This window comes from Cavia porcellus, unplaced genomic scaffold (assembly GCF_034190915.1).
Source record: "Cavia porcellus strain 051 isolate PalLab524CR breed Dunkin Hartley unplaced genomic scaffold, mCavPor4.1 scaffold_1, whole genome shotgun sequence".
NCBI classification, from domain to species: Eukaryota; Metazoa; Chordata; class Mammalia; order Rodentia; family Caviidae; genus Cavia; species Cavia porcellus.
The window spans coordinates 106,654,637-106,715,984 of NW_026947484.1; the positions used below are offsets into that span (position 1 = coordinate 106,654,637).

The following is a 61,348-nucleotide window of genomic DNA, read 5'->3' on the forward strand; positions in this document are numbered from 1 at the left end:
GTGAATGCTACACTGGCCCTGGAGGGGGTTGGCTTGTGTGTAATAAAAAGGAAGAAAAGAGACTTGCCCACACCCACACTTCAGTTTTGCTCTGGTTGCTTTTGTTGGCTGCTGCTGTGAGGTGTTGCCCCGGTATCATGCCACTCTGCCTCGAGCCAGCTGATTATGGACTAAAACCTCCACAAACCGTGAGCTAATAAATCTTTCCTTCCTTCATTTTGGGTGTTGAGTATTTTGAGCCAGCAATGAGAGAAAAGAAACTGAGACAGGGACATTCGTAGCAACAAATGTGTATCTAAGCAAAGCAAAAAGATCTAAAGTCAACAATTCAAGAAACTCAAGAGCAGATGAAATCCAATGTAAGCAGAAAAAAGAAGCAATAAAGACTATAGTATGAATTTGAAAACAGGAAATTAGTAGAAAAAAATCACTAAATTAGCTCCCTCTTTGCAATGATTGGTAAAATTAAAAAGTTCTAGTTGCCGCAAGAAAAATGAGACAAAAAAATACAGATTACTAATATCAAAAAAGGAAGGAAAGGTCCTCAACACTGATTTCATGTGCATCAACACATCATCTAAAAATAGTCAGACCAATCGTCTGCTCACAAATTTCATAATCTAGATTCTTTGGCACAATCTACAAAACTCACCCAGAAAGAAACAGATAACCTGCAAAGGTGTTTTGTCTATTAAACAAATGGAATCAGCTATTAGTTACTGTCAAAAACCGAGCACCAGCTCCTGGTAGTTTTGCTGATTAAGTCTACCAAATGCTTTAAAAACAGGAATGACCAAGTTCGAAAGTATAGGCAACAAATGTGAAGATAATAAGCTTCATTATGACGCCCATTCTGGTCAACTATTATCTTCTTTTGAAGTCCTGTAATGTCTCCAATTTTTTGGTTTTATTGGTTTTGCTCTTTACTGTTTTGTTCAATTTTATTATAACTAATGATATAGGCAATTCTTTTTAAGATAGCAAGAGGCATTATGGTAACCATTGTTGATCACCTTGTATTTTGTTTTTACATTATGTATTATGTCCATCCTTTTGATTTGACTGACTCTATTCTGTTATGTCACATTTGGTTTTACTCTCTTCAAAAAAAGTAATAAGAACTGTGGGAGTAATAAAACCCAAAATGTGTAATTGTCATTGTACAAAAGAGAGGAAAAGAAAGTGCTCTAAAGGAGAAGTTATCTGCATATATATTTAAGTGTATAACATAGATAACCATATTACTGAATTTTGTTGGATCATTGAACAAAACTGCTTGCAGTTTCACTGTTTGAATGTCCACTTTATAAGCTTTAATTTTGTAACTTGAACAACTATTTCTAAGATGACAATATGTAATCTAGTAACTAGTGATTTCCTACTGTTTATTTTTTCTGAAATTCTGTATAACTTGTACCCTTTTTCTGTTTTTTTTTTTCTTTTTCTCCTTAAATAAAATTTTTTTAAAAAGTAAAAAAAAGAGTAATGGATCCAAATCCCTCTACATCGCTTCCAAAATATAAAATCTAATGGACCATTTTTCGTTTTTGTTGTTTGTTTGTTTTCTTTTTATGTTTGGTTGTTCTTTTGCTTTGTTTTTCTCATTCTGTGAGGCCAGTACCAAAACCAGAGATCTGGGATCCAGAACGAATGTTGAACTGACGGGGGTGCTAACTGCCTCCTCAAAATCATCCATGGAAGAATTACACCTGTGAGGACATGGGGACTTCATGGGACGTATTACAAATTCAAATTCTCGGTAGAGACTGAAGGTCACGATGAATTGCTGTGTGTGTAAGTGTAGGCCCATGTTCCCAGGAAGTGGAGAGAGATGGAGAAAAGCATCTCCTGTTCTTCTCTGTGGAGTCACTCCAGATCTCTGACCCAACTGTGTTTGTCACACCTTCTAGAGAGAAATTCATCCACAGTTGTCACCCAATGTGTCTAGGGGCAGCTGCGATGTCTTCTGTGACTCCCATAGCTTGGCTGAGAAAAGTTGATGGAAGCAGGTGAGAATGAACCACACGGCCTCCTATGTAAGCTTGCATTTTATAAGGAACAGAGAAAATGGGGAAGGGAAGCAACAAGAAAGGCTCCTCGGCCCCCAATTCTGAGAAACAGGCAATAGCGGACACCGTACCAATAGACATTAAGCGCCATATAGAGAGCCTCATAGACCAATTCAGGAATGAAGTTATCAACGACCTGAAGCTAGAAGTATGCAGAATAGTTAGAGAAATGCTAAGCACCACCCAGGAAAAAACAGATGGTGGAATGGAAGAACAGAAAAAGAGGGGAGAATTGTTTGATGGAGAAAACAGAGAAAGCATAGAGTACGTGAAGCAGGTTCAAAGGGACTATCAAGAAATTAAGAAGTCTATCCAAGACTGGCATAACAGCTTGAAAGAAACTAAGGACAGACTATCTGAGCTGGAGGGCAGACTTGTAATATGGGAGAATGAAATGAAAAACTTCTTAAAAATAACAAAGAAACAAACAGCAATAATACAAAGACAAGAAGATGATAAGAGGAGCCATAACTTAAGGATTAAGAACATAAAAGAAGAAGTAGGGACACAAACAAGTGAACTACAAAAGCTACTCACAGAAATAATCCAGAAGAATTTTCCTAATTTAGCAAAAGGTAAAGATACTCAGATGTACGAGGCATACAGGACCTCAGCTACCTACAACCCTAACAGAGAAACACCCAGGCATATAATAATAAAAATTCCAGAAATTCAATACAAGAACAGAATATTAAAAGCTGTAAGAGACAAGAAACAGACCACTTACAAGGGAACACCCATCAGAATTACAGCAGATTTCTCTGCACAAACCATCAAATCACGAAGAGCATGGGGGGAAATAATTCAAGCTTTGAAAGATAATAATTTCCAGCCAAGATTGAGATATCCTGCACAACTGTCCCTGGAAATTGATGGAAAAACAAGGTGCTTTCAGGATAAAGAGGAACTGGGGTAATTTGCAACCACCAATTCAACCCTACAGAAAGTATTGCAGGATATTCTAAAAAAAGAAAAATAGAAAGAACCCAGAAATGGTGGCGGGGAGGCCACAACGAATGGAGCAGAGAACAAAATGAAGAAGACAAACTGACAGCTACTGACAGAAAAAGAGCTCAACAGAAATGAGACAGAGAAGATTGGATGATAGGAACAGCTATTTTAGAGAAAATGACATCTTAATAGGTAATACTGATTTAGTATCATCTTGTTTTGAAGTCTCATCTAGCTTTTGTTCTTCTGTCTCCAATGGTCTAAATAGGTTGTATCTTATTGGATTTTATTATATACGATAGTATAAGCAAAAACCTTTTAAAGACAAGGAGATTGTACAGAAACCATTGTTCATTTTCTGTTAGTCAATTCTAAATACTCTGTAATGCTGTCATTCTCTTAAATGGTTTTACATTGTTTTGATATACTTAATGCTACAGTATATGAAGTTGTACTCAAGGACTTCAAGGAAAGAGTCAATATGGTAACTACTTTTAGGTCGGAATTATCTGGTGGTGAAACACTATTCTGCTTAAATGGTTATGTTTTGATCTGCGCTGTTTTGCTGTTATGCCCTCTTTTTTCTCAATCTCCGCTCCATTATTTACTTTTTTATTTTTATCCATTTAATTAAAGGGAAAAAAATAGCAGGATATAATATAGTAACCCACTTTGACTTTCTATTATCTCGATTTGAAGCCCTGTATTACTCTCACCATCTTGTTTTTGACGGATGTTCCCCTATTCTGTTTTGATGGATAGTATCAGGTTCGAAAGTTTAGGCATCAGCTGAGAAGATAATGAGATTCATTATAATGCCCATTCTCGTTGACTTTTATCTACTTTTGAAGACCTACAATGTCTCCAATGTTTTGGTTTTGTCGGTTTTGTTCTTTACTATTTTGTTCAATTGTATTATAACTAATGATATAGGCAATTCTATTAGAGATAGCGGGAGGCATTATGGTAACCATTGTTGATCACCTTGTATTATGTTTTTATATTATCTATTATGTCCACCCTTTTGACTTGACCAATTCTGTCCTGTTATGTCTCATTTGGTTTTACTCTCTTCCAAAAAAGCAATAAGAACCGTGGGAGCAATGAAACCCAAAATGTGTAATAGTCATTGTACAAAAGAGAGGAAAAGAAAGTGCTCTGAACTATATAACTGCATGTATATTTAAGTGTATAAGATAGAAAATGATATCACAGAGTTTTATTGGATCATTGAACAGAACTGTTTGCAGTATCATTGTTGGAATGTCCACTCTACAAGCTTTAATTTTGTGACTTGAACAATTATTTCTAAGATGGCAATATGTAATCCATTAACTAGTGATTTCCTACTGTTCATTTTTTTCTTCTGTAAATCTGTATAACTTGTACCCTTTCACTTTTTTTTCTTTTCTCCTTAAATAAAAAAAAGAAAGAAATATAAAAAAGAGAATGAACCACACGGCCCTGAGATGACTTTCCTTGAGTCTCCTCCTCCAAAGGTCCAGAGCCAGGTGGCCATGGCTTCCTCCCAGTGCTGCTTGGCTCTAGAGTAAGAAGTGCTCCTGACCAGAAGCTTCCCTGCTGGAACATGAAACAGTAAGGTGAGAAAGTGGATCTTCCTGTTTCTGCTGCTCTCCATCCTTCATCTGACCAGGGCCATTGGAGACCTCGGTGGGTTTCCTTTGGGTTTCCTTGATGGCACACTCACCCTTTGTTTTGTTTTTCCTCTTAAGTTGGCTGCTCTTATTGGAGTTGATATCCTAGAAATGTCCTGACTTGTTTGTACAGTGATCCAATACAGGGTGGACACAAGTTGTGGGAGAAGCATGCATGGGTCAAGATTCAAACCCAGGTCTTCCACATGGGAGGTGAGAATTACACAACCGCTGATGTCTCTGTGTTCCCTTTACTTGTGCATCATCTGGAATAGATGGAAGTTAACATTTCCACAGGAGATTTACATCATGCTATGGCTCCAAAGAGAAATATTGGCCTTGAAAAAGCCTCGTTCTGTCCCGGTATGGTGGCACATTCTTGTAATCCCAGCCCAGGGAGGCTGAGGCAGGAGGAGAACTATGAATTCCAGGCCAACCTGGGCTACATGGTGAGTGAATGATACAGTAGTTGCATCCTGTCAAAAAAAAAAAAAAAAAAAACAGACAGAGACAGACGATTCTGCTTGACTGTGAGGGGCATTCTAGGATGCTTCTCTTTCTCATGTGAAGCTTTCTTTTTGCCTCTTTCCTTTGTGTAACACTGGTGTTCTAGATCTTATTCTTTGCTTTACAATTAGCCTGATACAGATTTTACTGCTCTTACTGTTTGACTTTTCAGCCCAGTGAAGAGCAATGGCTGAAATTAGCTTCTAGAACCAATCTAGAAGGATCAGATCCACTGAAATTACCTCTTCTCAGCATTGTCATGGGCTGCTTGGGGTATTTTGTCCCATGTCAAATGTCTCACTATGTTGTTCCTGTTTTTGCCTACTCGTGTTCTTTAGCTCTCTTCCTACCTTACCTGACTGATTATTTTGGTTGGATAAACTGTCCGATTCTCTGAAATGTTTCCAAACTCAAAAACCCTGGTGAGGCAAGATTTGTCTTGCATTTTGACTACAGAAGGTAAAATAATCATGTTCCTCAGCTTGGGACTGAGCTCAGTAGCTGTGCTGAGCAAGCCCATCCGGTCTCTCATTTTATTTTATTATTTTTCTGTGTGTTTCCTACCCATTTCTTACATCCCCCTCTCCATTTTCAGGCTCACAAGCTCCAGGGCTTTAGTCCATGTTCTCTCACCCCCAAATTTCTTTTCATATTTAAAAAGAGAATGTGTCTAAAAATATAGTGCCGGGGGAGGGGCTGCTGGCGTGAGTGGGTTCAATCAAAATCAGTTCTGGCCTCTTTTTAACTGCAGAGGTTGGAAAAGCAACAATCACTTTTCTCAGCTTCCCTTGCCAATGGGGCTTTGGGTGATGCACCCCAGAGGGTTGGCAGCGTGAGGAGAGGTAACCTTGCTGCTGTTGCTGATGGCCACTAAGGCTGTGGAATGGCAAGGGTTTAGAGATGTTTGAGGTCAGGTGTCACCATCTAGTTTCTCTTCACAGCTTTAGCTGGGGGTGAGGGAAGCCCTGGCAGCTCTCTGATTCCCGATTGACAATTTGTAAAGAAATTCTGTCCATGTTTCAGTGACTTCTCTATTGTTTTTATTTTAAAGAGATTAAGATGAAACAGGACATAACAAAGCAGATCAGAATAGAACAATGTAAGCAACACAGTATTTCACCAGAAAACAACCCGTAATTAACAGTGACTACCCTAATTTTTTTCTTTGAAATAGTTGAGCATAACTTCATATATAATAGTATTAGACATAACAAAATAGTACAAAATCATTAAAGAGAATGAAAGTATTGCAGGGCATTCAGAGCCAAATAACAGAAAATGAACAATGGCTACTATATTATCTCATTTTCATAAACATTTATTTATACTATCACACATAATGCAATCAAATAAGATACAACATGATAGAACTGAAGGAAACAGAAAAGCAAAAGCATGGTAGGATTTCAGAGTAAGATGATATTAAATCAGCACTGGCTATTACAATGACTTGTCTTCTTCAAAATAGCTGTTCATACCATCACAGATAATAAAATCAAATAAATCAGGATACACCCATTCCAACTAATGAATGCTATCATTATAAGACTTCAAAGCAATGTAATGGGGAATCATGATTACCATAAATGCTTATGTATTATTACCATTTCTTACACTAGGGAGATTATACGGTATTTATACATGTGAGTTTGGTTTATTTCACTTATGAGTATGGTCTCAAGTTCACCTATTTATTTATAAATATCTCAATGTGATCATTCTTTATAGCTGAGTAGTACTCCATTGTATAAAAATACCACAACTTTTTTATCCATTCCTCAGTGGATGGACAATTAGGTTGCTTCCAAGATCTGGCTATAACAAATTGTGCTGCTATAAACATGGGTGCACATATATCACTGTGGTATGATCTTTTCAGTTCTTCTGGGAATATGCCTAAAAGTGGAACAGCTGGGTCGAATGGGACTCCAATCCCAGCTTTTTAAAGAATCTCCAGACTGACCACCACAGTAGTTGACCTGCACAGTGGTCTACACTCCCACCAACAGTGCAGGAGCGTTCCTTTTTCCCCACAGCCTCTCTAGCATTTGTTGGTGGTGGTTTTCTTGATTCTAGACATTTTTCTGGAGTGAGAAGGAATCTCAGTGTTGTTTTAATTTGCATTTCTCTAATGACTAATGATGATGAACATCTTTCATGTATTATTTGACATTTGTATTTCTTCATCTGACAACTGTGTATTCACTTCAGATGACCATTTTTGGATTGGGTCATTGAATTTCAGGGGTCTGATTATTTTTCATTCTTTTTATGTTTTAGACAGAAGTCCTTTGTCTGAGGGACAGTTCACTAAGATTTTTTTCCCAGTTTGTGGGTTATCTTTTCACTATACTGGAGATTTCTTTTGACACGCAGAAACTTTTTAGTAAGACATGATCCCGGCTATTGATTCTGGGAAGTATTTCCCATGTGGTTTGATTCCTGTTCATGAATTCTCTACCTACCACTATGTCTCCAAGGTTTTTACCTACTTTGTCTTTCAACAGATTTAGTGTTTCTGTTTTAATATTCATATCTTTGATCCATTTGGATTTTAGTTAAATATATGGTGATAGACATGGGTCTAGTTTTAGTTTTTGGCATATGTAGAGCCAGATTTTCCAGCACCATTTGTTAAAGAAACTGTCATTCTTCCAGTGAACCTGCTTGGCTCCTTTATCAAAGATAAGGTGGTTGAGTGTGTTTGTAGTTGTGGTTGTATCTTCTAATCTATTCCACTGATCTTTGGCTCTGTTTTTATTCCAGTACCATGTTGATTTTACAACGGTTGCTGTGTAGTATAACTTCAAGTCAGGGATTGTGATGCCTCCTGCCTTGCCTATGCTGCTTAGAATTGCCTGTGCAATTTTAGGTCTCTTCTGGTTCCAGATGAATTTTAGGAGTGATTTCTCCAGGTCTATGAGGTATGTTGATGGTATTTCCATTGGGATTGCACTGAATCTGAATAACAGTTTTGGGAGAATGGCCATTTTCACAATATTTATTCTTGCTATCTGTGAGCAAGGGTTGTCTTTCCATTTTCTGATATTGTCTTCAATTTCTTTTTTCAGGGTATTATAATTTTCTTTGCATAAATATTTTACTTCTTTTGTGAGATTAATTCCTAAGTATTTCAATTTTTTGGATGCTAGTGTGGAGGGTATGGCTTCTCTTATTTCTCTATCCATGATTTTATTGTTAGTGTATAGAAATGCTATTGATTTTTGAATATTGATTTTGTATCCAACTACATTGCTGAATTTATTTATTATATCTAGGACTCTTTCAATAGAGTTTTGGGGATCTTCTATGTATAGTATTGTATCATCTGCATATAATGATAATTTAACTTCCTCTTTTCTTATCTTTACCTCTTTTATTTCTCTCTCTTGTCTAATTGTTCTGGCTAGTATTTCCAGTACTATATTGAATAGGAGTGGTGATAAGGGACATCCTTGTCTTAGGACTACAGAATAAGGGGAAATCTGATTTCATTTTTGAAAAAAAAAAAAAAAAACCACTGTAAGAAAACGAAAAGGCAGGCCTGGCTGGAGGAATTTTTATGCAACACTTTTTTCTAACAGATGATTCAAATTCTAAATACAATCCCAGAACGCTGGGAAACTCAACAGGGAGAGTTACCAAACTCAAGCCCTACAGAGGTAGTTAAGCAACTTTGCAAAACCTTGTCTCACACAAAAAGGGAAAGAGGTTTGGGGAGCTATTTAGTATGAAGGCCCTGGACTCAGTGTCAGCACCAAAGAAAAAATGTTTAAGTTCAGTATACCATCGCATGCCTGTAAAACCCACCCCTCAGAAGGCTGAAGCAGGACTGTTCCTAGTTCAGAGATAGCCTGTGCTACTAAATGTGTTCTATAGTGCAAAGCAACACAGCCTCAAAAAAAAAAAATACCAAACCAAGCAAACAAACAGCATATATTTATGCATCTATTTAAAAAACAGAGGCTGGGGACTTAGCTCAGCGGCATAAGCACCTGCCTTGCAAGCAGGCGGTCGTGAGTTCGATCCCTGGTACCAATAAAAAGTAAAAAAAAAAAAAAAAAAAAAAAAAAACATTGGAATTGCAACAAAAACTCCGGGCTCTCCAGAGAAATGGTTCGCTGTTAGACCAGGGAAAAAGGATAAGTCTGGAGCATCTTAACTTTTCTTTTCTTTTTTTCTTTTTTTCTTTTTCTTTTTCTTTTTTTTTTTTTTTTGCGGAACCAAAGATTGAACTCTTGACCTTGCACTTGCTAAGTAGGCACTTGTGACGCTGAGCTGAATTCCCCAGCCTGAGCATCTTGATTTTTTTTCTTTTTTAAAATTTTTAAATCATTTATTGTTGTGGTTGATAGACTATGTCCACTTGAGAAGTTTAGAAACTTTACTGAGAGACTCAGCAGGGAGCCAGGATCTTTAGGTTGCAAATATCCTCATCCTGTGCAAGAGGAGGGGACAGGGATTTTGTGAGTGCCACCCCTTCCCTGGAAGAGAGGTGGCGGTGGCCTGTGTACAACAGAAGGGAGGAAAAGAGGCTTGCTCTTATACCTTTTGTTCTGACCACTGCCTTGAAGAGTTGCCCCAGTGCCATGTACCCTGCCTTGCAGACAGCTGAGTTTGGACTGAAGTCTCCACAAACAGTGAGCTAAATAAATCTTTCCTTCCTTCATTCTGGGTGTTGGGTATTTTGTTCCAGAAATGAGAGCAAATTAACCAAGACATTTATTTCTTTAGTTTAACAGAGGGTTTCACTATATGGCCAGAGCAGCCTCAAAATCTCTATTTGGCCACAGACTCCCAAACAGTGGAGACTATTGGCTATGTCTGCCACATCTGCTATTATCTGGGGCATCTTTCAGTATCAGAAAGTGAGGAAGCACTAAAACACATCCACAGGGATGGAGAATATCAAAGTTATATGCAGCCAACTGGCAAAGATCACAGTGCTCATAGTTGTAAAATCTAAATGACAAAATAATGTGGAATTGACTCTAAACTCAAAGTATAAAAGAAATATCCACGTGTCCATATGAAAGCAAAGGAAAGGATAAGAAAAGAAAGGAAAGGAAAACAAAGAAAAGGACAGGACAAGACAGGAAAGGGAAGGGAAGGGTAGGAAAGGAGAGAAAAAAACCAAGCAGGAGACAAAATGAGAACGATTCCTTGCAGAAGTATCCCAGACAATTGATGTCAAGACTGCATTCTCAAACTGCAGAGGCAGAACTCCCTACTCATGGTGACTCCCTTCCAAAGAAACAGTACACAAATGGGGTGAAAAGGATAAACCCCTAGTGAAAGACATGACAAATGCATCATCAGTAAGGTGATCTAGATTCATGTGCACAATGAGAAATCATGTTGATAGTATGTGTTGTAGTCAGGGTTTGCAAGAGAAGCAATTTAATCCAGGACACATAATTTATAGAATTATTTTATAATAGTCACCCTAAGTCACATATACCAGAAGCACAGAAAATCCATCCTCACACTAAACACCTCAAAGTATCCAGCTAAGGGTCCAGCTCCCATGACAACTGTGTGAGTCCAGCTGAAGACCTAGGGCCCATAACAATGCCTCCCACGAGTCCAACTGGAGGCCCAGAGCTTACAACAATGGCTCACGCAAGTGTGTTTCATGAATCTGTGCTGGGAAGCACTAAAGGACAGTGGTGAAAGCTAGATCTGTGCCAGCGGGCCAAAGGATCTGGGTCAGCATGTTGAGGGATCTGCACTGAAGCCAAGAAGCGACACTCCAAATCAGAACCAGAGCTCCCGTGAAAAGAACCATAGCCATCCTCAGCAACAGTGAGGCCCCAAGCCCCTCAAGAGGAGAACAGCCAAGTTCATATCAGAGAGCCAGTGTGACAAGCTTCTCCTGGAGCCTGGATAGCACACCTTCTTCCCCTCTGCAGCCAGCAAGCCATGCTCAAAAAGTAAGGACCAGAGCTCCTTGAAGTGAACCATGGCCATTCTCAGCGGCAACAAGGTCTCAAGCTCCTCCAACGATGAGAACAGCCAAGTTCATGTGAGGAAAGAAGCTGGACAAGCTCTTCCGGGATGGCCTTCGGCAGTGGGAGAAGCAGAGAACAACAACACACCTTCTTCTCCAGTTCTTCTTTTCATGTGGTCGGCAGCAATCCTCAGGTGGGTCATCCACACCCAGCACCATGCTGATTCGGTTCACGTGAGTTCCACAAGCTGACCACCAGTCTTCAATCCAACACAGTATGTGTCTGTCATGCAATGTGATGACAGTGGCACACTGCCATCCATAACCTACCATCCCACTTTAATAATGAGAAAAATACCAGACAAATCACAATAGAGATACAAGCTATAAAATACCTGGCCAGTACAGATCCGCATTTTCAAGGCCATCAAAGCAAGGAAAGTCTGGGAAAGTGTGACAGTCAGGAGATGCAGAAGGACCCAGGACAACTAATACGATAGAACAGGCCAGACGGAGTACAAAATGGGTGCTAGGCAAAAACCAAAGAAATCTGAGTAGAACATGGACTTTGTTTAATAATGAGCATGTTCATTAATTGAGAAATACACCATCCTTATGTGAGATGCTATAATAGGACAAATGGGGGCTGGGGTGTGCAGAAGCTCTCTATACTATGCACACATCATTTTTTGTAAAAATACATGTATGCAACGTAAAATGTGTATTACACAGCAAAGAAAATATCATGCTAATTAAAAGTAGAAAAAAGGCTCGGAGTCTCTTCAGAAAAGAAAATTTCTTTGCTCCTGTCAGCAAAAAGGATTTCTTTGGGTCACAAGACATGAGAAGGACTCTCAGCATCACCAGAAATCATCACACACTCACCAGAGTAGATGATACTTAACACACAGTGCAAACCTCATAATTGCACAACAGTGGACTACTGTATCTCTCATTGTCGTTGACCAAATAACTCAGGGCAAGGATTCTGGAAAAGCCTTTGCTAGCTTCTCCTAAACTTAAACATTCACCTCCTCCACATTCCAGCCATTCCCCTTCTGATTTGGTACTCAATAGCAATGACTAGTTTCTTTAATTTCTCTCTCACTTAGTTTAGTACTTGTGTATAGGCATGCTATTGATATTTGAGTGTTGACTTCGTATCCAGCTATGCTACTGAAATTGGTTATTAAATCTAGATGTCTTTTGGTGGCAGTTTTGGAGTCTTCTGTATAGTGTGTCATGTCACCCGCAAATAGTGATAATTTAACAACTTCTTTTTTTGTCTTTTTTCCTTTTACTTTTCCCATGTCTAATTGCTTTGGCTAATGTTTCCAAAACTATATTGAGTTGGAGTGGTGGTAGTGGACCTCCTGGACCTATTGGTTGTTGTTAGACTGGAAGCCTTCAAGCTTTGACCATTTAGCATGATGTCGCCTGTTGGTTTGTCATAGATGGCTTTTTCAAATTGAGTTTAAAACAATCTAGTTGGATTTTCTGTAAAGTTTTTATCTTGAATAGGTGTTGGACTTTGTCCATTGGTTTTTCTGTGCTTATTGAGATAATATTGTAGATCTTATCATAGTTCTGTTAACATGGTGAATGACATTCATTGATTTGCAGGTCATGAGCCCTTCCTGCATCCCTGAGATGAATCCTACCTGATCCTGGTGCGTGATCTTCACGATGATTTGCTGCATTCTGTTTGACAGTATCTTATTGAAGATTTCCCCGTCTATGCTCATTAGTGAGACTGGCTTCCAGTTCTCTGTTTTTGATTGGCTCCTTCTCCGGCTTTGGTGTCAGGTTCTGCTTGCTTCCAGGAATGACTCTGGGAGTATTGCTTCCCTTTCAACTTCACTAGAGTTTGAGGAGTGGCAGCATTAGGTAGGTCTTCCCTGAGCTTCCTGTAGACTTCAGCAGGGAGGGACTTGGTCAGGACCTGGGCTTTTCTTTGTTGGTAGATTTTCAATTACATCTTCCATTTCCTTCAGTGACATTGGGTTATTTAGAATTTTTAAATCTTCTTGATTCCTCTGTGGCAACTCATATGATTGTAGGAATCTGTCCATTACTTCTGTGTTTTCCAACTTGTTAGAATGCAGGTTCTCAAAGCAGGCATTTATGATCTTCTGAATTTCTGCCAAATCTGTTGTGCTTTCACTCTTTCCATTCCTAATTGCATGGATCTGAGACTTTGTTTCCTTTTTAATTTTTTTTATAATGTTGGCTAAGAGTTTGTCAGTTTTACTTTGTTTCCAAGAACCACTTCTTCATTCATTCTCTGTATGGTTTTCTTAGTTCCATTGCATTAATTTCTGCTGAGATCTTTATAATTTCCCCTCTAGTACAAGCTTCGGGCTTGACTTGCTCTTCTCTTTCTAGAAGCTTGAGAGTCAACATTAAGGTGTTTATTGGAGTTCACTCTGCATTTCTTATATGGGAATTCACTGCTCCAAATTTTCCTCATAGGACTGCTTTCTGGTATGTTATATGGGCATTATTGTTTAGTTGTAGAAACTTTCTAATTTCTACTTTAATTTTATCTGTGACCCATTGGTTGTTCAGAAGTATGTTATTAATTTCTGTATGTCTATGGAGTTTTTCGTGGTTTCTTTTGCATTGATTTCCAATTCATTTGCATTACGGTTTGCTAATATGCATGGGATGATTTCAATTCCTTTGCATTTACTGACGCATGCTGTATGAGCTAGTGTACAGTCTAGTTTGGAGAACATGTCATGTGCAGCTGAGAAGAATGTGTATTCTGATGTCGTGGGATGGAACACTCTGTAGACAACTAAGTCCATTTCTTCAAAAGTTTGACTCGGTCCTGATATTTCTTTTTCTGATTTGTCGTCTAACTGATCTGCCTATTTTGTGGCAGTAGGGTATGGAGAGCTCCCACTGAAACTGTGTTAGTCCTCATTTGATTTTTCATGTCCATTAATATTTGTTTTATATACTTGGTGTTCTGATATTGGGTGCATACATGTTTATGACTGTTATCTCTTCCTCTTGGATTGGTCCCTTTACAAGGATTGGTCCCTTTACAAGGACATGGTGACCTTTTTTATCTCTTGACCATTCTTGGCTTGAATCCACTTGGTCTGCAAATAGAATAGCTAACCCTGCTTTTTTCCAGGTTGCTGTCCCATGGAGCATTGTTTTCTATCCTTTGACTTTTAGTGTATGAATCTTTCCAAGTTAAACTTATTTCTTGTATGCAGCATATTGTTGGATCTTGTTTCTGTTTTTCTGTTTTGTTTTGTTTTTGGTACTGGGCAAGGAACTCATGACCTTGATCTTCCTAGGCAGGCACTGTGCCGCTGATTTGTATTCCCGGCCCTGGATCTTCAGCCATTCTGTCAATGTGCTTCTTTTGACTGGTGAATTGAGCCCATTGACATTGGTGGTTATAAAGTATGTGTGTTAACTTATCCTTGTCATATTATTTTCCTGTCGTCGGTTCCCTTTTGTCTCCCTGCTGTTTAATTGCTTGCCTTGCTTGGTGGATTCACTCTACTGGGGTTCATGAAATTGGAGACTTCGTTCTCTTTCTCAGAATGTTTTGGAGTGTTGGCTTGGTGGCTCATGAAGTTCTCCAGGTGTTCTTTGTCATGGAAGTATCTTGTTTCTCCACCAATTTTGAAGGAAAGTTTCACAGGGGACATCAACCTGGGCTAGAGCGTATGTTCTTTCAGGGCTTGAAATACTTCACTCCAAGCTTTCCTTGACTTGAGGGTTTATGTGGAGAAGAAGTCTGCTGTGGTTGGGATGAGGTTTCCCTTATAGGAAATCTGTTTCTTTTCTCTAACAGTTGTTAATATTCTTTTTGTATGTTGAATACTTGAAATCCTGACTAAATTATATGCCTTGGTGTAGGGTGTTTTTTGGTTGTTTGTTTTCAATCATGGCTAATTGGAGTTGATGTGTCTCACTTGTCTGCCTGTCAAATTCCTTTTCCATGCTTGGGAAGTTTCCTTCTGTGAACAAGGCTTTTTGTGTCCTGCCTATATCTCCTGGTTTTTTACATTGACTCTGAACAATCTTATGTTATTCTTCTTTGCATCATGACATCAGTGACTAATGGTGATACTTTTTGTTTTTTAGGGTTGAGCATATCAGTCCAGCATGATATAGCCAGCCAGATGATGTAAATACTTTCTCATGCTGATGTGTATGTGGTGGTCGTGCAATTATGCTATAACAGTTAAAGATACCCAAACATAGTTTAGTATACACATGTCTGTCTATTAATTAAAAGGTTAGAAGATAATAGCCAAAAAGTACACCTATAGACAGGGAAAATGCTGTTCTATACAAGATAGAAGTTTAGGTACAAGCTTATGTGTTTTAATATCCTATACTTAGATTAAAAAACAACTGACTAAAGATGAACATGTACATGTTTCAGAGATAATAAAAACAGCTAACAGTTCCAATATAACAATGTCATCAGGATGGCTGTGCTAAAATTTTATGCTGCCCTTGATCTCAAGTTTCTCTATAAAAGTTTTCTCTGTAATTGTTGTCAGTATACTTTCTACAGGAATTCAACTTGTAAGAAAATCATGATTGGTAACATCCACTTCTCAGGCAAGGATCAATCCTATGGTTTCTAAAACAATAAAATTTGACACATAGGAAAAAATAGAAATGAATGCAAATGGCCCCTTAAAAAGACCCATGGAGAACAGTGATAGCCATGTTGTATTGACTGGCTATGAGTCAAAATCAGTTCTCTACCATCGGCAGATACCTCACACACTGGACCACAGTCATCAAAGATGCCAGAACATGGATAATGGCAGAAAAAGGGGTGCACCGCAAACACATGTGTGTTTAAAAAGGAAATACAAACAACTACTCAAGAGGTGTGGTATTCAACTTTGAGAATTTCAAGAATAAGCAAAATTATCCCAGGACAGCAGAATGGGATCACCTAGGTAGAAATGGGGTGAGGATTCACTGCCAAGAGACACCTGGGTTTTCTGGTTGGGTGGACGTTTTCTATGACTTGTAGCTATAATCAGTGGATTCACCCTCCCTCTCCCCTATTCAGTCACCTCCCAAGACTCCCAGCTGTGAGTACAGGCAGCTTTGGAGGGACTGTATAAATGTGAGCCATGACAACACTATGAGAAGGAAAAAAGCAAGAAAGCAAGCAAGCAAGAAAAAAGTAAGAGACAAAAAGGCAGACCGTTAGGGAATGTCATAAGGTTTACATTTTACATTCGTTACACTTTCATTTAAAACCCTCTGTTAGAGTGTGAAGTTGCCCCTCTTCTCTTTTTGGCTGAAAAGGTTCCCAGTGCTTTGCCTTGGTGCAAGACAGTGGAGAGGCGGACTGAGCAGCAGCACCTCACTTTCTGGATCGCGCCTTTGGCTCAGATCGGGGAGGGGACAGCTCCATCTTCCCATTTTCCACTGTGAGGAAGGCCCTGAGGTGGGCCCTGGTTTGAGGCATTTTCCCTCATACTTCTGGGCTCCCTGGAATCCCAGAGTCACCTGCAAGAGTTGCACTTAGTGGCAGATAAAAAGAGCGTCAAGGGAGACCACAGACTTTGGAAGAAAAACTGATACCCTCAGAGGACGCTGAGGACACTGGGATGCCAACTGAGGTTGCTGAAGCCACAACTCGGTCTACTAACCACCATGGGACCACGCAAGCCATGGGCAAGACAAATGCTGGCCTTGCTTTCCAATGACCAACCTACTGCGCACGCATCTGCAGTACTCACCTGCCCTAGTTTTAGAGACCTGCCGCTCTCTGGGCTAACCTTCGCTTGCTCCCTTTGTCTCTCCTTCCTTCTCATTCTGCTACTATTCAAAAACAATTCCCAGCGCCAGAGTGCTGCCCTGAGGGATGCACCAGTCTCTGGGATCTCAGAGCTCCGGACCGGCCCACAGGATTTGTCCTTCCCGGTGGAGCCCCCTTTCGGCTGCTGCCCGCACGCCCGTTCTCTTCTCTTCTCCCACCTTCCCAGCCAGTTGGACCAGGGCCCAGCCTGTTGCACCCCTCGGACCCCACCCTCACCCCCCCACCCGCACCCCCACCCCCACCCCCACCCCCACCCCGAGCGGCTCACGGGGACATCACGGGGCAACAGGGCCTCCCGCTCCACTCCGCCAAATGTGGAGAACCCGACCTAAAGACCGCTTTTGAATAGAAATGTCTCCTTTTGTGAACCCCTAGGTTGCATTGCAAGGTGCTTCCAAATTTAAAAGCCATAATGGGTGAATGCTGAGATGAGGGTTCTGGCTGAAACCTCTTCTTGGCTCAAGGACCCACTACGACGTCACCGCCCACTCTGCTCTCCTGATGGCCTGTGCTGCACACAGGACTGTGATGCCAGCAGCAGAAGCTGCCCAGAGGCCAGCAAGGGTGAGCACAGCAGGCCGGTTCACCGCGGCTGGCGGTGAGGAGAACAGGAAGCGCCACCATCAGAGTGCCCTGGCCCAGTACCAGAAGCTGCTCCCAAAGCAGCGCCTGGTGGGGGTCACCGGGCCCCAGAGGGCTTCGGTCTCCCCCACCCCAGGCCACACATCTTTCCATTCAGAACAACACCAGGATCTGCTGCTTGGCTCTCTCTGGGTCCCCTAGGCTTTGCGAGTAGCACACAAGTCCTGTGAGGCCTAGGACACAAGGAAGGAGCGCGTGTTGGCTCAGAGCCCAGAGAGTGGCTTCAGAGGGTCTCTGAATGGGTCAGAATGGCCAGAACGGGTGGTGTGTCCAGCCCACCCTGCTAGGCCAGCTATCACTTTTCCCCTTTCCTGCACTTTGTCAGCTGCACTGTCCTCTTTGTCAAGCGTAGTGCCACAAATGTGGGAAACGCAATGCTCTTGGTGTCTGGGCAAGGCCCTCTGACGCTGTTCCCACATCCTACAGTAGTTGCTGGCCTCCCAGGTTGAGCCTGACCCACAGCTGGACGGTGCCCGCTGGCTCCAATCAGGTTGGTCAGACACCCCAGGGAGCACCCCTTGTGAGCAACCACAGGGCCAGCCTGGATCAAGCTTTGGGCATGTGGGTGCTACTCCTTGCCCAATCCTTCATTTGCAGTAGACTGCCCCGTACTCCCATGGCCTCAGTGACACCTGTGCTACAGACCCCTTTACCCCATGGCCTCCCAAAGGGACTCTTCTAGTAGATGTTTAGGGACTGAGCAGCAGAATAGAAACTATGGTGCCTGAAAGTACTGCTATGAGGTGAACCTATGGTCTGCAAATGTCTGTTGAAGAGGTGATGTGACAAAATCCACCCCCAGGAGGGAGTGTTGTCTGGTCTCTTCTGCCAGTAGCATAGTTTTTGTATTAAAAAGAAACATATGGGGCTGGAGATTTAGCACAGTGGCATAAGCGCCTGCCTTGCAAGCAGGCAGTCCTGGGTTCGATCCCCGGTACTGATAAAAAGGAAAAAGACAAAAAAAAAAAAGAAAAAAGAAACCTAGAAGATGCATGCGTTAACATAGAAGCCTATAAAACACCACCCATAAGGGATCAGAGCGTGGTCTGTAGTTTCCTTCATACATATGGTTTTTCTTTTTGATCTTGTAGAGCTTCCCATTTTAATTGGACTGCTACATTCCACCATTAACTGGATTTGAAACAAACCACCTTCCTTTGTAATCTTCTTGTCATCGTTATGGTTGTGTGTGTGTGTGTGTGTGTGTGTGTGTGTGTGTGTGTATGATACAGGATCTCGGACAGGTAGTTCAGGCTGGCCTCTACCCTCGCTGTGCAGCCAAGGTTCGCCTCAGCCCAGGGATTCCAGGCAGGCATGGGACACCAGATGCGGCTTCCTCTGCCAGCTTAAAAGCTCCACTGTAGCCTTGGATGTCATGATTTCAAAGCAGGTACCCCAGCCTCTGCAGGCGGCCCAAAGGCTCCTCCCTCCACTGGGGAGCACAGGCACAGATTCCCGACTCCGGTCCCAGGTCTGGTTTCGAGGGCTCAGAAAGGAGCAAGGGGCAGACCTTTCTGCCTCCAGCCCCCGCCGGCTGGCGCGTGGTCGCGGTGGACCAGGTTGGGGTGGGGCGCGACGGGGGGGGGGGGGGAGGGGTTGGCTGGAGAGAAAAGCGTCCTGTGGCTTCACAGATGGGCGTGGCCTATGCAAATGAAGCAGCGCAGAGGCTGCTGGTTGGGTCCCGAGTGTGAAAACGCGATAGAGTTCCGGTGCTTGAGGGAGGGAGTTAGGACCGATGATGAACGCTAAGTGCTTCTGTTGCGTGGAAGATCCAGCGGGGCCCGCGAATGCTCGAAGGATAGTGAATGTGAGTGTAAAGTGAGGAATTTCTGAACCTTACTTCGGTCCGGGGCCGCTTGTTTCTCATTACGTTATAGGGAAAATGTCTTTGTAATGGGTGCGACTTGGCCTGTGGCAGGGAGGCTTTCCATTGTGCCACAAATTCCATTGATTCTGGAATTTTTCTAAATGTTGGGGACTCAACTGTATAACTGAGGGCAGTAGATCAAACTGGGCTGTTTGATCTTAGTAGTAGGCTCCCACCCCAGGTATTTAAAACGTTTAGCCTTCCCTTGTGGGTTGTAGGCTGAGGAAATATGACCTGTAAATGTTTTCTAATACCTACTGCTTCAGAAGGGATTTAAACCCGTGAGACATGTAGTCTAAAGGAACTGAGGAAGAGCCATCCTGAGAGCAATGAAAGTAAAGGCAGGCAAGCCAGCAATAAAGATCAGCATATAAATCCATCAGTTGGGAAACAAGGAACTACTATTAAAAAAATCAGTGAAATAAAAGGCTTACCTACTTGAGATGGTCTGTAAAATGGATAAACCTCTAGCTGGCTAACCAAGAAATACAACAAAACGTAAACTATGGGATTTAAAATGAGCAGAGAGACAGTAGAACAACTCTGCTCTCAAAGTTGTTGTACAAGAGCCTAAGTGAACCATCAAAACTCACACAAGGGGAAGCAATCTGTTAAACAAATTAGAACTACTATTAACTTTTGGGTTTTTTTAATATGTGAAAACCGACCTTTATTGAAGTATCAGAATTTTACACTAATACATGCGTCTTATTTTAAGTGAGAACCTATTGGTTTTCATGTCATTTAATCCCTCATACTGGCCATTATTAAGCAGATATGCTTGTGTCAGAAATAGATCTCCAAGTAAAATAGTAATACAATCACAAATGTCTTTTCCCCACCCGACCACATAGAACTCAAAATTTACTGTCCTTTCCATCTCCTCTCCCATATTACTACCTTGGTATAAATCATCATTCCCCACCAACAATCTCCAAACTGCAGCCAGCGCCTTTTAATCACTCCTTTACTCAAGCTTGAAAACTTGAGATTTCATTGTTCTCAAGAAAGGCCAGTCTCTGCTCCCGCCATCTCTCCTCAGCAGGCTGCACTTCTCCCCTCTGGGTTCCGCCTTCCACCTAGCACTAGCTTTCCATTTCCCGCAAAGTTCTACAATGCGTTCGGGGTGCCTAGTTGGTCTGGTTTCAGGGACTGTGCCTCTCTCAAGGAAGCCCTCCCTGATTGGGCCAAGTTCCACTCCACGTCACACAGTCCCACATCATCAGTGACCTCTCTTTCTGAGCTTACATTTGTTTAAATATACACTCCCGAACACGATAACCTTATCGATGAGCGTTGAGCAAGCTTGGGCTCCGCAGCTATTTGCTATTATTAACTTTTAAAGCCACACCAACCAGACTAGGTGGCTTCAACTGATGTTTGATCCAACCTTGTAAAAAGACATGTTTCCAATTCGGCTCCATCATTTATTCCAGAAAACAAAAGCCAGGGAAGCACTTCGGAACTTGTTCTGCGAGGCCACTACCACAACCAGACAAGATACCCAGGCTGCTGACCACCTCCTAGAAATCAATCCTGGAAAGGATGCCAAGCAGCAAAAAGCAAACACGCTGTGCTGCAGCTCTGTAAAGAAGGGAGCTATTTTGATCTGCTGTATGTGGAAAGTTGATTTTCCCTCACGACAGACAGACAGACAGACAGGAAGGAAGGATAAAAGCATTTTCTGTTCTCTGGTGAATCATTCCAGGGCTCTGGCCTTCAAGAAAGAAATGTACCACTGGCTCTTACCCGGTGGGCCACAGTGACAGCTTCGATGTACTGTGTGAGACTCTCATACGCTGTGCTAAAAAGAGTGGATGCACACAGGAGAGAAGGAACCCTGTGGCCCTGGGCAGGCTTTCTCCCAGTCTCCTCCTCCCAAAGTGGGGGGCCAGGGTGACCACAGGCCACCTCCAGTGCTGCTTGGCCCTGAGAGCGAAAATTGCTCCCCTGGCAGTCTAAAACTGCAGTGAGACAACTGATCTTGCTGTACCTGCTGCTCTCCACCTGGGCCCATCCTGCATCTTCCCAGGCCTGCCCAGGAGGAGTGGACCAGGTCTCCTTCAGGCACTTATCTACTCAAGGTTCCTCTCCCACAGGCCTCACCTTCCCTGGCCCCTTCCACTGGCCACCCACAGCGCAGGAGTGTCCCTGAGCACACCGGGCCTCTCTTTTGGGGAATGTGCTTTCTAGCTGCGGTCCTTGCAGTGAGGATCAGCTCAATGATCTGTGCAAGGTCCAGGAAATGAAGCAACGAACATAGCACACTGAGAGGATGCCAGGGATCCACGAGAAGGAAACAAACTCCTAGTATAGGTTTCAAGATCAGATATGCAGAAGTGCAAGACGAGCACAGTTCCCTTCCTGCTAAAAACAGACCGCAGTTTGTGTTTCGGGGAAGTCTGTTGCTGAAGAACTGGAATGTGGCCCTAATGGCCTGAGAAAAGCAGGCTAAAAAGGAGGAGTTGCAATGGAAAGAAGGACACCTATCAGGGAAGGCTGCATTGGCCGGGAATCGAACCCGGGTCTCTCACATGGGAGGCGAGAATTCTACCACTGAACCACCAATGCTCCCCGATGCCCTGTCTCCTGTGAATCTTCTAGCAAAGACAGACATCCCACTTCTCCTGTAGTCCTCCAGGGCATCTTAGCTCTGCTTTCACTGACAGACAGCAAAACACAGCGCTCAGCCCAGCACTTGCCTAGGACCTTTACAGTCCACAAAACTCCACGGTTGGGGGCTTCAACAGAAACTACCTGCCTTCAACAAAACCTCGGTCTTTTTGAGCACACCCACTATTTCATAACAAGCTGCTCCAGGGAGATGTCACACATTCATCCACTGTCTGCTCTCTGCCTGCTCAGTGGGCTGCAAAACAGATGTAAGTGGGGCTGGAGAAGGAATTATGAAAAAGCGTGAGTTGTCCAAATTTCGGCAGAATGCAGGAGAGAGAGTCTGATGGGAGTAGATTGGGGTCAGGGGATTCTCTGTGGTTCCAGGCCATGCCCCTAGTGACCCATCTCCTGTGACGAGGCACTACCTCATCACATTTAGCTGTGAACGCATCACTGGACTAATCTATTGGTGAGTATCTCACCCCTGTCCTCCAATCACCTTCCCAAACCCTACATAGGAGGGAGGCAGATGCACCTCTTCTAACTGTACCAAGACAGAAACCTGGAGCAGGAAGAGACTCTGGAATTTCTGGCTTCTCTTGACACAGCCCCCCACCCAGGGGCCTGGGGGCCAGAGTGTCCATCTCCTTTGATGACGTCGGTTTCACTTCTCTTCCTCTGTGCTTCTGGAAACTGGAGTTGGGTCCCCTCTTTCCTCTAAGGGGCACAGAGGCCAAGACTGGGTACGAAGGTAGTTTGTGCTTAAGAGTGACTCCTCCAGTGTGGGTCTGTCCTTTTCTCAGGCTGCCTTGAACAGAGGACAACAAAGCTAGGATGATTTAAGGTTCAGGGTTAGTGAAGTCATCTTGCCTATCTCCTCCACCACCCCTAGCTCACCACTAGCTAGAGCCTAGCTTCCACCATGAGAGGCATGGCACCAACCATCTGGAAGCCCTGGTTTCAGGAGCCAGGTGATAGCTCTCAAGATAACTCAGAAATTGACCTTTGCAATGCCCAAGTGCTTTGAGAAACTCAGCCTTTTGGGGTTTCCTTACAATATGGTTTCTCTGTGTTCTCTTGTGGCCTGCATTTTGCATATCTGCCTACAGCTTGCATGGTACTATGCACAGATATTTTCTGAGTTGGATTTCTTGGCCAAGGCTATTCCAGGTATTTCCAATGGCATTGAAGTCCTTGAGATGACAGGTGACACTGCCTCCATTGGAAGCCTCCTTAGAACCACATTTTTCCACTTTGCACCTCGGCTGCTTGCCCCAGTGCACCCACTCCCCACCTGCCCCTCAGCTAACCCCTCTCCCTCAGCAGTGGGGTACACTTCCAACTCAGGCCATGCTCAGGCTGGAGAGGCTAATGGAGGGTTTGAACCCTGCAGGACAATCTCCAGTTGGTATCAGGACATGGTCTGACTCTCCAATGCAAGCCATCTTACCAGTATCCCCAATCGTGACAGAGAAGCACCCACTGAGGTGCCATGGCGATTTATCCATTCAGGCCTCGACTAAGGCAGCCTGGTCTGGAGTGTTTGGAGGTAGAAATGAAGCCATGGGTAGCACACCTCGTTCTTCAGCTCCTTGTGGAAGCAAGGAACTAGTCTTAAGTCTTGTTTTATCTCAGCTCATTATCTTCCATCATCAACTCTCAAAGGATGTATTTTCATTGCCTTCATAATCACAAGTAGTACAAGCGAACCCTGGGAGACCCACATGGGATGAGTGAATTTCCTGATGTCACATCGCCTAGCTACAGTCTGAATTCAAACAACTTCATCAATCATTAAGGTTCAGAGTTACTTCTCATTCCCAAACACTCAGCCCCAGATCCTTTCTCCATTTGGCTTTTTAGTCCAGGTTGGCATTGAACTAGAAACTCCTGCCTCGGCCCTCCGAGTGCTGGGGATAAAGGGCATGCTACAATAAACTAAACCTAAACTTTATATTGAACCATTGGTATTTTCACTGTCCACATCTTGTCCCCTCTCCCTCTCTCTGTCTCTTGCTTTCTTTTTTCATTGAGTTGAGACAGGCTCTCACCCAGTGGCTGAGTTGTCCAGACTACACTTGAATTTGGCAATCCTCCCTCCTCAGCTTCCCAGCCTTCGGTGCTTACAGGCTTGTACCACCAAGCAGCACTATAGATACTGTTTATATTCATAATTTTTGTTAGAAAAAGGTGCATATAAATTCTCAGAGTCGAGCTTTTCTCTTTCTTATGGTGATGTTAATACACGTAAAGGATTTTGTTTCTTTTTCTCTTTTTTTTAATAAAAAAGAAGGAGATTAAGATAAAAGAGGACATAGCAACATAACAACACAGGTCAGAACAGAACAATTTAGGCAACATAGTGTTTCACCACAAGATAACCCGATATAACAGTAGTTACCATAGTATCTCTTTCCTTGAAATATTTGAGTATAACTTTGTATACTATAGCATCAAACATATCAAGACAGTCAGTGTAAAACCATTCAAGAGAATGAAAGTATTACAGAGTATTTAGAACCAACTAACAGAAAATGAGCAATGACTACTATATTATCTCCTTGTCTATAAAAAATTTTGCTTATACTATCACATATAATAAAATCCAATAAGATACAACATGATAAAACCGATGGAGACAGAAAAACAAAAGTTTTATGGGACTTTAAAACAAGATGATATTAAATCAGCACTAGCTATTATGATCTTGTTTTCTTCAAAATAACTGTTAATACCATCACAGACAATAAAATCAAACAACCCAGAATAAAACCATTCCAACTAATGAATGAAAACATTATAAGGCTTCAAAGCAATACAATGGGGAATCATGATTACCACATACTTTTATGTATTCTTACCATTTCTTACACTAGGGAGATTCTATGGTATTTATACATGTGAGTTTGATTTATTTTGCTTATGAGTATGGTCTCAAGCTGCGCCCATTTATTTATAAATATCTCAATTTGATCATTCTTTATAGCTGAGTAGTACTCCATTGTATAAAAACACCACAACTTTTTTATACATTCCTTGGTTGATGGACACTTAGGTTGTTTCCAAGATCTGGCTATTACAAATTGTGCTGCTATAAGCATGGGTGTACATACATCATTGTGGTATAATGTTTTCATTTCTTCTAGGAATATGCCTAGAAGTGGAATAGCTGGAACAAATGGGACTTCCAATCCCAGCTTTTTGAGAAATCTCCAGACTGACCTCCACAATGGTTGCATCAATCTACACTCCCAGCAACAGTACAGGAGAGTTCCTTTTTCCCCACAGCCTCTCCAGCATTTGTTGTTGGTGGTTTTCTTGACCCTGGCCATTCTTTCAGGAGTGAGATGGAATCTCAGTGTGGTTCTAATTTGCATTTCCCTAATGAGTAATGATGATGAATATTTTTTCATGTATTTATTTGCCATTTGTATTTCTTCATCTGAGAATTGTGTATTCATCTCAGATGCCCATTTTTGGATTGGATCTTTGAATTTTGGTGGTCTAATTTTTTATATGTTTTCTTTATATGTTTTTTATATGTTTTCTTTATATGTTTTAGACAGAAGTCCTTTATCTGACTGACAGTTCACTAAGATTTTTTCCCAGTCTGTGGGTTTTCGTTTCACTATGCTGGAGATTTCTTTTGATATGTAGAAACTTTTTAATAAAACATGATCCCAGTTATTGATTCTGGGGAATATTTCCCATGCGGTTTGATTCCTGTTCATGAATTCTCTACCTACCACTATGTCTTCAAGGTTTTTACCTCAATTTGTCTTCCAATAGATTTGGTGTTTCTGTTTTAATATTCAGATCTTTGATCCATTTAGATTTTAATTTAATACATGGCGATAGGCATGAGTCCAGTTTTAGTTTTTGGCATATGAAGAGCCAGTTTTTCCAACACCATTTATTAAAGAGACTGTCTTTCTTCCAGTGAACATGTTTGGCTGCTTTATCAAAGATAAAGTGGTTGAGGGTGTTTGTAGTTGTGGTTGTATCCTCTGATCTATTCCATTGATCTTCGGCTCTGGTTTTATTCCAGTACCATGTTGATTTTACAACGGTTGCTGTGTAGTATAACTTCAAGTCAGGGATTGTGATGCCTCCTGCCTTGCCTTTGCTGCTTAGAACTGTCTATTCTATTCTAGGTCTCTTCCCACTCCACATGAATTTTTGGAGTGACTTCTGTAGATCTATGAGGTATATTGTTGGTATTTTTATTGGGATTGCATGGAATCTATATAACAGTTTTGGGAGAATGGCCATTTTCACCATATTTATTCTTCCTATCCGTGAGAAAGGGTTATCTTTCCAATTTCTGAGATCTTCTTCAATTTCTTTTTCAGTGTATTATAATTTTCCCTGTATAGGTCTTTCACTTCTTTCATGAGAATAATTCCTAACTTCCTTAATTTTTTTGGTTGCTAATGTGAAGGGTGTGGATTCTATTATTTCTCTGTCAGTAAATTTGTTGTTAGTGTATAGGAATGCTATTGATTTTTGAGTGTTGATTCTGTATCCAGCTACATTGCTGAATTTATTTATTATATTTAAGAGTCTTTCCATGGAGTTTTTGGGGTCTTCTGTGTAGAGTATCATGTCATCTTCAAATAATGATAATTTAACTTCTTCCTTTCCTATCTTTACCCCTTTTATTTCTCTCTCCTGTCTAATTGCTCTGGCTAGTATTTCCAGTACCATATTAAATAGGAGTGGTGATAAGGGACATCCTTGTCTTCTGCCTGATTTTAAAGCAAAGGCCTTCAGTTTGGGGCCATTTAGTATGATACTGGCTGTTGGTTTGTCATAGATGGCCTTTATTATATTGAGGTAAAGACAATCTATTCCAATTTTCTTTAAGGTTCTTATCATAAATGAATTTTGGACCTTATCAAAAGCTATTTCTGCATCTATTGAAATGATCATGTGATTCTTACTTTTGGCTATATTGATATGGTGGATTACATTGGTTGATTTATGTATGTTGAACCATCCCTGCATGCCTGGGATGAATCCCACTTGGTCATGGTGTATAATCTTCTTGATGATTTGCTGCATCCTGTTTGCCAATATTTTATTGAGGATTTTTGCATCTGTGTTTATTAGGGAGATTGGCTTGTAGTTCTCTTTTTTAGCTGAGTCTTTCTCTGGTTTGGTACTAGAGTGATATTTGCTTCCAGGAATGACTTAGGAAGGATTGCTTCCCTTGCAGTTTCATTGAAGAGTTTGAGGAGTGTCGGCATTAAGTTTGCTTTGTACTTCTTGTAGAATTCTACAGTGAATTGGTCTGGGCCTGGGCTCTTCTTGTAGGTAAGGACTTAATTACATTTTTAATTTCATGAATAGAAATTGGGTTGTTCAGCAGTTTTACATCTTCTTGACCCAGCTTTGGTACTTCATATGTTTCTAGGAATCTGTCCATTTCTTCTGTGTTATCAAACCTATGAGAGTAGAGGTTTTTGAAATAGCTGTTGATGATCTTCTGTATTTCTACAGAGTCTGTAGTGATCTTTCATTCCTTGTTGCATGAATTTGAATTTTTTCTTCCCTTTTTTTATAAGGTTGGCTAGGGGCTTATCAATTTTATTCATTCTTTAAATTTTATTTATTCTTTAATTCATTGATTCTTTGGATTGTTTTCTTAGTCTCTGTTGCATTAATTTCTGCTCTGATTTTTATAATTTCCTCCCTTCTTTTGGCTTTGGGCTTGACTTGCTCTTTTTTTCTAGATGTTTGAGGTGTAGCATCAAGTTATTTATTTGTATTTGTTCTGTTTTCCTATTGTGGGAACTCAGTGCAATAAATTTTCCTCTGAGGACAGCTTTCATTGCATCCCACAGATTCCGGTAAGTTGTATTTGTATTTTCATTTGCTTGCAGGTATTGTTAAATTTCTTCTTTAACTTCCCCTGTGACCCCTGATTACTCAAAAGTGTGTTATTCAGTTTCCATGTCTTTGTGGAATTTTTGCAGTATCTTTTATCATTAATTTCTAATTTCATGGCGCTATGATCCAGTAACATGCAAGGGATAATTTCAACTCTTTTGCATTTATTTAAATATGTTCTGTGAGCTAATATATGGTCTATTTTAGAGAATGTCCACATACTGCTGAGAAGAATGTGTATTCTGATGTTGTTAGAATGGAACAACATGGAACACTCTGTATATGTTTATCAAGTCCATTTATTCACAGGTGTGACTCAGTTCTGTCATTTCTTTGCTGATTTTCTGTCTGGTTGATCTATCCCTTGATGTCAATGGTGTGTTACGGTCTCCTGTTATAATTGTGCTACTGCTAATTTGGTTTTTCATTTCTGTTAATACTTGTTTTATATAACTGGGTGCTCTGGAATTCGGTGCCTATATATTTAAGATTGTTATCTCTTCCTTTTGAAGTTTTCCCTTGACTAGTATGTAATGACCTTCTTTATCTCTTTTGATCATTATTGGTTTGAAGTTCACATTGTCTGCAAACAGAATAGCTACCCCTGCTTTTTTGAGGGGTTCCTGTTGCATGAAATATTGTTTTTCATCCTTTGACTTTCAGTCTGTGAGTATCTTTTTGGGTTAGATGGGTTTCTTGTAGAGAGCATATGGTTGGATATTGTTTCTTGATCCATTCTGCCAGTCTGTTTCTTTTAATTGGTGCATTGAGACCATTTACATTAATAGTTATAACTGTTACATGTTGGTTTATTGCTGACATGTTTTCTTTCTGCTGTTGCAACTTTATCTTTCTGTTCTGTTTGTCTGCTTTGCTTAGTGGTTTTTTCCTAAGTGTATCTAAACTGTCTTTCAGTATTCTTTGCAGAGTTGGCTTGGTGATCATGAAGTTCATCAGCTGTTCTTTGTCATAGAAGTATCTTATTTCTCCATTGATTTTGAAGGACAGTTTTGCAGGGTACATCAGTCTAGGTTGGAAATCATTTTCCTTTAGGATCTGAAATACCTCACTCCATGCTCTTCTTGACTTTATTGTTTGTGCTGAGAAGTCTGCTGTGATTCTGATAGGTTTTCCTTTATAGATGATCTGTCTTTTGTCTCTGACAGCCTCTAATAGTCTATAATTAGGTTGGATTTCTGGGATGGTGATTATTACATGTCTGGGTGCAGTTTTATTTTGGTTATGGCTATTTGGAGTTCTATATCCTGATGTCAGTTTCCATTCTCATGTTTGGGAAATTTTCAACTATTACTTCTCTAAATATCCTCTTGACATCTGTTATGTTGTCCCCTTCTTTTTCATATATCCCTATCAAGTGTATGTTGTTTTTCTTTGCATCATCTTGAAGCTGTTGAAATATTTCCTGATTCCTTGTTATTTTTAAAAAATCTTGCCTTTCCTGTTCACTAGCTGCAATCTTGTCTTCAAGGCCTGAAATTCTATCTTCACTTTCATGGAGGCGGTTTTGACAGCTTTCAATGGGATTTTTGATCTCCTGTATATCTCTTTGCATCTGCTTTATGTATTCTGTTTGTTTCTTATATTGTTCATCCAGAGATTCTTTTTGTTTAGTTCCTCCAATTTTTTAACTGTCTTCTTCTTTAGATATGTTCAGCATCTCTTTCATTTCTTTTATCATTTCTTCTTTTACCTAGGAGATTATTTCTAGTTTGAATTCCTTTAAAGCTTCCCAGAGTTGCTTCTTTATTTCAGTTGCTATTATATCAAGTATTTCAGGTGTATAACATATATTTTCTTCTATGGAAGGTTTCTTGGGATGGGCTGGAGGTTTGAGATCATATTTTGGTCTTTCGTTTTGTCATTTTCCTACATTTCTGTGTTTCAAGTGTTATTCCAAGGTTTCCCCAGGGCCTGTTGGAAATCCTCTTCTATGCCCTCACTTCCTGGGAATCTGACCGCCCAGTTCCCCGGATTGAGAGAGGGCCACTGGGGGTAGTGCAGGCAGTTCCAAGCCATGCAGTGCAGGTTGGATGCGGCAGGAAGCTGTGAAGTTCCCTGGCTGTGGGAGCAATGATCCCAAACTCCCGGGTTTGGAATGGTGGAAGGTCACTCAGCTCAGGCCGCCCGGTCTCCAGAATTTAGGGCGCAGGCAGGCCCAAATCCCCAGAGTCCACCAAGCCCAGTAGGAAGTAGGGAAGCCAGTGCAGGCTGGCTCAAGACCCGCTGAGCTGGTCCAGTGCAGCAGGAAGCTGTGCAGTTCCCAGGCAAGGGCCAAGCAAGGATCCTAAACTCGGGGCCCAGTGAGGATCCTAAACTTGCTAGACTTGAGGGTTGGTGGGGGTGCGGGGGCACACACTCCAGGCCGCCCAGCCTCTGGAACAGATGGCGCCAGCAGGCCTAGAACTCCAGAGTCCACCAAGCACTGTAGGGAAGGGGAAGTTGACCTCTTTTTCTCTTTTTTAAAAATGAAGTCACATTTGTCCTTACTGTATTTTTTTTTTTTTCATTTTAAGGTTTTTTAAGAGTGTCTGAGAAACCTGTCTACTCCAAGACTAAGGACATTGTATCTTCTATTTAATTCTAAACGCTTAAGATATTTTATTTTCACTTTTTAATCTATGACTCATCTGAAACCTACATGAGCCACGCGGGGTTGGGAAGGCTAGCCGTTATGGAATGGTGGTATAGCCAGCCTGTGACATAACTTCCCAGATACCGGCTTTGCATTTTTTTTTTTTTTAATTTTAAAGAGAATAAACCAAACCAAACAAAATAGAGTAAAGCTAATCAGAACAGAACAGTGAAATCAATACAAGACTTCAAAACAATGTTCTTTGCATTTTTTATGTAAAAACATTCGCAGGATTTTCATGCCCAGCTCTAGCTCTTTGCTCCTTGAGGCACCCCTGCCTCAAATCCTGGGCTGGAGGAGTGTCCAAGTGGAAGCATGGGAAAGTGGAACCCAAGAGTTTTCCTTCTTAACTGCCATCCAGGGATCAGGGAGTTGCCATGGTTTCCCTCACCATGGTCTCTCACACCCACTAAAGTGGGACAACCAACTGTGACTTTGCCCTCTGATTCCACAGCCTTATTGGCCATTAGCAACAGCAAGAGGAAAGTTGCTCACATTCTGCCAGCTCACTGAGGTAGATCTAAATAGTGGAATTTAATTCCTATACAGGGCCCAATCTGCAAGAGAATCTGAAAAGGATATGGTTAGTTTTCCAACTTATCCAACTAGAAAGAGGATGGAACTGATTTTGATTGGACCAACTAGCGCTAAATCCCCCTCCCCCAATGCTCTTCCCCAGAGCACTGTATATTTTGAAAGACATCCCCTATTTAAGTATGCAGAGAATGGTGAGTTGAGAGAACATGGACTAGGGCCTTGTTGCCTGCATTGCAACAGGAACAGGAATGAATGAGGACACACACAGACAACCATCAAACACTGTCACTGACTTGCTCAGAGGCCACTACCAGTAGGCATAAGGCGTGGTATATCTGACATGCATGAGACACAGGCCAGCCACGGGTAGGCCGAGGACAGAAGGAAAAACGTTTAGATTAGATTTGGCTCAACCGCACCTAGCAAAGGCTTAGAAAAAAAAGACCTGGGGTGGAAGCCTACTATTGAGATCTGACAGCCATTGACAAGTCATCAAAGGAGAGAGTGAGGCCAGCCCTGTGCTGCTCTAAGGCAGTTGAGTCCCCCACATTCAGCAAAGTTCCAGAGGTACGTGCATTTGAGGTGCAATGGAAGTCTCCTGCACCCGCAGAAAGTCCCACCTGAGACAAGGGTATTCTCTCAATAGCATAAAAGCAAGCAAGCTATCCCCGCCCGAAGGACGGTTCAGACAGTCCTCACTTTGCATTCACATTCACTTTCCTTCGCGCATTCTCGGGACTTCCTGGATCTTCCACGCGCAACAGAGGCATTTAGTTTTCATCAAAGATCCTAACTCCCTCAGCACTGAACTCCATCGCGCTTCACACCCGGGACCCAACCAGCAGCTTCTGTGGTTCCTCATCTGCATAGGCCACGCCCATCTGTGAAGCCACAGGGCGCTCTTCCCTCCAGCCAACACCACACTCCCCCTTCTCGCTCACGCCTCAGCCGGTGGGGGCTGGAGGCAGCCTGGTCTGCCCTTTGCTCCTTTCTGAGCCCTCACAACCAGACCAGGGACCAGGGTCCATGAATCTCCCCGTGAGCTCCCGAGTCGGAGGGAGGAACCTTTGGGCTGCCTGCTGAGGCTGGGGTACCCTCTTTGAAATAATGACTTAGAATGCTACAGGGGAGCTTTTAAGCTGGCAGAGGAAGCCGCAATTGGTGTCCCATGCCTGCCTGGAATCCCTGCGCTCCGCGGGTGAGGCCAGCTTGGGCTGCACAGCGAAGTCGAGGCCAGCCTGAACTACCTGTTCGAGATCCTGCCTCACACGCACACGAACACACACACACACATAAGGACAACGACGACGAAAACAAGAAGAAGATTACAAGGGAAGGTGGTTTGTATCAAATCCGGTAATCGGTGGAATGAAGCGGTCCAATTAAAATGGGAAGCTCTCCAAGATCAAAAAGAAAAACCATATGTATGAAGGAAACTAGGGACCACGGTCCGGTCCCTTATGGGTGGTGTTTTATAGGCTTCTAAGTTAACGCATGCATCTTCTAGGTTTCTTTTTAATACAAAAACTATGCTGCTGGCAAAAGAGACCAGACAATATTCCCTCCTGGGGGTGGATTTTGTCACATCACCTCTTCAACAGACATTTGCAGACCATAGGTTCACCTCATAGCAGTACTTTCTGTCCTGCAAAGACAGAAACAAAATTGTTTCTCCAGGACTACCCACAGGTGTCCACTTCTGTAAAGGGGAGAGAACAAGGACTTGAGGGGACCAACGGGACAGAAGAAGCTTAGGTTTCTTGTTTCTGAAAACTCTGGGTTTCTGATTGCTCTACTAGATCATCAGGACCTGATGGGCTTTCCAGAAGGGAGGTGAGTTGAACTTGGGAGGGAGGCAGTTGGCCACCTCCGCAGTTGAGAGGGCAAAAGTACTTTCCTTGCTAAAGTACACCGTGTCGTCCCTGGGTGGGCTCGAACCACCAACCTTTCGGTTAACAGCCGAACGCGCTAACCCATTGCGCCACAGAGACATGACTGTACTGCTCTGTGTCCAGCATAGAGACTGAAAGCTCAGGCCTCCAACCCCGAACCCCCATCAGGAGTGCCCTGGGTCTGGCCTCTTGGGCGACTTCCAAAGCCTGGTGCGGCGGGAGAGCTCAGGGCTGTGACCAGCAGCGCTGCAAACCGGCGCTCCCGGGACTGCGAGGTGGGAGGAGCAGCTCGGAGGCTTCAGAACAGCCGGTGCTGGGAGACCAGCTGCCTTGGGGAGGCTCCTGTGGTTCTGGGCTCTGCCCTGGCCCGGGAGGGAGCGCCCCCTCTCCTCCCGTCCCCTCCTCTCCCCTCCCACCGGCCGCCCAGCAGTGGCCTCCCCCCCCCCCCCGCCCCGCCCGGGCTCCCCGGTTGGGCCCTGCGTGCTTCCGGACACCGGGCTCGCGGGGCGTCGGCTCGGGTCCACTCGCGGGGCGCTAAGTGGGACCTCGTGCAAGGAACCCCATCGCCATCCCTAGGGTGAAGAGCCTTCAGCATGGAAATGGGACTCTTGCTGAAGGGGAAGTTGTGCTTGCACAGCCTCCCTGGGTTGAGTTCTCAGCCTCGGGAGACTGAGCCGCCCGCGGTGGGAGGAGGAAGAGGAAGTGGAGCCTTGGACAGGGGAAGAAGCTACCAGGGCCTCTGGACTCCAAAGCCCTCACCCAAGAAGAACTGCTTTTGTGGCCACAGGGAAGGGAGGAAGAGTTTCAAAGTGTTACCTGTGCTTCGCATGTATCAGAATGAAACGCATTAATCTCGTTTAAAACAAAATTGGATGAGCTGTTTCTTTACCGTGGCAACACCAGGATCTAGCCAGCAACAAATGGGAAGACCTTCCCAAAGATAAACTGTCCCACAATCAGAAAGAAGACTAGGCATCTGGGAACTCCTGCTTTATGCAATGTGGTTTTTCACTGGTTTCATTCTGTTTTGTTTGCTTTGATTTTATTGTGTCTGATGGTATGGGCAGCAATTCTGAAGAGAGCAAGAGGCACTGTGGTAGCCATAATTTCCAGTTATCCTGTTTTGCAGTTCTGTATTGCTTTCATTGTTCTGGATTAGCTTCATTCGATTTTGTTTTGTTTGATGTTATTCTCTTTAAAATACTAATAAAAGTAAAAGAAAATTCATCATCTGTTCCTTCCTCAGTAACTTCTGCTTTAGACTCAAATTTGGAATTTTTAGGTGAAATGGGGTCTAAAGCAACACTAAATAAACTTCAGAAATCTTGTAGCTTGTTTCTCTTTAAATAGATAGTATTCAGGTTAACACCCTTTGACAAGGATAGATTGGGGCAGTGAATCCTTCCTGGCACAGACAGGCCTGGGACCACCTGAGGCCACCATGGTTACTCTGTTTTTATCTTGGGTTCACAGTGTCCAGGGCAGACCCCACCACCAGCACCAGCAGCACTGTAGGCTGCCTTGTGTTCACTCCTGCCCTCACTTCCAAGGAGGTTCCTCCCAGCCAGTCTCTGCCCCAGCTGCTGCCACCTGCTGTGTCTGCCTTGCCCAGCAGCTTATCTCCTTCCTGATCCTTAATGTTTTATTCTGCTCCATAGTGAGACAGTGCACAGTGGCCAGGCCAAGGCTCAGCATGTGAATCAGGGCTCCAGTGGCTCCTCGTCTGTTCAGGGACCTGCCAGGAGAATAGAAGAAAGCAACAATGATTTGCACACAAACATTCAAGATTGCAGACTCACAGCAGAAGAAACTCTGAGTCCTTCCACAGTCAGACTTGCTAAATGGTTGTTATTGCCAAGAGAGTAAGGGCCCTCACATGTATAACACTCGCATGTGTAACTCTTCAGAAATCCCAAGCCACTTCCATTGGCTGGCCTGGACTGAGGCCCCTAAGCGAATGTATCTGCCCAGAAAACACAATTTTGAAGGGCACAAGTTCAAACTCTGAAATGATACGGTGAGATACTTATCACCTTGGCCACAAATGGAGCCTGGATCTAGGTAAGAAGCAAGAACCCTACATGGAGCCTACTCATTGGTCATAGCAGCAAAAATCTGCCAACAGTGCGCACAGAGACAATTGTTCCCAAATAGGCTTTTTATGGTGTGGGCTGCAAACTGGTAAAGGTGTCCAAGGGAAAAACATTTGTCTTGTTTTGTGATTCTGTGGGCTACAAAACTCAGGCTCTTAAACAAACAAAGTAAGTATCTACCACTGAACTACATGCCCAGACCCTAAATTGTAATATTTATGAGAAACTTTGAGTAGACAAATTTATAAATAGGAAACTATCTTATTTGGTTACACTTGACTCACAAAAAGGTTTCTTGGACACTGCATAACAGCAGGGCGTGGTGGCACACTCCTATAGTCCCAGCAGTAAGGAGGCAGAGGCAAGAGGACTGCTGCAAGTTCCAGCCCAGCCTGAAACACATGTGCGACCTTGTCTCAAAACGGAACAACAACAAAAACCCTGCATAATAAACCATGTGGAAACACTTCAGCAACCTCTCCAGGGTCTTTCTGATCTGAGATCATATATTGTCAACCTCCAGGTGTAGCCTTAGTGACCCTGAGAAGGTAAAGTGGTTTGTATGTAAAGTAAGTAAAATTCCAATCTGAGGAAGAAATCAGGAACACTGAGATTTAGATGAAAGAGAAGAGCAGAGAATCAACATAGAGAGATAACAAAGAAGCAAGTCTTACTTAGCCCTTGGAAAGGAGAGGCCTTTTGAAGTATTTTGTTTCTATAAAAGAGAAAAAGGTCAGTATTCCAATCGATGTAATATTACGGGCCAGCTGTTTAACTCATGGAAAGCATTTGAAGGGACATGTGACAGACGAATGCCATCAATGTTTAGCTGTTTGTGAAACCAATCCCCTACCTTAGTGTGCTCTGATGCATTAGATATCTAAGTAATCAGCTATTGCTAAGAAATACTGTTGGGTGAAATGTTAGTAGTTTTTCTGTGTGTGTGGGGGGGTGATTTTAAAATAGATTTTCTCTGATTTTCCTTGTGGAGATGAAACTGAATAAACCAGGAGCTCTGCTGAAGATGCTGTTTCTGAGGGTCAGTTTGCTCTTGAGAGTGAGGAGCCACAACATGTCGTCTTGCTTTTCTTGGTGAGAAGCCACGTTGGGTAGTTACATGACTATTTGAAAGACAGGAGCTTTGACACCGAATATTGATTCTCTTGCTGAGGAGCCAGGCTAAATTCAGGATGAGTCATAAACATACTTGTGCTCCACAAGCAAATCAGCCTTTACACTAACAATGCAAGCTTAGGCTGTGGCCACCCAGACCCAACACACAACAGCTCTGACCCACAGGACGGACTTCAGATTTCATGTACCTACATCAACAAGCTGGGCCTTTGTTCTCATACCTCATCCTAAACCACAGTACAATTGTTCCTCTAGTCAGTTTTCAATCCCCAGGCCAGTGCTTGATGTTTCATGTCTCTGAGGGTCCTGCACACTCACGTGGAGGAAGCAAGTGAGTTCGTCTCATCATCCCACACCACCCTGTACTTCAGCACTCAATGAGAAGAACACTTCAGTGTTGGAGACCACAAATTCACAGTGACTGGTTTTGCCTATTTCTCTGTGGGATGAAAGGAAGCATTGGGATTGTTGATACCACCCATCTGGAATTTCCTCTTGACTCTTCTAAGCACAAGATCATTTTTGTCTTCTTCAGTCATTTGAGGATTATACTCAAGGACAAGATAACTCTAAGCATAAGATCATCTCTGCATTCTTAAGGGTTAGACTCCGATCAAGGTACTTCAAACATAAGACTGTGTATATCCTCTGGAGTGGAGTCTTTGGAAGAATTGTAATCCTTTCTAGCCCCACTTATCACTGTATAGACCAAATTAATAGTGGCTGTTTTGGGGTGGAGGAAGTTGGATCCAGAGACATTGACTTCCCAGACATTGTTAGAATATGACACTTGTTTCTGTTTTTTATTTTTCTCATGAAATTTTTGATATTAATGATCGGGGCTCTTGGCCAGATTTTCCATATTGACAGCTGGGACTCTTGGCTGCATTCCAGATATTCAGCATCTTGCAGACCAGATTGCTGTGCTGTGCAGTTCAGTCTACCACTAACACCTGGGGCGTCCCCTGCTATTACACTTAAAGCACATCAATATTCATCCTGTTTCTCTAACTTGCTGTCATCTTTGAACAAATATTCTTCCAACAGAACCATTTGTTTCCATTGTAATTTAAAAACATTGCTTATCAGTCAGGTATGGGTGGTGGGTGCCTGTAGTTCCATTGCTTGGGAGACTGAGGCAAGAGGATCACTGTGAGTTCAAAACCAGCCTCTACTCCATAGTGAGTTCGAGAACAACCTCAAATGCATAGTGGGTCCCTGTCTCAAAAAACAACAACAAAAATGCTACTTACATTTGCTGTGTATCCCCAAAGCCTATTGCACTTGATCATATCATTCTATCGTTTGTTACCTCCATTCACATAAACAGATTAAAAAACCAGCCTGCCTAAGCCAGTGTAGCCTACAGCATCCGCTCATTACAAGGGATCCTGAGAGACCCTTCCACATCTTCAATCTAGGCATGACTGAAGCTTAAATCCACGTAGTCCCCATACTATAAGCAGCACTTTATTCAAAAATGACAAACATCTCACTATCTGTACCCAGCTTGCCTCTGTGCTGGTCAGTCTCATGGGTTTTGCCAGTAGTGCAAACCAGGCACAGTGAACTTTTTGCTGTGCCAGGAGTCAGGGAGGCAAACTTGCCCTGGTTTCATGCCACTGAGTTCCCAGGGAAACAACACTTTTAGTCAGCTCAGGCTACAGAAAGAAAATGCACTAGACCGAGTGGTTTAACTTGGAGGGATTTCTTTTTCACTTCTTTAGGCTAGAAATTTCAAGATTAAAATGTCACCTAATGCAGGTCCTTACCCTGACCAGGTCTCTCTGAACTGCTTGCAAATAACCTAGTGGAAGAGGGAAAGGAAGAGAAGTTTGGAGAGACTTGGAGCAGAGGTGAGAAGAATAAATGGGACACTTTGTCCTCTCACTATATTCTCTGGGACACCAATCACATAATGAGCCCTCTGGTCCTCAGCTCTCCAAGGACCAGATATCATGGTGCTGAGGGTTAATGTTTCAACACAAAAAAATCAAACATTTGGAAAGGGCAGAGACATCCAGTACAGAGCACTGGTACTGGAGATTTAGGAGAAGCAGACTGCACATGTTTTGGAGTTTTTTTGGAATACACCTAAGCTGAAAGCAATCACTGCTTTTACTTTATGACTAAATATTGTCTGTGTGGGGTTTTCTAGTGGGGATCTTTGATGGGAGGCGAATATGAACCAATACTTTGACTGTGTTAGAGAGGGCTTTAGGGAAATCTTGAACCTGGGGGCTCCCACTATTCGTTTCCAAAATGGCAAGTTCAATACTGCATTTTGAAGTTCAATTTAAACAAACAACAAGGAAGCATCAGTGATGCCTCATGAAGGCAGAGACTTGGGCTTTTGAGTCCACTCACACAGGAAGACCTTGCGTTCCTGCACTGTGGCTTTGGATCCTGCTGCTCCCCCAAGGTTTCTCTCCAGAGCTCGGTGCCCCTAGCTGACTCCTGATATCCAGAAACCTCAGCACCTGCAGTTTTTGCACTTCACAACTCAGAATTTCAACTTTGCCCAGGAGTGGGGACAGTGACCATCCCTGCTTCATTCTGTGGACAGCAAGGCATTGGCCTCAGAGCTCTTGTCCTGACCAAGGACAGGCATCCCAAGTCCACCCGGGAACCATGGTGCCAACACTCTCCCCTGTCTCCCCAGCTCAGACAGCAGCAGGGCCTGTGCACTTTCCTGCAAGCCCTTTCTCTGATTGCCTCCCAGCCTCTGGACTGATGGGGCCCTCGGGTTCCTGCTGCTGGTATTTGTTCTATTGGAATGTACTTGTCCCAGTGACCTAACTGAGATCTCACATTTAACCATCACAAGGGCAAAGACTGACACCTGAGGGCCTTTGGCTGTTTGAAATTATGTAACTTCCAACTCAGGCTAAACGTGAGGGTTTAGCCTGGGTCAGTCTTGAATTCATTTGCATCCAGGTCAGGAGGTTGACTGGAAACACTGGTTCAGGGCCCCCACATGGTAGAGCAGAACACAGAGGTAGCCTGTGCAGACCTTGGGAGTCACAAGATCTCCATGAGGTCCTGAGAGTCTCTGTAGTGTCAGAAGTAATTTATTTTTCCCCAACTGACAGTACCTGAAGGGTGAGCCATAATTTAGGGAAAATCCAAATTCCACTCTCAGCGGGTGTAGGCATTTTGTTCCTTCTCCCAGGGTTACTTGCTGACCTGTCCTCACTTCTGAGCCTTCTGGTCTGGCCAAAGGAAACTGCAGGATGCCTCAGGAAGGGTTATGATGCCCCGAGGTGCCTATATCAGGGATGGCACACAGAGGTCCCCAAGGTCCCAGCATCTGTGGATATCCTGGTGGAGCTGGGACTGGACAGACCTTCTCAGGTCAAAGAAAACCAAACCCAAGGTATACATGCCCAGCCAGTGCTCAGGATACTACCAGTAGACACCCTTCATCCTGGGAATTAATCAAGGTTCCTGAGGAACCTCTATTTCTATTCTGTAGCCATGGGAGGAGGTGTCCTTTCTCAAATACAAAGTAGGGGACCTTGAGAGAATTCAATCATCAATGCCTTCTGAGGCACTGTGTCCATGCCTGAAATGTAAGCTGCTCGGAGGCTGAGACAGGAGGATGACAAGGCCAACCTGGGTAATTGGGGGAGATTCTGTCTCAGAAAATAAATTGATGAATATACCTCACACATAGAGTGCTGGCCTGGCATGAACAAGGCACTCGTATAAAGATTCCAAATTTAAATGTAATTTTTTTCCAAATTTTAATGCAGCTAGTGAAGGGTTTTTTTGTTTTGTTTTGTTTTGTTTTGTTTTTTTAGCCTCAGAGAGTCTTTGTCTGAAAATAACTCAATGGAACATTCAGCAATTTTTTATTTTTGTTTTTGTGTCTTTTTCATGCATAGTTGCACTATTTAAAAACCAAAGAAGTCCCAGGATATATGGCTCAGCTGCTCTCTGCCTGCCCATTAAGCATGAGCTCCTGAGCTTGATTCCCAAACCTTCCCCCTGCCAAAAAAAAAAAAAAAAAAAATTAGAATATGTAACGACTCAGTTTCATGAAAGCATATTTGGGGCTGAGGATGTGGCTCAATGGATGAGTGCTTGCCTGACATGTTGCAGGCCCTGTGTGCAGTTCCCAGCAAGGAAAGCACGTCCAGGAAAATGATGCCATCAGTGTTTAACTAATGTCAACAGAAGTTATTTTTCAATCTCGCATGTTTGCAATATGAACATACATAAAAGTTACTGGAATTCTAGAGAGTTTATTCCAATCTACCACTTGCAGTGCAACCCATGGTGAGAATAAAGACACCAAGACATATTCATAGTTGTGGGGAGCAAAGGAGGTCCTAAGTGCAGCTAGGTTGATGCTTAACAGGAACAAAGGCCTTGACCCAGAGCCCAAACCCAAACCCAGAGTCTTTCATTAATTCTCCATGAGGGGAGAGGCGTGGGAATGAGTGCCCCCTAGTGGTGGGCAGTATGTGAGTGCTGTGAGCTGGGCTAGGTTGGAGGCCTGAAATCACCTCTGCAGTATGCAGAGAGGAGGATATGCAGAAAGAGTCATCTGCATAACGCAGTTACAGGCAATATCTAATGTTTGGGGGCCCATAGCTCAGCTCTGATGTGTAATCTTTTATTCCCTGGGAAGTCATAGCCTCTTACCTGGAGGCTGGATCCAGCCAACAGCATGGAGCTTGGCTCTCCCACCCCACCCCACAGAACCACCACACTGGCTCACACATGGTTTTTGCTATGGGTGTGGGGTACCACTGACCTCTCACCTTGCTTCAAAGAGTACACATCAGCACCTGGGCTAGACTGATTTGCATTGCTTAAAGCCAATTGAAGGGATAAGGAAAAGTCCTAGCCAGCTCTGTACATAGCAATTATGGCAATAGGGCCATGTTTAGCGACAATGGAAATAATTGTTCCTCTTTCATGGTGAGTCATCCGGGTTGTCCTCCATATACATGTTCCTGTATTGCTTGAATCATAATTAATAAGCACGCATAATTGTGTAAAAGATGAGCATAACTAGGAATTAGGTTAGAAGACAATTATTATGAAGATGTTAATATTCACTTAATCCAGGGATGGAAATTTAGATGAGTGGGCATCTTCTTCTTCTTTGTTGTTTTTGTCTTCTTCATTTAATTTGCCTATTTTTAAATTTAAAGAATGATGAATAACAAGAGTAGAATAGATATGGAAGGGAAATGGGGCCAGTAGGAAGAAAATATAAAGGAGAGGGAAAAGACACTTTTAGAGAGAACCTGGGGATACACAGCCAGTCTGCCACGACCCTCCCCTATGTCTCTGTCCTCAGAGTTGAGAGTACTCCTTTTCTCTGGGTACAGGGAGCACGTCTCAGATGTGGTTGGGATCTGCAACCTGGGAGAAGGAGAGGAAAGAGATAAGATACCTCTCTGCTGCTGCTGTTTGCACAAATTGCTTCAGCTAAAACTATTCACTATGCCTTGATGTCCTGTTTGGGGGTAGTGTGTCCTGAGCCCCACCCTAACAGGATACAAAACTCAGACAGTAAATATGAGATACACATGGCTATGAAAATTTTGATGAAAAACACAAATAATAAGTTTCAAACTTTTTGATGTACAAGGGGATGAGTTTTTATTCATGTCACATTTCTCTCAAAGTTACCTGTGCTTCAAGCTTGTTGTAAAAAATGACTCTCTTCATCCACTCTTAGATTTCTTCTCCTGCGGATACCGAATTTTAGCAGTTTTACCCATTATTTGCCTATCTCTGCACCTATAAATGTTGGTATTCGTATTTTTCCATCTCAGACTCTAACTTCCAGAAAACCTAGAGTTGTGTGCTTCCCTTCCTGCCAGTCCACTCTTTAAGGCCAGCAAGGCTGCTGCCTTAGCTTTCCAGAGCTAGAGAACTAAGAGGTCCCACTTTGCTCCTCTGAGTCACCGGAAACTGCAAGACCCAATGCCAGGCAAATACCTTGCTGCTTCAGAGAAAATCCTGCTTTGGGGCAGATGCGCACAGTTTGGGAACCTACAGAGGAAAAATCCCTCTTTCATGCCTGCTGTTTATCTTCTCTGCTGTCCGATCATCCCCTCCTCAGTCTCCATCCCAGCATCTCCCGCTCCATACCTTGGGCCCAGCAGTGCCCTGAGCCCTCCAGGCTTCAATAGCCACCTGCTTGCCAGGGACCTGAGCACCATGCCGCAGGTTGCAGGACTCAGCAGTTTTGTTTTGTGCCGCCCTTTGGACAAGGAACCCAATCCATGAAGCCATTTTTCAACCTGATCAAGGGCGGCCAGCAGTGACACATTGGAGACAACAGAGCTAGAAACTCACAATGAAGTGCAAATTTAAAGAGCCAGAGAACAAACATGCACAGTGCAGTTAGTTTCCTGCACAAAATGCAGTATTGTGAAACTCGGGCTCCAACCGAGGACCCAAAAGAACACACAGTCACCAAGGGCTGAGTTCATGCAGGTCCAATTTCTCTGATTCATACTTTCCTTACCCCAAGACAGTTGGTGCAATTGTGAGGTGTCCCAGGCGAGAAACAGCATGGATCATGGGGTTTAGTGGCAGCTACTTTTCCATGCAGGACATCTTCACCCCTGAGGAGTCCCGAGTGTCACTGAGGAGAGGTAGCTCCCAGGACAGTGAGCCCCAGGATAGGCAGCGTGGCCCAGGACGGAGCATCTCTTTCTAAAGTGCAACCTGTTCTTCCTCTCCTGGACTCCTAATTCACATGCCAGTGCTCCTACCTACCTCAGTTAGGAACGCTAAAGCTCAGCAGGTCAGTGGGTGCCTGTTACATCTCCCATCATCCTCTACATCCACACCCAGCTCAGCATCTCTAGGAGCAGGACACTGATCTCAGTAGTACTGCCAGTCACTCTGATCCGTGTGTGTGTGTGTGTGTGTGTGTGTGTGTGTGTGTGTGTCTTGCTGCTGGGGTGCTAAAGACAGAATTGAGAAGTTGTTTGTCCCTGAACCTTGTTTCGACCCGGAAAGGTAGGGCCCTTTGACCTGTTTGTTAGGGGAACCTGATAACCACTACCCTAAGGAAGCCTCCTTGTTACCTCTGGTAACAGGATTGAAGACACCATTCATTCTCTGGTGGAGGCTGCAGAGGGACGGTGGGTGGGGTGGGAAGGAACCAAAACCTCAGGACTCTTGTTTCCGCCCGGTTTCTAAGCGGGCACCTTTCACGGTTCCGGTAAACTGATGACCGCTACACTGCGGAGACCACCCTGAGGCACCTACGCGTCTTCCCTAAGGTCTGCTGTGCGCCATCTGCCCTTCGTGTCCAACACAGAAAATTCCGTTCTAAAATTTTATGGGGTGGGGTATCCCAGGAAGCAGAGAGGCAGGGGGCAAGGAGACTGCGGCTCACGATGGGCTGCGGCTGCGGCCGAGCACAGCAAAGGCCCCGGGCCCAGGCTCCTGCTTGGGACCCGGCCCCTCCCGCAGGGTTTCGGTCCGGAGCGCAACACCCCGCTGCTTGGAGCTCCCGGGCTGACGCCGCGGCTCCCAGAGGCACAGGAGCCCCGGATTTGGGACGCTGAGACCCCGGCTCCCCTGCCAGTGAGGTGTGGCTCCAGGCCACTCTTCCTCCAGGGCCCCGCCCTCCGCGCCTGTGCCTTGCCCTCCTCAGGCCAGGTCGCTGGAGTTTCTCTGCTCTAAAATTCCAAGAACCAGCCCAAGCAATGCCTTCCTGGGGTCCCTAGAGGATCTGTGCTGCCTTCCTTTGCAGACCAGGCCAAGAGGCTAAAGATGCAGAACAACTGACTCGGATTTCCCAATGGTCCAGTGCACTCCTGGGATTTTGAGAGTCCTTCTCAGAGGACAGCTTTTGTTTTATCCTTTACAATGCTCAGCTCCTTTTTTATTTGCTTTTTAAGCTTTATTCAATGGGTCCTGACTGTGACATCTCTCCCCACCCCCATTCCAGGATTGAACTCAAGGCTTTTGCACTAAACTGTATTCCTGGGCTTCTTTAGTTTTTGAGACTGAAAAACTCGCTAAATTTCTTAGAGCAGGTATTAGCCAGTTTTCTGCCTCAGCCTCCCAGAGCCCAGGGGTGTTAGAGGTTGTACCACTGGGGAGACCTTCGAGTCAGAATATAGCCTAGGGTACACAAAGTGGTAAAGGGTCAGTTGTCAAGTTCATCTCACAGTAAACCTTTAACAGGAAGAAAGCCAGCCATCTCCTCCTGGATCCCTTTGCAGTAAATGTTAAGAATTCGAACAATGTTCCCTTTTTTGCCAACCCAGTGTTCTTTGCCCATGAAGTTCACATTCTCCCAAACCTGAGGGTTCACAGTTGGTAGTTTATTTTAGAATTAGGTGACCTGACTGACACATGAGGTTCTTTATTTGGGATGTGAAAGTCCTGGGCCTTTGCTTCCAGGGAAATACAATGGCCCCTAAGTAAGGGTCTGTGAGCTGTTAGGGCTCATTTGGCTGAGGCATTTTTTTAGTTCTTTCTGAAGACTTTGATCCTGGTATATAATGCAGTCCAGTCTTGCACATCACAATCGTTTTGAGTGAAACCCTGAGTTTTCTACTAGTTTAGGTGCTAACTAACGTTCCCAGCCAGTCCACTGGGCCCAGACAAAATTGCACCAGCAGGGGATTCACCTTCATGAGCCTTTTCAGGGCATCCTACCACCTACCACATGTGAAATTGTGAGAGTTTTAAAAACCTTGAAGGGACAGGAAGCTCAGAAGTCACATGCCCGGTGGTCACACAGGGCAAGTCAGAGAGGGCAAGGAGTGGAGCCGGATTTGGCTTCAGGGAATTTGCCTTTATGGGATCCAGAGAATTATACAAACAGATTTCTCTTGATAGTACTTCAACTGGTGGGTTTTAAACAAGCAGGCACAAATTTCAAGAGATCATTCTATGACTGAGATGTAGTTGCTTTAAGTTCCTGGGAAATGTCTGGTTCATATAAAATAAGCATTGGGAAAGGGGTGAAGCCTGCAGGTGGGAGAGCTGTCTCTAAATTTTTATCTCTGGCTACCACTGGAGCCACTAGAGTGGGTTTTGTTAGAGTTTTCTGGTGCAATAGATAGCAGAAAAAAGAGAGTGAAAGTGGCTATTTATTTGAGGACATGGAGAGAGGAGAAGAGCCCACAACCACAGGGGTTTGGCTTTCTCCTTCTGGCTGGATACAGAAGGTCAGAGGGTTAGATGACCTCTGCTGGGAAGTGGCACAGGAAGCTGGCATTGATGACCTGTGAGGAACTGATTGGCACTTTCTTGACCTATAAAGGGGAAACAATTTTGGGCTGCAGGGGAAGAAGGAAAGACTGGCCATGTGGGCAAGCGTTTCCACTTTGGCCTTCCGTCATGTTAAACCATTGCCATAACTGTACAGTAATTTATACCAGGGCAACAACCTTTGAGGTATAGTACTAGAAACTATTGAGAGTGACTGCCCTGGTTTTGTCATGATAAAGCTAAGTTACATCTTAAAATGGATGTTAAGGCAACATAAAATTCTAAGCACTCAGGCTGGGAATTACTTCAGGGTCTGAAGCACTTTCTTGCCTGGTAAGCGCAAAGTTGTGAGTTCAATCTCCGGTTCCAACAAATAAATAAGAGCCCACAACCACAGGGGTCTAAATAAATAGATAAATAAATAAATAAAGTTCTAATCATTCCACATGTGAGTCCACAACCGCAGGGGTCTAAATAAATAGATAAATAAATAAATAAATAAAATTCTAATCATTCTATACGTGTCCTAAATTTGTGCACACTGAAAATCACTGTGAGTACTTTGTGAAGAGTTTTTTGGCTCATATGAAAAATGTCTACTCAGAAACAGTATGTCATTGGGCAGGGTTCTAGAATCTTCCTAAACCCATCACATTAGATAAAGTAATTTTAAGCTTCACTGACTCCTTTCAACATTAAAGTACCCACATCTGTTTCATTTTTTTAAAATTTTAATAAAAAATTTAGTTTAGCCAGACACGGTGGGACATGCCTATAGTCTTGAGGCTGGCATACCTGAGGCACAAGGACTGCCCTGAGTTTGAGACCAACCTGAGCTATATAGTGACTCTGAAAGCAGCCTGGACTAGCTAATGAAATCTCATCTCAAAAGAAAAGAAAAAGAAAACCTGTTTATAAATTAGGCAGAGGAACAGACTAGCAAAAATAACTAAGAATAGAATAATTAGAACAAATACTACAACAAAAAGTATTTCAAATGTATAAATTGCTTATCTTGGGAATTTGCTATTTTTCAGGTTCGAGTTGCTTATGGGTGACTAAAACAGAAAAAAGTGAAACCATGGGTAAGGGGATTTCCATAAATAAGGCAAAGGTCATCACTTAGTCATCCATGAGCCCTCAGTGATTCATCAGGACAGTATTCAAGATCAGATACTTGATACCCCAAGCACTCTCAGATCTATCAAGAGTGTTGGTATCTGCCTTCCCTGCTTTCACTCAGTGTGAAAACCATGTGAGTATAGAATCTGAAAATGCCCATACATCTATTTCATAAGAATGAAATACCTTCATCTCTTTCTGATTTAATGATGTTAAGTTCTCATCCTATGATCATGGAAGTGTGCCAAGAGATATCAGCTAATAAAAGATGATCTACAATAATTCTTGTATATTTCTGATCTTAGTGTGTTACTAATGAAAAGAGTGCAAGGATACACACCCATGACTGTGAGACAAGTGAAAGTGCAGAGAAGAGAAATATCAAGACAGTTATTTAGGAACTAAGAAGACATTTATTTATGAAGCAACCAGAGTTCCAAGGACAGAGCAGATAGAGATGAGAGGAGCTGGCAAAATGCAGCTGTATGATCCTGGAGGGCAATGTTGAGAAAGATTAAATAATCAAAGACGTCACCAGGTAAACTGCACGTATGAAAGAAAATAGGAAGAGTGGAGAGCCTTCAGGCCATGGAGCAAATTTGACTGTGAATGAAGAAGAAAGGGAGAGAAGGTTGAGTGGAAACATCTAAAACTTCTGGCCATGGAGGAACCGTTATGGAATCACTGGGGCAAAATCAACCAACAGAGTCCAACGTTTCCCTGGAACTGGTCTACCTAAACCTCTGTACTGTACTTAGATATTGGCAGTAAGCAGCTCTTGGGCCTCAGAGTGGATTTTAATGCATAGAGCCTGGGGTCCCATCAGTTAAGTTCCATATAGTAGTAGAAAGATCTATAAGATAAATTAATCCAGCTCTCACATTGGCTTAACCAAGAATAGATGGAAGAGCTCGCCAGAATGCAAGCTATTGGCAAGTACAGGAATCAGAAAAAAGAGCAATGGTAGAAATGAGCTCTAAGGGGCAGTAAAGAATAAATGGATTCAGTTACCACAGATGTCAGTTTTATGCCTTGGACTAGAAGAAGAGGGCCGTTTCATGCCGATCTCCTAAGAGAAGACATTTTGTGGGCAGCATCACAATTAAAAAAAAAAAAACAAACCTATTCTTTATCTGATAAATATGACAGGCTTCCTGCTTAAGCCTGTGTGTTGGATATGCATACTGGCAGTGACTGAGACAGAAGGGATGGCTCAGATTATGGAAGTCCAGGTAACTAGAAACACCAGAGGAAAAGGAAGGCATCATCAAACACTACAGCATCTTCTTAAAATAGAAGACAAATATATAAAGAAATTGGGTTGCTAAGAACCATGTCTACCCTATTTTTTAAAAAATTTTTAAATAAAGACTAAACAAAAAATATGGAAAATTTCTATCCAAAAAATGGATAGAAATAACATATAAGTTCAGAGAAAAAATAAACAGAAATCACTAGTTGATGTTTACATACTGTCCTTTTACAAATAGTTGTTCAAGATACAAAAGTGGAACATATACAGTGGGAATTCAAACAGCGAAACTGCAAACAATTCTGTTCAACTATCCAACAAAAACTTAGAAATATGGTTATCCTATACACTTAAACATACATGCAGTTACCCATATCTTCAATTATGTTGAGATTGAACAAACCCAAGCAGGCTAATATCACTCTGAACAAAGAATAATACTATTGCTGGGTGTCACATTATGACACTCCAGGATCAGCACTGAGTATTTTAAGATCATGTATTTTTCTTCAAAGTATCTGTTCATTTCATCATGTGTCATAAGATCAGGTCTCATAAACTGTTTTTATATTCTACACATGCATGGGTTTTAACATGTATTTCTATCCTTTCTATATTAGAGGAAGAAACAAAACAAAGTAAGACAAAACAAAACATATTCCTATGAACACTTGAAATGAAAAAGACATATAAGACCATTGTACGAAGAGTTGACCATAGTTCCTCTGTTGTCTCTTGTTATCTTCAATAGAATTAGCTATCTCATCAGACATAGTATAATTGAGTATATCAGTACATAACAGTATTAATAAAAACAACTTTTATATAGTATAAAACTTCAAAAACAGGCAGTTATCAAACTAGAATGTGTGTCGTAGAGTCTTGTCATCTTCAGTGTAGTTGCCTATACTCTCAGACTTGATACTATCAATAATATCAGCTTTGAATAAAACTGTCTATACCAAACAGCAATCAAACAAATGAGATTTAACTAAGATCCATCATGATAAAACAGTATAAGTCATACAGAGCTCCAGATTAAGATAATAGGAAATTAAAGATGATTACTGTGCTATATCCTGATGTTTTGGGGATAGGTGTCTGTGCCCTCAAATCTAATGCAAGTAGACAAACTGGGACAGAATAAAATCTATCAAAAAAGGAATAAAATCTATCTAAGCAGAGTAGTGTGAGTACTGTGGGTTTTAAATCCTGAGACACTATTAACAATATCTTCTGCCATCTTTTTTAAGACTCTCCCTCCCTTTTCACTTCCCCAGGGTACACTGTGCATTTTTTGGGTCTCACTGAGACCCTTGGTTTTAAATTGGGGTGGGGGGCAACCTGCTATTTACCTAAGTAGTTCTGAACCTTCTCTCTCCTGGACTTGATTTCTAATTGTATTCCTTTACCTGTTAAAGCCTGTCTTTCCAACCTATCCACAAATACTGGTCTAGTTGCCCCTATTACTCTCTGGTTCTCTGTCACATAGAGAATTATTTTCTCATATGTGGTTTTCAGTCCATGTACTCTTTTTCATGTTAATTATATTTCCTATAAATAGCATCTCGGTGGACCCTGCCTCCTGATCTACTCCATGTGTGGTTCATTTTATTTTAATTTAGTGTATCAAGGCCATCTATATTAGAGATTATAACCAACCTTTTCTGCCTCATTTCTGTTATGCTCTTTTTTGCCATCAGTTATCTGCTTATCTTCATTCTGTTTTCTGCTCCATTCACTGAGTCCTCTCTGTCACTATTACCAGAATGCTAGTACTTTTTTCTCTCTCTAGAATGCCCTGCCGTATTCTCTGTAGAGTTGGATTGGTGGTTGAGAATTTCCCAAGTTCCTCTTTGTCTTGGAAGCATCTTGTTTCTCCATTAATTTCTAGAGACAGTTTAGCAGATCAATCTGGGTTGGAGGTTATTTTATTTCAGGGCTTGGAATATTTTGCTCCAGGCTCTTCTTGACTTGATGGTTTGTGTCAAGAAGTCTGCTGTTATTCTGATGGGCCTTCCTTTATAGGTTATCTGTTTCTAGGCTCTAGCAGCTTTTAATATTCTGTTCTTATATTGAATTTCTGGGATCTTGATTATGATATGCCTGGGTGTAGCTCTGTTTTGGTTGTAGGTGGCTAGAGTTCTGTATGCCTCATATATCAGAATATCATTTCCTACTCCTATGTTTGGGAAGTTGTCCTTAATTATTTCTGTGAATAGCCTTTGTAGTTCCTTTGTATCCCTGCTTCTTCATTCACATTCTTTATTCTCAAGTTATAGATCCTCTTATCATCTTCTAGCCTTTGTATTGTTACTGCTTGTTCTGTTGTTATTTTTTAAAAGTTTTCCCTTTCATAATCCCACATTGCAAAACTGTCCTCCAGTTTGGATAATCTATCCTTAGTTTCTTTCAAGAAGATTTGCCATCTTTCCATAGAGTTTTTAATTTCCTGGTAATCTCTTTGAATCTGCTTCGTGTATTCTATATTTTCTTTATATTCTTCATCAAATGGTTCTCTCCTTTGTTTGAGTTCCTCCCTTCTCCTGTCTGTGTGTGCTTGAGGGGTGTTTAGTATCTCTTTTATTAATCTTATATCTTGCTTTACTTGGCTAAATATTTCACTTTTGAACTCATCTATGAGGTCCCAAAGATATCTCTTTATGTCCACTAGTGCCATGTCTGATATTGTTTGTTGTTCTCATTCTCCTTTGTATTTACTTGTCCTGGGTCAATGTTCTCAGGGTTGGGACCTGAGGACTTTTTGTTGTTGCTTGCTCTTCACATCTTTTTTGTTTTTTCCAGGAGGCCCCAGTTTCTTTCTTTGTTGGTTACAATTCTTCTGAAGCACGCTAGTTAGGTGACCCTTCTCACTGCAGTGTGCTAGTGAGTTGCAGACAGGGGCAGCATATGCTGGCCCCTCCCCTCCAAGATCAGTCTTGCAGCTGTGGCCTGCACTATATTGCTGAGTGCCGCCTCCTCTCTGGGTCATTCAAACTTCTGAGGCTTCACTGGGTTACTGTGCACTGCTGCCATAGGGACTTGATTTCAGATAACCTATTGGGTCTCAGCCAGGTCACATGAACCAGGCCTAGCTCACTCCACCAATCCCATTCAGGCAGGGGACAACTGACTGAAGTCACTGCTGCCCCTTGTACTTGCCAATCCTGCCAAGTCACAGAATGTCATTGGCCGGAGCCCCCCTTTCTGTGGAATGGCTCCACTCCCATCACTCAGCACAAATCGATGCAGGCTCCCCTCCAGCTCAGCTCTCCATTCGGCTGGCTGACCTCTGTGTGACTGCGCCTTCAATGAGTCGAAGTGGCAGGCCCTCGGATGTCTTGGCAAGTCGCCCACTGTGGCAGGAGCACTGAACCTTTAGTTGTTCCAATAATAGCACTGGGTACGAAAGAAAGGAAAAGAAAATGCTCTAAAGAATATAACTGCATATATATTTAAGTGTATAAGATAGATAACCATAGCACTGGGACTGTATGTTTGATTGGTTCTTCTCACCTTAATTTCTTTTTGGGATGAGCGAATGCATCTCCCTCTGTTTGGGGCTCCCCACACTGTATTATGTTGAATTCTAAGTTGACTATCTCAGGGAGCCTCTGTAGCCAGCTGTTATCTATCTGCCATCTTTTTCCAGTTCTCTCTACCCTATTTTTAAATCCAAGAGAGACTGAATTGAGAAGGCATACAGAGGAGTGAAGCAAAGGCCTCACTGTGCCTTCCTGAGAACATTAGGTTGAGTGCAAAAGAATTGGAAAATGCAAAAAAATTTGTTGTACATCAGCTGGAATAATAATGTGTGTTCTTAAAACACAAGAGATAGACACTGTCTCAGTTACTGTGGTAGACACTGTGGTGACAACTGGTGGTCAGCCTGAAACACCCCACTGAACTGAATCAGTTTGGCACTGGGTATGGATGGACCTCTTGAGGATTGTTGCCAGCAACAGAAACAGGAGAACTGGAGAGGCGGAAGGGTGGAGACGCAGGTTGTCCTGTTGTGGCTGGTTTTTCTGGAGGAGCTTTTTGAGCTTCTTTCCTGATATGAACTTGGGTGTTCTCATTGCCAGAGGAGCTCAGAACTTTGTTGTCACTGAGAATGGCTTCAGTTCACTTTGGGGGAGCTCTGCTCCTTTCTCTGAGCATCACTTCCTGGCTCCAGTGCAGAACCCTTAGCCTGCTATCACAGATCCTTCATCCCATAGCACAGACTTTGTAGTTTCCACCACTGACTTTTGGGCCTTGTCAGCACATATCTGTGAACAGATTTGCATGCAACACTGTCATGGGCTCTAGGACTCCAGATGGTCTTGTGAGAGGCATTGTCACGGGCTCCAGGTCTTCAACTGGACTCATGCAGGATATTGCCATGAGATCCAAGGCCTCAGCTGGATATTTTGGATCTTCAGTGTGTGGACAGATTTCCCGAACTTTTTGTGTTTGACTCCTTGGGTGACTATTATAAAAAAATCAAGATCTCAGAAATTCAACATAAGAACAGAGCATTAAAAGATGTTAGAGAAAAGAAAATATTAAAAGCTGTTAGAGAAAAGAAAGAAAAAAAGGAAAACCTATCAGAATCACCATAGAATTTTCAACACAAACCATTAAATCAAGAAGAGCTTGGAGTAAATTATTTCAAGTCCTGAAAGGAATCAACTTCCAACCCAGATTGATGTACCATGCAAAACTATCTTTCAAATTTAATGGAGAAACAAGATACTTCCATGACAAAGAACAACTGAAGAAATGCATGACCACCGAATCAACCCTGTAAAAAATGATGAACAATATTCTAGAGAGAGATAAAAAAAAAAAAGACCATGGTTCTAGGAATAGGGCAGGCAGTAGAATAGAGGGCAGTGAATAGCAGAAAAATTACATAGCAGACATGAGCCCGTGATGTTGGCCATAACTTTAATATAGATGGCCTTAATTCTCCAATAAAAATAAACACAGGCAGTGTGGATCAGGAGACAAGATCCATCAATATGCTTTATACAAGAAATGTATTTGACTTGAAAGGGGGTTCATAGACTGAAAGTCAAAGAGAACAGCACAATACTCTCTGGGACAGGGTACCAGAAAGAAATGGAGGTAGCTTGCCCATCGGCTGTAGACTGAGTAAGAAAGCCATGGCACTTTTATACAGTGAAAGCTAATGAGCTATAAAGACAAACTTGAGGCTCTTTGTAGGTAAATGGATACAAATTGAGAGGATGCTCAGGAATGAAATGGTTCAGAGTCACATGGGTGAATATCATGTAGTCTCCCTAGTATGAAGAACTAGAGGAGTTGGTGGGATCCAAAATGCACAATACATACTGTGAAGGTGAACAGGGAGAAAGAATCTAAAAAAAGAAGTCAGAAATCATTAATTTATTGATTTGAAACCTATATTGTTCTTATTGTTCTATTTAGTTTGGTATTTTTCTGGTTTGGTTTGTCTAATTTTATTATATTTGATACCATACAGCTATTTCAAAGATAACAAAATATATAATGGTAGCCATTATTGATTTCCTATTAGCTTGTTTTGAAGCCCTGTATTGCTTTCATTGTTTTGTGACTGATTTTATTCTATTTTGTTTTGTTTGATTGTATCATATCTGATGGTATAGGCATCAAACATGAAGATAACAAGATGCAGTATGGTACCCACTATGGCTTCCCCAGTATTTTGTTTTGAAGTCCTGTACTGCTTCCATTGTTTTGTTTTTGATTTTCTTCTGTACTCTTTTGTTAGATTTTATTATGCCAGATGTTATGAGCAATTCTTTTTGACGATACCAAGAGGCATTGCAATAGCCATTATTGATTTTCTTGTATTTTGTTTTAAAACCATGTACCATGTTCATTGTTTTGTTTGAATTGACTCTCTTCTACTTTATTTCATTTGGTTTTACTCTCTTCAATTGAAAATAACGTGAAAAAAAATCAGGCACAGAACCTTAAGAGCATCTTTCTGCTCCTTTTATCCTCTAGTGGACTGATCCAGCAATCACCCACCCAGCATTGTGCCTCCTATCACTCATACACTCTTAACTCAGCCACCTCCAAAATACTCTATGACCCCATGAGGTCTGGGATGGCAAGGTATCCAGACACAAACCATAGCAGATACTAACTACATTGTGTATGCATGCCGTTATTGGATCAATGATTTTTATATTGTTTGACTTCCTATAAACTTAATAGTCCCAATAACCATGGGAAGTAAATTTTATTATAGGTTGAGAAATTTCACCTAAATACCTGAGACTCTAAACTACTTGTCTAAAGCAAAAACAAAATAAAATAAAGACAAAAAAAGAAAAAAAGTACCCAAAAATTAAGGCAGTAAAAATACAAAACCCAGAACCTACTGCAGACTGAGGTTAAAAATAAATAGGCAAGTAATATAGTAGAGTCCTACGTGCTATTTGATTTGAATCTTTAGAGTCAGATATATTTAAGACGTCAGAATTTGCTATTGTTTTAGGAAAGCAATACAGAGCACAGTCTTAATATTGCATAACCTCCTGGATAAGTATTAGGGCTGTTTCCAGGCATCCAGTGTATGGGGATCTGTAAACATAGGCCCCGCTGTTTTGCCCTATTACATAAACTGATGAAATTCAGAGTCTCAGATTGGATCTTCACCATGCTAGATTCTTAATAGTATGTAAGTAGGGGCTGGGGATTTAGCTCAGCGGCATAAGCACCTGCCTTGCAAGCAGGCAGTCGTGAATTCGATCCCCAGTACCGATAAAAAGGAAAAAAACCAAAAAAAAAAATAGTATGTAAGTAACTGCTTTGACTTTCAGAAATTAGAACAACCAGATGATCATACCCCAAAACCTGTGAATTAAAGGCTTAAGTCCCACTGGGCACTGTTGAGAGATGGTAGAAACTTTAAGAGGTGAAGCCTAAGTAAAGGTCTCAGAGTGCTTGGAAGCAGGCCCCTGGAGGGGAGATGGGATTCTGGCTCCATCCTCTTCCTTTCTCTCCTGCTTCCGTGCCATGAGGTAAACAGTTTTGATCTGCCAGGAACACCCACCTCTCAATAGATCCCCAAAGCTATAGGCCCACCAGATTACAGACTAAGACCTACAAAACCATGAGCCAAAATAAACTTCCTCTCTTTATAAATTGATTATATTGAGTAGTTTGTTATAGTGATTGAAAGCTGACTGATATACCTCAAAAATAATAACTTTAGGGCTACATGAAGAAAACACCAAAAATAATTGTAAAAGCTGAAAGGAGCCAAACACTGTATCCACTTCTGAATCATAAACAGAAAAACTTCCCATTTGTCATAAAAATACTTAATTTATCTTATTTTTCCAATTTATATAAATGACCAGTGATGTCCACAAATCAATTTGAAAAGTATCTCCTTTGAATTTTGAGGGACCTATTTTTGTCTATACTTCAAGGAAATATAAATGTTTCTCAGAAAACAATTTATATTTTACAATGAAATAATTCCTTGAAATTACTGAGCATTGTGAGGGAACTAATTATATAAAGTAACATCATTTAAAGTGGAAAACAGGCAATGGTATCTATTGAAAATGTTTATTACCAAAGGAAATAATTAGCATGATTAGGTAGAGGAGACTCCTTGCTGAAAATCTGAATAACTCTGTGACCTTTTTTAGTTTCTCAGGACCTTTTCGGGATATATTGCTCATTTTCTGATTGGATTTTATCCTGTTTAAAATTTTTATTTTATTAAGAAATCATCTCTAGTTGATATACCACATTTTGGTATCTGGTAATATATCAACTATCATTCTTAATGTTATTTTTTTTAAACACTATACATTTCTACACTTTTTCTGGTTTTTTTCTGAAAAAATGAATAAATAATAAATAAATTGATTTTATTTTAAAGAGGGTGAAACAAAACAGAACAGAACAAAGCAGATCAGAAGAAAACAATGTAAGTGACAGGATTTCAAAGCAAGACAACAGGAGATTAACAGTGACTACCATAATGCCTCTTGTTTTCTTCTAAATAGTAGTCAATATCTTGACACACAATGAATTCATACAAAACAAAATAGTGTAAAACTGATCAAAACAGAATAATGAAAGCATTACAGACATTTGAAACCAGACAATAGGAAAATCAGCAATGGCTAATGTAATGTCTCTTTTTCTCCTCAAAATAGCTGTTCAAATATTCATAAATGTTGAAATTTTAAAAATTGATTTTAATTTTTTAAATTTTAAAAATTCACTTAAAGTCACTTTTTGCCCATTTTTTTTTAAAGAAAGAACTATCTGAGTTCTGGAAATCATTTCAAAGACTTTTAAATCAGTTTAAGTTGTTGTCAAATGCCTCCATTTCATACTCTGGAGAACCCTAATTGATATCAACTACATATTAATTAATATATGTCATCTTATTGTAATGACATAAATATCTTTTCCTTCTTTCTTCAGTCTGATTTTAATAATTGCAAAATTGGAAGAGAAGATGGTGGATAGATAACAGCAGCTACAGAGGCTCTCTGCAGCTTAGATTTCAGGAATGGTGCATGTGTGGAGTCCTAAGCAAAGGGAGATATACCCTGCCAACTCAGGAATGAACTAACCTGAGAGAAACCAATTGGAAATGCAATCCCAGTGCTACAATTGGAACAGCTGAAGTCTTGGTGCCGCCACTGGACCTCACGGCTTGAATACTCTGCTGCTGCCATACCTGAATTGGTGCAGCCGGGATAGCCCACTAGTTTTAACTCACCAGAGATGCAAACACTCTAAGAGTGGGAATCAGTGAGCCAAACTGAGAGCAGAGCTGGTAGGGAACCCTGCATCAACCTGCAGTGAGTGAGAGGGATGGGGACCCTTCCATAGACAAAGATGCTCCAACAGAGGACATTCTGGACTGGGCAGACTGGCTGGAATGGGGTGCTGCAGTTACTTCAGTCACATATTCCCTTCTCAAGTGGGATTGGTGGGGACCAATGACCTGGGTGACACCATGGACTGAGGAACAATAGGCTAGCCTAAACCAGGTCCCTGTGCCTGGCAGTGCACCCTAGTAGTGAAGGTTCAGTAGGTTGACCTGGAGGGGTGGGCCCAACATAGGCTGCCCTGGTCTGTACCTCCTAGTACACTGCAGTGGGCAGGACCACCTAGTTAGCATGCTTCAGACAAACTGAAACCAACAAAGAAAAAAATTGGGCCTCCTATGTGCACCTGTATGGAAGGAACAAAAAATATTAAAAGAGGAGGCAACAAGAAAGGGTCCTCAGTCCCCCATCCTGAGAATACTGATCCAAGAAAAGTAAATGCAAAGGAGAATGAGGACAGAAAACATGTAATATCATGCATGGCACCAATAGACATAAAGCGATATCTTCAGGACCTCATAGATGAGTTCAAAAGTGAAGTATTTAACCAAGTTAAGCAAGATATAAGTAGAATAGTTAAAGAAATGCTAAGCACCTCCCAAGAAAAAACAGATGGTAGAATGGAAGAACAAAAAAAGGGGGAGAATTGTTTGATGGAGAAAATAGAAAAAACATAGAATACGTGAAGCAGGTTCCAAGGGACTACCAGGAAACTAAAAACTCTATTGAAAGCTGGCATAACAGCTTGAAGGAAACTAAGGATAGATTACTGAACTGGAAGACAGGAACATGAAAGGGAACATGAAATAAAGAATTTCTCTTTCCCATTTGACATCATCCTAGTAGAGGAACAACCCAACTGAAGGATTTCTTTGAGTCTAAATCATACACATGTGTTAGTTTTTGAAACAAACAGTTTCATTGCATAGCTTTTATGTCCTCATCTTTATTGGAACTACATTTTTGGTAGGTTTCCACAAAGGTCCTCAGCTCGAGCACCACTCTCAAGGGGCGGCAAGGAAAATCTGTAGTCCCAGGAGAATGTCTGTCCTTCCAGGCATGCTTGTGTAAAACCTATAAACAGTTTATGAGAACTGATCTTATGACACATGATGAACAAATACTATGAAGGAAAGAAAGGGACACTGCAGTACCCAGTGCTGATTCCAGAGTTTTATGATATGAAATGCAGCAATATTATTAGTCTTTGTTCAGAAGGAACTTAATCTAATAAGTTTTGTTAGGTCTCAACATAAATGAAGATATGGATAAATGCATGCATGTCTAAGTGTATAGGATTGATAGCCATATTACTTAGTTTTTGTTGGATAGTTGAACAGAATGGTTTGCAGTCTCCCTGGTTGAATTCCCATTTATATGTTCCACTTTTGTATCTTGAACTACTGTTTGTGGGAGGACAATATGTATACATCATCTAGTGATTTTTTACTGTTTATTTATTTTCTTTGAAAGTATGTATTATTTCTGCCCATTTTCTATTTTATCTTTTTTAAATAATAAAAAAAATTCCTTTACAAAAAAAATAATTGCAAAATTATTCTATGTGGGAAGCGTCTGAGCCAGGACCAAGCTTAAGGTAGGCAAATCCTTGGAAGTAGAGTAAGGCCAATCCAGTAAGCGTCTGGCATTGGTGCTCTTCCCTATTAACCATAGCACAGATAGCTCTGAGAATGTTTCACTTCCAGTGTTCTCAGGAAAACACTGAGACCTTGCACTTTGGGCCTCATTGGGTGCTGCTTCTTTTTTTGACTGTGTATAAATAAGACACAGACTGTGCTGAGTTGTCACTGCCTCTCCATCAGACAGGTCAGGTCCCACACAGTCCCAGCTTCCTTGTAGTGTGTGTTAAATGTTTCTCCTACTCTCCTGTCACCATCACTCATGACCTGGCTGGGTGTGCAGGTCATGACAATTCTATCATTTAGGGCCTCCGTATACTAAGATAGCAGATCACTGGACCCCAGGAATCTAGATTTCTTTCTGTTCCAGGATTGCCTTTAGGTAGAACAATTTATTGAAGTCAGAGCTCATAAGGGAGAATCACTGTGTATAGAGATCATTTTGTTAGACATTCCACTTTTGCAGAAACCTACTAGGCCCACCTTTTCAAGACTGCACAGTTAAACATCAGAAAATACCAAAACATTTAGATCAAATAACCAGTCAAACAAAGATGCATAGACTAGCTTAATGGTCATGTATTTGTCTGAGGTATCAGGTGGATCCCTGTTAATTACTCATCAACAGAGATCATCTTCAGATGTTCATTTAGTAGCATCAAAACCAGAATTCCACATTGATGTCACTGGTGGGAGAAAATAATTGACAATATATTAATGAGGGATAAAAGAAGGCTTCCACTTAAGTCAGGACAGCAGCACTTCCTTTATTAGGATATCACAGATGTATAGAAGTTTTTTGTGCTAGCAAGAATAGAAGAAAAAGACTCTTTGAGTTGAAAACTAAATAAGAATATTTGCCTCCTATGGAAGGTAAATTTACAGGGTTTATCACTTAAGTTAAAAAAAAAGAACCATGATGAGATGGCAGGAGCACTTCCAGGGCTCCATCCTATAAAAATGCTTGTACAGATAGCAAAAGATTCTTGTAGGACAATGATAATTGCAGCATTATTTGAAATTATAAAATCATGGAACCAAACTAATTTCGAAACAACACAATAAAGGGTTAGATAATAGTACAACAAAAGAAGAAACAACTTTGTTAAAAATAATTCAGAAGATAATATGGATCCTGACTCTACTACTAACAATATAGATGGAGCAATTATTAAAACTAGACACAGCCTCTAGGTATTACTGCTTACACACTACTAATGATAACTTCACACCCTAAAGTCATGCTTAGATTACTCTGCATTTCCCCATTCCCTGTTGCAAGGACTTCCTTTTCTCCTCCACTACCTTTTTTTCCTAGGATTTTGGTGGCAGTAATGGTTGGGGCTTGGGGGGAAACAAGTAACCACTAGATCATTGAGCTGGTTAAGTAAGATGTGTTTTTTAGATCTAACCACTGAGGAAGTGACCAAACTCCTTGCCATCTCTGGGTGGGCTCAAACCACCAATCTGTCCATTAACATCCAAGTGTGCAAACCAATTGCACCACAGGGACACTGCTGCCAGCTCCTTGTCATTATAATGGCCAGTAAACTCTCACTAAATGCTAGCCAGTACCAGCATCTTTTGCAAGGCAACTGGACAAACTCCAAGGCCTTGAAAATTTACCCCGAGCATTTACAGAAACAGTTGAGTTGTTGGTCCCATTTGAAATTCCCACATGGAGTGATGCCTAAATGTCTTGACCTTTGTCTCAGAACCCACAGACCCCAGAGAAGTCTGGCCCCAGACCCACATTTGAGTGAGAAGTGCCTAAGGGAAGCTGAATGTCCAGGGTGCTAGGTTAGGATGTGCTGAATGAGTATATTTCAGAGGCTGGATACACTATTCAGGCCATGTATAAAAAAGAGAACTCTGAGCCACAGTCTACAATCCCTTCTCTCCAGTGAATAACCCAGGAAACCAGCCTGCTGTAAATCAGACTTGTAGGGGGTCAGACTGTTATCTAATAAAAGAGAGACAGAGACAGAGAGAGACACAGAGGGAGAGAGAGATTCAGGGAAATTAACAGCTTCCCTAACAATCAACTCAAAATGGCCAGAACTTGATCAATAACTGACACAGCACCCTTTGTCCTCCTTGCCATTTATGAACAACCAGGGAATGCCAACTCTGCACCCCTAACTAAAGGCATGGAATGCCCTACTTTGTTTTCCAGTAGTGGAGGTTGAGCCCAGAATTAGCTCAACTATAGAGTCTTCGCTCACAGCATTTAACAAGGAACATCTGAAGCCTCCTGTTTTTCTATTAGAAAGCTTTCCTGCTTCCATCTGCATTAGTCGGCCAAATGTAAGCTCAGGTGCCTACTCTCTCACTATCAAGCCCAGAATAAATTGCTTTGTTTTTCTGACCTCGCTGATCTTCCTTTATTTCCACGACTTGCCACCTTTAAGCTACTCCTTTGGAGAATTCTGAGTGGAAAATACTGTGGATGAAAGGGTTTATTTTTGAAACTTTAATTTACAAATAGGAAACACTTTAAAAGGGGGAAGAGAAAAAAGAAAAGAGAACCACAAAGGCAAATTTTTACCTCATGAGCTTCTCCAACCCCTAAGATGTCAAGAAGAAAAATGCCCTTCCAAAATGATCAGCCATCCTCAAGAATGTTGTTAAGAGGGATGTGGATCAATTTCACAAAGAAGCCCATGAGTCCCCTGATAGCAAATCCTGTTGCTGTTGCCCCGGCAATCTTCTGCAACTCTTTTCTGTCTGATTTGGTGCATGTTTTAAACAGCCGAATGGAATACTTCACAAACTGCCCACTTGGCTCAACAAACTGCATTACCTGATCCCTGACTGGCCGTTTGCTACTATATGGACATGTAGCAGATGAAAGGTTTTGTGAAGAGGAAAACCAATTTTATAAACATTTTATGCTCCCAACCCCACCCTCTCCCCCGTGTCCATTGGGACAGGTCACAGAGGGCACTGTATTCTCTGGCTCGGTGGCAGCCCTGGGAGCA

General features: G+C 42.0%; 1 long non-coding RNA gene and 2 other non-coding genes across 3 annotated transcripts; 1 reads left to right on the plus strand and 2 right to left on the minus strand.

Moving 5' to 3' along the window:
• Positions 1 to 21,965: 21,965 nt before the first annotated feature.
• Trnag-ccc (transfer RNA glycine (anticodon CCC)) lies at positions 21,966 to 22,036 on the minus strand. Its single transcript has one exon. It is a non-coding gene; the product is annotated as a tRNA-Gly (tRNA).
• Positions 22,037 to 33,080: 11,044 nt separating this feature from the next.
• Trnan-guu (transfer RNA asparagine (anticodon GUU)) lies at positions 33,081 to 33,154 on the minus strand. The gene has a single exon. It is a non-coding gene; the product is annotated as a tRNA-Asn (tRNA).
• A 10,314-nt stretch (positions 33,155 to 43,468) lies between these two features.
• On the plus strand, positions 43,469 to 58,211 carry LOC134476710 (uncharacterized). The gene is made up of 3 exons (XR_010048519.1): positions 43,469 to 43,541; positions 46,527 to 46,744; positions 56,315 to 58,211. It is a non-coding gene; the product is annotated as an uncharacterized LOC134476710 (long non-coding RNA).
• The last annotated feature ends 3,137 nt before the right edge of the window (positions 58,212 to 61,348 follow it).